This window comes from Pecten maximus, chromosome 9 (assembly GCF_902652985.1).
Source record: "Pecten maximus chromosome 9, xPecMax1.1, whole genome shotgun sequence".
NCBI lineage: Eukaryota > Metazoa > Mollusca > Bivalvia > Pectinida > Pectinidae > Pecten > Pecten maximus.
In genome coordinates, this window is record NC_047023.1 from 43909043 (window position 1) to 43968495 (window position 59453).

General features: G+C 36.5%; 1 protein-coding gene and 1 long non-coding RNA gene across 8 annotated transcripts; both read left to right on the forward strand.

Moving 5' to 3' along the window:
• Window positions 1-4650: 4650 nt before the first annotated feature.
• LOC117334390 lies at window positions 4651-51428 on the forward strand. Of its 7 annotated transcripts, XM_033893989.1 has the most exons (10): window positions 5876-6171; window positions 15763-16669; window positions 22602-22890; window positions 26365-26498; window positions 43310-43352; window positions 45112-45182; window positions 47592-49840; window positions 49877-49960; window positions 50000-50125; window positions 50189-51428. In XM_033893989.1, exons 2-7 carry the CDS (start codon window positions 16481-16483, stop codon window positions 47895-47897), a joined length of 1032 nt encoding a protein of 343 aa, XP_033749880.1. In that variant the 5' UTR covers window positions 5876-6171; window positions 15763-16480; the 3' UTR covers window positions 47898-49840; window positions 49877-49960; window positions 50000-50125; window positions 50189-51428. The 7 variants fall into 7 exon arrangements, with proteins under 7 accessions (XP_033749876.1, XP_033749880.1, XP_033749875.1 ...); XM_033893985.1 differs by lacking the exon at window positions 5876-6171 and adding an exon at window positions 4651-4733 and having other exon boundaries at window positions 47592-49960; XM_033893984.1 differs by having other exon boundaries at window positions 47592-49960.
• A 2235-nt stretch (window positions 51429-53663) lies between these two features.
• Window positions 53664-54540, forward strand: LOC117334907. Its single transcript, XR_004534252.1, has 2 exons — window positions 53664-54061; window positions 54407-54540. It is a non-coding gene; the product is annotated as an uncharacterized LOC117334907 (long non-coding RNA).
• Window positions 54541-59453: the final 4913 nt, after the last annotated feature.

Consider the following 59453-nt stretch of genomic DNA (forward strand, 5'->3'; position numbering starts at 1 on the left):
ACCCTGGCTGTAGATGTCCCCCTAACCACTAGTCCTAATATAACCCTGGCTGTAGATGTCCCCCTTACCACTCGTCCTAATATAACCCTGGCTGTGGATGTCCCCCCTAGTCACTCGTCCTAATATAACCCTGGCTGTAGATGTCCCACTAGTCACTCGTCCTAATATAACCCTGTCTGTAGATGTCCCCCTAGCCACTCGTCCTAATATAACCCTGGCTGTAGATGTTCCCCTAACCACTCGTCCTAATATAACCCTGGCTGTAGATGTCCCCCCTAGTCACTAGTCCTAATATAACCCTGGTTGTTCGTGTACCCATTGTCATGACGTTGGATGCCGTGCCTCCTAAGACATCCGCCCTCATAAGCATATAGTTGCTGTAAGAAGGTTCATGATGAAATAAAATGCTAGGTTGTCATTTGTTAAATCAATGTTATCAATTCGAACTCATTCAAAGACAAACCAATACGGTATGAAGAAAGACTTTTTTCTGTACGCTGCTAGATTCCACGAACTCCTTGTGTATATGTGATGTGTGTCTGTTAAATATATCCCCTCTCTCCCGGGACGCATCTATCACGTGACACGGGCGTGTTGTGTGTTTATTAGATATATTACCATCTGACGGATTTCCCTGTGTGACCACCCCCCTTCTCCGACATATCGATCACGTGAGACACGGACCTCGTCCCCAGGTTTACACATCCCTGCATGCTATACTAATTAATGATTCCAATATTCCTTCATACCGTTCGATTTTACATCCAATTCTCGTTGGTAACGTTATAGTGCGAGAGTAGAGTCAGGTCTGGCTTGTGGTATATATGAGGAAGCTGTCAAATAACTCGTATCAAAAGTCGTCTTATAGGAAGTACTGAACTTTCTAGAAAATTCCATATGGTTTTTGAACGTTTTTAATGTTTGGAAACATTAGACAATCTTGGTAAGATCCAGGTAATGGTTCATCAACGACACCCGACAGGTAAATCTAGGTCAGATCCAGGTCATGGTTCATCAACGACACCCGACAGGTAAATCTAGGTCAGATCCAGGTCATGGTTCATCAACGACACCCGACCGGTAAATCTAGGTCAGATCCAGGTAATGGTTCATCAACGACACCCGACAGGTAAATCTAGGTCAGATCCAGGTCATGGTTCATCAACGACACCCGACAGGTAAATCTAGGTCAGATCCAGGTAAAGGTTCATCAACGACACCCGACAGGTAAATCTAGGTCAGATCCAGGTAAAGGTTCATCAACGACACCCGACAGGTAAATCTAGGTCAGATCCAGGTAATGGTTTTTTATAATGTTGTAAAAATGATCCCCCTCGGCCGATACTCGGCGAATTTAGTATCGGCCGAGGGGGATCATTTTTACAACATTATGATACTTTTTGTTGTTTATACCTACTATATTTGTGTAACTGTTCCATGTTATATGTCTATATGTGATCGTATGTAATTTACCTGTGTCTTGATAAAGGGGCAGATTGCCTCGAAAATCGGACAATTTACTTGTCTGTACTGTCGTTATTACTACTTAACATATATCTATTTCTAGTAATACGCATCCAACATTTGTTTGTTAGGATCCAGTACCTATATTGGTTTATACCGTCGTTATTACTTACTAGACCCTATATATATATATATATATATATATATATAAAAGTTTATCATAATAGGAAGGCCTTGTATTTCATACGGCGCCCACCAATGATAAACATGGTTAGGCACTAAATAGCTCATTTACCAAAGAGGAGATGACATTTTGAGCAAAATGGATTCCAGTTTGAAAATACGTCATCACAGCAAATTTAAATCTCGTTAATGTGATATACATTACCTTCTGGCCAGATTCGTGAATTTTCCAGCTATTGATTCCTGGTGATAGAGTGATAGAGTACATCAATGTATTAGATGTGTATATATTTGATACAATGAGCCGCTACCTGTTGTAAAGAAAGTACATTTTAACATCGCAATGTTTTTCACAATGTTTACATTTGTTCATTATCATTCTATCTTCACAATAAAGATGACCTAGATAATTTGAACATGTTGGACAGTGTTTGATGTTGATATTTACGGTAAATTTCGTTATCTCAAAAACACGATGATACAGACCCATCGGTATACGAATTTGGATGTCATTTCCAACATAAGATAGAATAATAGTCAAAGAAGTTCTCACAGGACTTTGAGAACCGCGGTATTTTGTAGTAGAGCATTTTCCCATTCCGCGGAGTGATATGTAAGTGATGCGGCTACGGTCTACCTTGTTTTTGTTAATAGTTACATGGACTATTTCTTCAGCGTATTTATCATCTGTAGGTTACTCGTAATCTAAAGGCGCCACACAAAATATAAATAACATCTGATTGTTTCATCTAAAGAAATGAAACTACATAAATGAAACACCAGTTTGATAGAAATAGTCCTGCTGGAATACGAAACTATCATCAGTGTGATATAGAAATAGTCCTACTGAAATTCGAAACTAGCAGCGGTGTGATTTTACATGAGTGTGCGAAACGTTCTGAATAATTCATAGCCACAATGTGTTTTTTGAAATGCTTTAACATTGGAAACCTTATATCGATTTCTGTGGATTTTTTTTTAACCGAGTACGAAACTAGTGAGCATTGTTTTCTGTGTCCCAGAGCAGATTATAACGCATACATGTACATGTATCTTACAAATATACAGCTTGCGCTATTGCTTTTATGTAATGATAGAAAAATTTAAGTAAAAGGTTATATACAATTTGTAATTGTTGCCATGACGACAAAATATCAATAACAAGCTAGGGATTCAGTTCATATGAAACGTATTCAAAATGTTTTATGTGAAAGCGCAAAGTATAAATTTTTCATCACGGTATTTGACAACTGGATGTATATTTCTGTTTACGTTGGCGGGAAAAAAGGTTTAGGTATCAACGATATGTTAAGTAAAATCGGAATAAACGTGAACATATTGGAAAGATACCAAAGCAAAGAGGATAGCAACAAGGGATAAAATAGAAAATCAAAGACAAATATAAACACCAACCGCCGAGGAAGCAGAAAAGCAAAAGGAAATGCCATACCCGTGGAGATACAAAACGAAATGGAAGGCATCACCAGACACAGGAGAGACACCAAAACAAACGGTAAGGCAACACCAGACACAGGGGAGACACCAAAACAGACGGTAAGGCAACACCAGACACAGGAGAGACACCAAAACAAACGGTAAGGCAACACCAGACACAGGGGAGACACCAAAACAGACGGTAAGGCAACACCAGACACAGGAGAGATACCAAAACAGACGGTAAGGCAACACCAGACACAGGAGAGACACCAAAACAGACGGTAAGGCAACACCAGACACAGGAGAGACACCAAAACAAACGGTAAGGCAATGACAGGAACTGACGAGACACCAAAACAAAAGGGAAAGCAACGGCAAGAACTGAGGGGACATTTGGTTTGGTTTGGTTTGGTTTATTATTGTTTAACGGCCTATCAACAGCTAAGGTCATGTAAGGACGGTCTCTCGTGCGGGCGACGTGCATGTGGTGAGTGCGTATGTGTGTTTTGGGAAGCTGCGGTATGTTAGTGTTAAGTCTCCTCCTTGTGATAGGCCGGAACTTTTGCCGATTTATACTGACAACGGGTGAACCAGTCGCCCCACTCCTAATATGCTGAACGCTAAGCAGGAGTAGCAACTATCATTTTTAAAGACTCTGGTATGTCTCGGCCAGGGGACAGGACCAAAAGCCTTCCTTACAGAGAAACGCTCAACTAAAGGCCAAAAGTGAGGCATTGTCAAGGAAGACGTTAGGAAGAAGAAAGTTGATAATCAAGAGAAAAGATAAGATCCAAAATGTATTCGCCTCTAACGATCATGCAATGGGGGCAGCAGGTACAAATATTACGCCCTACCTGCAGGGCAGCCGAGAGGACACCACGACAAAAATGGAAGGCAACGACAGGAACTTATGAGACACCAAAACAAAAGGGAAGACAACGACATGAACTGACGAGACACCAAAACAAAAGGGAAGGCAACGACGGGAACTGACGCAACACCAAAACAAAAGAGTAGGCAACGACGGGAACTGACGCAACACCAAAACAAAAGGGAAAGCAACGACATGAACTGACGAGACACCAAAACAAAAAGGAAAACAACTACAAGAACTGAGGAGACACCAAAAAACAAAAGGGAAGGCAACGACGGGAACGGGATATACAAAACGAAAGGGAGGGCAACATCATGAAGTGAAAATACAAAACGAAAGGGAACTCGAGAGACTCCTAAACAGAAGGTATGACAACAAGAGGAACTGGTAAGACATCAAAGCAATAGGAAAGACAACATCAGGAACTGGAGAGACACAAAAACAAAACGGAAGGCAACAGTAGGAACTGTGAAAACATCAAAAAGGTTTATACACCATTACCTAAACCATCATGTAATGCACAATATGACTGTATACCACTAGGTACGACACACATTATAACGTGTTTATATCATTATTGATCGCAGTCTCGATACACAAGAAGACGGCGTCAAGATCTAGAGACCAGATATTGCATCAAACTTGAAACAGACACGCACACAACACTAGTCTCGGCTTCGAGAGGGCTTCAAAGGTGTAGTGTTTTGTCTCGGCTCTGATCACTGGTGGGATTTATTGTTTATAGGATGTATTCCTTCTGATCTAGGTCAAGCAGGTATGTATATTGGTGTCGTTATAAACAATTTAATGTGATCCGGAGTCGTCCTACCATATAGGCACACTCAGGTGGACACTATCGGACCCACGAAACCAATTAGTATTTTCGTATATTCGTAAAATACTTGTTAGTCACGTGGTGGTCTCTTTTGCCGGAAATTGATAGCGACCGTGAGAAATTGCTATGCAATGAAATGATTTCATTTCTAAAGAGACATTTTTGTAGACTTGAATTACTGATACAATGGGTTCATCAAATAGTTATCTGAAAACATGAACTTGATTGCAAACATTTAACATAACGTCGATTGTTTGGGAAGATTTGAGAGCTAAATATGTCTGCACCAAAAAAGTTTGTTCTGTTGGTATAAAATTTGTGCATACACGTTAAGGAAAAATGATGTGGCTTTGTGAAAACCATCACCGGTACATGGATAGAGTATCGTTGCTTGAACGTAGTGTGTAAGAAACCGACACGGCCTCGTAAAGCCTCTACTTGACTTGGGGTGGCGGTGAAGATCAGATAAACGCTTGATGGCAATGTGACTAATTAACGTAAATGTGGCCGACGTTAAAAGTGTGAGGCCACACAAAACATCTCTACACTATGTTGTTTAGTGTTGTTCTAGAAATACAAACAGACATTACACGGATGTAGAGTACGATAGTTTGGCCAAACAACCTACATGGAAAATATCGCTTCCTGAACATTGCATGATATATAGCTCTCAATACTACCGGTATTTCTCGGCTTTATGTTTGTTTTTATTAATTTCGTTCGAATTCTTAACATTTCTTTTTTTTCGAAAGGGGGAGGGGGGGTTGGTGGTGGTGGTGGTGTTGAAGACTTATCTTATTGGTGATTTTCCCTCTCCAACGAGACTGTTGAATAAAAAAAACATTGATGAAATACAAGCATTATATGTATAATATAAGTATGCATTGCTAAGTCTGACTGCCCAATTTCTTGTTTACAAACGGTATGTGAAATGTTACTTCAACGAAAATCAATACAGCCACAAACGATAGAAGAATAAGACCAGAAATTTGCATATTGTTATTTGGCTATAGCAAGTCTACCCGTTGGGGTGTAAAGATAAGCGTTGCTACCCCTTCACTGGGTTTCGTGTTTATTAGAGCGGAAGAAAGGCTACCGGGAAACTTTCATTTATACTGCTTCTCGCTAGTATAGACAAGGTCAGTGTTGGCCGCCTTGTCCGTCAGATACAACACTATAAACATACATACAGCTGTACGTTACAGGTATATTGGAAAGTTACGGAGAAGGCTGATCTACTATCGGGGACATTTGTTGACAAATATACCGTCATGTGTATGATGGGAATGTGAGGGTCAGGTGTATTTATGACATGTAGTCTACAATATACGTGAAAATGATTCAATGTTTTGTATAACTGGAATATACAGGATATAAGGTGAGTGAAACTGTCAATGTTTGTATGATTTCACGATATTATGTTGAACAGACGAACGTTCCTTGCTATGCTTCAATACATGGCTATTAACACTGTACTGAAGGACCAGAAATCACGCTTTGTTACCTTGTGATGGATTTCTGACAGCTAATCGTATGGATACTGCATTCATTGATTTGTAAATGCATCTATATGCATAAACTTTATTACAAAGTGAATACCGTTTTCACTTTCACAAAAATGACTTGTTAAACTTTGGAATATTTTGAGTTTCGAAAAAAAATGTAAATGGTTATTTTTATGATTTACATTGAAAATCTAAGTCAAAGATGCTTAGAAAAAAATTATAAAGCTCTCCAATATGATAACACTTCCGGTATGTAACTCTACCGACCATAAACTTCCAATATAAATTTTACGCTGTCATAAACCAAGTACAGCTTACAAGGATATCAGTTCCACAAAACATTTTAATGAGATTGTAAAACATGGTATGAAATACCTCCCTACCATCGCAGCTCAATGATATTGACATCACAATGAAAATCTAGGTCAGTATCTATTGAGAATCTCGGAAATATTACTTCCGGAAACTCTACCGACCGTAAACGCTAATTATCAATTGCACTTTGTTATAAACCAAGTACACTTTACTAGGATATAAATTTCATGTTAACAGTTGAAAGGATTTTAAATCAAATAATCAAATAAAATGCCTGTTCACACCAGCACAGCCTAACAATGGTTGTCGGGACCGCCGGTTACCTTGTACTAACAATGACACTAGTCGTTGTCGGGACCGCCGGTTACCTTGTACTAACAATGACAGTCGTTGTCGGACCGCCGGTTTGCTACATTATTCGTATGTACAGCACTTTAAATGTTTAAGCATTAAAGTTAAAACGTTCGTTACGGGTATCGTCGTGTCTGAGGATAATACACTGATGAATGGCGGTGTTCGTGTAAACACGTATTCTTTTGTTGTTTATATTTATAGAACTAAACCATTATTAACTTTTATATTCAATTAACGTCAGATGTGGATTTAATTATCAAACTAACGCCATCACGTCTAAAATGATACATACCCTTGCTGAACGGAACCTGAACCCCGGCATTACAACATTAATTTAGTATGCCTTCAACACCCTTTTCTGTTTCTATTTAATTAGTTATAGCACTAATGGAATTATCAGCTCTCTGGCGAGATCGTTAACAAAGATAGAACATGTTACATCTCCGGAACACAATATCATTTTCTGTCTGCAATATGTTTAACTTAATTAATTAAACCGAGTTCTGTTATATTAAAAATAGTGAATTGTCAGAAATTATATATTCAATTTAGCCTATTTTTATTATTGACTTTGATCTTCATGATTAATATAATGTAAATTAAAGAATTCAAGGAGATTATTAAATTGTACTATACAGGTACATCATTTTGTATGTGGTGATACCGTGTGTAAAGAAAGCCTCGACCTCATTTAATATATATTGTGAAATGATTATAGAAAATTTTCAATTTAGATAATTCCCTTGAGACTTGAGTAGGAGCACCATACGCGTTGTATTATTAATAAAGACGTTGTATGTTACACACGCATTTTTACTGTGAAAGGAAATTCCGATATCACAGTGCGCACTGCTATCAGACATGTACAGAGTTCTCTCTCAGAGAAGGCGCTCTTTGTTCGTGTAATCTGTCAAATCTCTGGCCTGGAGTATGGCCATGTGAACCCGGAAAAGGCTGTTTCGATCAGATATGGTATGATGTTTAACTAATATTTCTTTGTGTTAATGAAGTCACATATCAAGGTGAAAAATCGTGGGATTTATAGGCAGAGGTGAGTTTTTATGTGGCTGGAGGCGGTGAAACATATACCCCATTCTGTGTGGAAGTTTATTTCCATCTTTTTGGACTATAAAAGAGGAAACGTTTATTGTATAACTGTGAAATGATGTACCCCATGGAGACCGCTCAACACGCAGTTGTGGAGGATTAATTGAGAATGTTTATAAATCTGTGGAGAGGTGTAACTATACAAAGCGTGATATAATCTAGGTGTTGGTGAAATAACACAGTATCATCATCTTACCATGTTATCGTCACGTGAGTAGCACGGAGAGTAACAATGGAAACAATGTAATATAATTCCTTTTCCCTTTGTCCATAAAGAACGGTGTTAGTTTCATTACTTATGCTGTGTAGCCGTACATTTACTATAGACATATACATATGTATAATAACTCCCTATCAAAGATGTACGATATCAAAGGCGGGGTATATGAAAGGTTTGGTATTGTTAAAACTCCCTATCATAGTTGTACGATTATTGTAGGACGGGGAATCTGATGGTTTGATATAGATACAGATATACGATGTTATATGATGTCTTGCGTAATAACTACTAATATATATCAATATACATTACCAACTTCCTTGTTTCCTATCATTTCTGAAACATATATTTCGTCATTGATTGATTGGTAATCTATTATTTCCGTGTATTTGTGTATTGTTATACCTGTGTGTTTGTCTATTGTTATACCTGTGTATTAGTCTATTGCTATACCTGTGTATTTGTCTATTGTTATACCTGTGTATTTGTCTATTGTTATACCTGTGTATTTGTCTATTGTTATATCTGTGTATTAGTCTATTGTTATACCTGTTGTTAGTCTATTGTTATACCTGTGTATTAGTCTATTGTTATACCTGTGTATTTGTCTATTGTTATACCTGTGTATTAGTCTAGTGTTATACCTGTGTATATATATATTGTTATACCTGTGTATTAGTATATTGTTATACCTGTGTATTTGTCTATTGTTATTTCTGTGTATTAGTCTATTGTTATACAACAATTGTACCTGTGTATTTGTCTATTGTTATACCTGTGTATTTGTGTATTGTTATACCTGTGTATTTGTCTATTGTTATACCTGTGTATTAGTCTATTTTTTTATACCTGTGTATTTGTCTATTGTTATACCTGTGTATTTGTCTATTGTTATACCTGTGTATATATCTATTGTTATACCTGTGTATTAGTCTATTGTTATACCTGTGTATATATCTATTGTTATACTTGAATACCGGGTTCAAATATATGATATCTGTACAATTTCACGGGGGTCTAATATATAATATCTGTACAATTTCACGGGGTCTAACACATGTATATAATATCTGTACAATTTAAGGGGTCAAATATATGATATCAACAATTTCACGGGGTCTAATATATAATATCTGTACAATTTCACGAGGTCTAATATATAATATCTGTACAATTTCACGGGGTCTAATATATAATATCTGTACAATTTCACGGGGTCTAATATATAATATCTGTACAATTTCACGGGGTCTAATATATAATATCTGTACAATTTCACGAGGTCTAATATATAATATCTGTACAATTTCACGGGGTCTAACACATGTATATAATATCTGTACAATTTAAGGGGTCAAATATATGATATCAACAATTTCACGGGGTCTAATATATAATATCTGTACAATTTCACGGGGTCTAATATATAATATCTGTACAATTTCACGGGGTCTAATATATAATATCTGTACAATTTCACGGGGTCTAATATATAATATCTGTACAATTTCACGAGGTCTAATATATAATATCTACAATTTCACGAGGTCTAATATATAATATCTTTACAATTTCACGAGGTCTAATATATAATATCTGTACAATTTCACGAGGTCTAATATATAATATCTGTACAATGTCACGGGGTCTAATATATAATATCTGTACAATGTCACGGGGTCTAATATATAATATCTGTACAATGTCACGGGGTCTAATATATAATATCTGTACAATGTCACGGGGTCTAATATATAATATCTGTACAATGTCACGGGGTCTAATATATAATATCTGTACAATGTCACGGGGTCTAATATACACTATTTGTAGTATTCCTATAATTGTTGAGTATATTTACAAGGCTATGCAGGTGTTCGTCTCATCTGACAGTCGATTTGTCAGTGTGACCGTGTCAGTGTTTGTCAACACTAGGAAATTGATACATCATTCCAGGAGGTTGTTGTGACAGGCAAGCAGCTGTAGGTATGTTTTGGCTAACCACCTGTTATGTCGTAGTTCATTGGCTAACCACTTGTAATGTCGTAGTTCATTGGCTAACCACTTGTAATGTCGTAGATCATTGGCTAACCACTTGTAATGTCGTAGATCATTGGCTAACCACTTGTAATGTCGTAGATCATTGGCTAACCACTTGTAATGTCGTAGATCATTGGCTAACCACTTGTAATGTCGTAGATCATTGGCTAACCACTTGTAATGTCGTAGATCATTGGCTAACCACTTGTAATGTCGTAGATCATTGGCTAACCACTTGTAATGTCGTAGATCATTGGCTAACCACTTGTAATGTCGTAGATCATTGGCTAACCACTTGTAATGTCGTAGATCATTGGCTAACCACCTTTAATGTCGTAGATCATTGGCTAACCACTTGTAATGTCGTAGATCATTGGCTAACCACTTGTAATGTCGTAGATCATTGGCTAACCACTTGTAATGGCGTAGATCATTGGCTAACCACTTGTAATGTCGTAGATCATTGGCTAACCACTTGTAATGTCGTAGATCATTGGCTAACCACGTTTAATGTCGTAGATCATTGGCTAACCACTTGTAATGTCGTAGATCATTGGCTAACCACTTGTAATGTTGTAGATCATTGGCTAACCACGTTTAATGTCGTAGATCATTGGCTAACCACTTGTAATGTCGTAGATCATTGGCTAACCACTTGTAATGTCGTAGATCATTGGCTAACCACCTTTAATGTCGTAGATCATTGGCTAACCACTTGTAATGTCGTAGATCATTGGCTAACCACTTGTAATGTCGTAGATCATTGGCTAACCACCTTTAATGTCGTAGATCATTGGCTAACCACCTTTAATGTCGTAGATCATTGGCTAACCACTTTCAATGTCGTAGATCATTGGCTAACCACTTGTAATGTCGTAGATCATTGGCTAACCACTTGTAATGTCGTAGATCATTGGCTAACCACTTTTAATGTCGTAGATCATTGGCTAACCACTTTTAATGTCGTAAATCATTGGCTAACCACTTTTAATGTCGTAGATCATTGGCTAACCACCTTTAATGTCGTAGATCATTGGCTAACCACTTTTAATGTCGTAGATCATTGGCTAACCACTTGTAATGTCGTAGATCATTGGCTAACCACTTGTAATGTCCTAGATCATTGGCTAACCACCTTTAATGTCGTAGATCATTGGCTAACCACTTTTAATGTCGTAGATCATTGGCTAACCACTTTTAATGTCGTAGATCATTGGCTAACCACTTTTAATGTCGTAGATCATTGGCTAACCACTTGTAATGTCGTAGATCATTGGCTAACCACTTTTAATGTCGTAGATCATTGGCTAACCACTTGTAATGTCGTAGATCATTGGCTAACCACTTGTAATGTCGTAGATCATTGGCTAACCTCTTGTAATGTCGTAGATCATTGGCTAACCACTTGTAATGTCGTAGATCATTGGCTAACCACTTGTAATGTCGTAGATCATTGGCTAACCACTTGTAATGTCGTAGATCATTGGCTAACCACTTGTAATGTCGTAGATCATGAGGTCGAAGTAGGACCGTGGCGCGTGTCAAACATCCTTCGTCGCTTGTGTTTCTGTCATATTTACATGATGTAGAAGACGCTTATCCCCCCGAAACACATGGTCGTATTTCTGGTACTTTTCCAAGCCTGTATATACTTGTTTATTTATTGATGTCGATAATCTCTAACTGTCGCAACCTATCTAATATTAAAACACAGTGTCCATACATAAAGTGTTCTGGACCGGAAGGTTAAAGACATGAATGTTTGTACTTTGTCTAGTATATATTTTATATACATATCCTGTGAATGTTTGTACTTTGTCGAGTATATATTTTATATACATATACTGTTAATGTTTGTACTTTGTCGAGTATATATTTTATATACATATACTGTGAATTTTTGTACTTTGTCTAGTATATATTTTATATACATATCCTGCATGTGAATGTTTGTACGTTGTCTAGTACATGTTTTATATACATATACTGTGAATTTTTGTTCTTTGTCGAGTATATATTTTATATACATATACTGTTAATGTTTGTACTTTGTCGAGTTTATATTTTTTACACATGTACTGTTAATGTTTGTACTTTGTCGAGTATATATTTTATATACATATACTGTGAATGTTTGTACTTTGTCGAGTATATATTTTATATACATATACTGTGAATGTTTATACTTTGTCTAGTACATGTTTTATATACATATCCTGTGAATGTTTGTTCTTTGTCGAGTATATATTTTATATACATATACTGTGAATGTTTATACTTTGTCGAGTATATATTTTATATACATATACTGTGAATGTTTGTACTTTGTCGAGTATATATTTTATATACATATACTGTGAATGTTTGTACTTTGTCGAGTATATATTTTATATACATATCCTGTGAATGTTTGTTCTTTGTCGAGTATATATTTTATATACATATACTGTGAATGTTTGTACTTTGTCGAGTATATATTTTAACGCGACAATTTGATTAGTTTCTTACATGTATGTTTATCAATAGGTAGTTCGGAGCATGCGCTTGGCTGCATTATATCTTTGCTTCTTTTTTATCGATTTTTTTTTTAAATATGTAAGATGGAAATAATATGATTTGCTGTCGTCATATAACCACTGATACATGTATAACCACTAGTTTCAATACACGACCGTATGACATTTTAATAAAAGGTTATTTATAAGTTCTGTGAACCGACGTATCATTTGGCAACTCTGCAAGTTAAACTAAGCTTTTCATGAGAAGAAAACTTTATCAGCACTGTTATGTTTCGGGATATTTGTAGTCCTAGTGTGTCGTTATTTTATGTTTACAAATAAGATTTCCAGTATCATATAGACAGCGGATTGTTGACATTTATGGGGTTTTTATAACCTCCCTCGATGAAGAGTTCCATTTTGTGGTGTTCTAGAACTAATAGAAAAGAATACCGACATGTACAAGAAGTTGTCATTCTAATTAAAACTCGATAAAATGTGGAAAAATGTAAACCAAATACTATTAATATCGTGTGTTCCTGAGAGAAACCCGTCTTCTGTTACGTCGACGACATATTTTAGCATGTCCCATGCACAACATGGAAGTGACGAACCGAAAAGACGGCAAATGCACGTGTAACGAAGACTCAATAATCCTTAAAACGCTTTACTGGAACAAGGAGATCGTATTCTGTGTCGATATATCATTAACAACCGATACGTGTTGTCAGCGTGTACAAGCTTTGTGTGAGCGATAGCACCGTGCATCAGAAATATCAATTTCTATACGTAAGTGATTGAAAGCGCGCCTCGCCGCGCCGTGTTGTGTATGAAAGTAATCATAAACTTGGCTCGGGGAACAAGGAAAAGGTAGAAAAATGATGTCGAGCATGGCCATCACTACAACAAAGATGTCGACAGCGATCAATCTGTTTCCTTACACTCCGTACAAAACATCTCCTTCTTTACTGCACTATATTGCATTGCATGCTATATATTTCTAATTTTACTAATATTCACATATCAAATATACTGTCGGCTGCAGATATTTTCCCATCTATCATCATTTTTCCGTGGGGCTGACAACTTTTGCTATGTAAACTCGATTTACATGACAAATGTCGTCGATGAAGCAATAGACATGACAACGTGTGGTTTTTAATCTTCTCGGTACATTTCAATAGTATTTATGTTGATAAGTTGATCTCATGCCATCAGGTATAAATTGAAGTTACGGTTTTCTTCGATCGTCGATAATGCCTGGTGCCATTATCAAATTTCCTGCAGTTTGTTGACATTTGTAATCTCTAACATGATGAGAGTATAAGTATATTTATACACGTAAGGTTGTATCCAATAAAATCCTTATGTTTGTAGAGAACTTACTTTACTGAATAGCAATGAGATTATTACACGTGGATATATAGACGCAATATTCAACACTCTCACCTCGACATGGACAGTGTTTCAATTCAAAATTAAAACCGACAAACCTAAACTTAATAAAATGAACAGCATATATCCATATACACTCAGTACCAGTAACTAACCTATTTTCAAACTGGCAGCTTTCAGCCTTCACGTGGTTCTTCATTTGAACTCTATTCCAAGAGGACAAATACGTGACTTCAGGTTTATTTCAAAAGGAAATACTTTATTTTTAGTAACTCAATCATACTTAAATATTGGTAACCGAGGAATATTTTATATATAGATGAAATGAAGTCTATATTTGGTGATATTGAGATATTATTATGAAGCTATTTTTAACTCGTGCCCTGACTGGCCACGAACTCTCGATTTACGGCAGGCCTAACCAGAATTACCTGCTGCTGTCACCACTACGCCAAGTGATATCTAACTAAGTATGTGATGAGAATATAAGATTGTTTTCTCAAATCTAAACAATACGGCATATTATGTAGATTGATTAAGAACATAAAAACTATGTGAATATTTCTAAATAAAAAATGCAAACAAATTTGTAAAAAAAAAACAAAGAAGACTTTTACTGGCTAAGAATTCTGTTTACGTTATTAACTTGTCCATCGTGGCTAATATTGATAGTTAAGTTTTATATAAATGTCATCAATACAGTCTTAATCCTACATTATATATAGACCTAAAAGAAAAATAAACATACCGTTATCTTGTAGTTCCCATGACAACAAGTGGTAACACCATGTTTTTAATCACTACAATAATTGATAACGTCATAGGTTTATGGGATGACGATAACAGGTTATTCCCCGCGCGTATTACACATGCGCGTCATTATGTATTACTTCCTGTGACTATCCTTTATTTTGTTTCCATCATAATCACCGTGGCATCATTCACGACAGTTGTTTGACGACGTCAGATTCCGGATTCAGTTTGACAGGTACATGTATATATCATTAAACATTGGGATGCAGTATAAAACAAATCTACATGTACGTTTGTAAAATGTAGAAATGGCCTACTAGTCTAAAAGGTCTCTGGAATGTTTCAGTGTTACACTGGCACGTCCTTGAATAAAAAATTCGGACGACTGTGGGAAGTTTGAAACAATATTTACAACTGAGCAGGGTTTCGGTGTTTTTACTCGTGCGCCGTGACTATTCCAGTATTCAGCATGATTACACCGACAAAATCGCTCCTAATTTTAAAGCGATGTTGGTTAGTGGATAAAAAGCTTGTATAACCATGGTTCCATTGTGTTTGTATATTGTAATGTAAACCCCTCTAACATGTTCAGGTTTTATTAACAGACGTGCACGGCCTGTTTTCACGTGTTCATCCAATTTACACTTGCCGTTTCAGAGACGTCACTGCTCGGACTTCATCATCTAACTGTTGATGTCATCTGTCGGCTCTAATGACTATATTTTTATCTGTGCTGTATTATCCGTCCACCATACTTAATACTTTCTGTCTGTCCTTTTCAGTTACCATGATCGTCGTATTTCGTCCACGGATTCTTATCGTACGTCATCCTCTGCTAGTATTTACACCGAAGGCGATGTGCAGTGTGCTGGTTTGACCTGAATCGGCGGATTTAGCTACAGCTATACAGACCAGGCATATTGAGAGATCGGCAGAGTGTACAGAGAAGATGGAGTAGTATATGAGCAAATATATCGTATTATCAGTTTATTTAGAAAGGCATTTTCATTTTAACATTTCGGCGCCAAGAGGGATTTGAATGGGCACTGAAAAGGAAAACTGACGAGTTTATACATAAATATCTTTACACATCATATACAGTGCATAATTGAAATATTATACAGCGGGAGTAGACTGTGTTAAGTGCATATTAAGGTTTTTGCTGAATGATACGGCTGCTGGAAAGTATTTTGTGTCGATATCGAACAACATAGCAGCTGGTATTTCAGTGAAGGGAGAGAAAAAGGATACATATACATGGGTATAATATTACCGGGATTTATAACTCGATATTGAAGTAACACATACGGTGTACATGCTTGGAATGATTATTACACTACGTTTTGTAACAAGTTGTACAAAAACTCGTAAAGGCGTGCGTCTTGTTGCTGGATTTAACACCAGTGCAGCTGTGTGTGTGTGATCGCGCGCTAGGGTTCGTCACCCGTGAATAATTACCTCCAAGTGCAGTTCAAGCTATTCTACTTCACAACAACAACAATGGCTGTTACCAGCCTGAACGGGACGGAGCAGACGATATCGGCATTTGTGCAGGATATTATCAGGTATGCGCGTCAAAAGGTCGAGGACGGTGAAGGGAATATAAACAAAATGGAGGAAGGAAGTGATGAATCACGAGACTTGACCACTTCCGGTCATCTGTGCAACGGGGACGCCACGGAAGAAGAGGTAAGAAGTTTTGTGTATACACGTGATGGAGTTTTAATGACAGGCATTAGCGGATATTTCAACATCAGTTGTGTATAGAATGTAAATGTCTCTATAGGCTCCCGTTTGGTTGGGGTTGTAATACAGCCAGAAGGATATAAATGATTGTAAGATGACAAAGGTTTACGCTATAAGTCTTATATAAACTGTCTGAGGTCTTTTTTGATGTATAGCGTGTTGTTTACAGAGTAAAATAATCGATCTCGTCACACTTTGACACATTTTTGTACAAATTACGGGGTGGTAGAGAGAGACTTATTTGACTCGTATGTTTCTTAGCGTGATAAACACGTGGGGAAATGCTACGATATCAATTCTTCAATTTTTTTAAAAGAAATAATAAGCATAAACATGTTAATAAAAACATGTTAGATGTCATATATACAAAGCAAGAAGCATACCATTTTGAATACATCAGGAATAAGAGATAAAATTGTGATGGATTTCGAGAAATAACACGATCTTTTTACATTAAGTGAAGTTTTCTGAAGGTCAAAAATACAACTTCCTATTGCAGTCCATTCGCAGTGCTAAAAACGTCTCTAAACACTATAAAATGAGTTATGCTAAAATAGTAATTAGGAGTTTTATGCAAAGTAATTAAAATTGATTAACAAATATTGCTATGCATTTTTTAAAAGTAAAACGAGCATTGGGTTAATTGCATAGCCAATGGGACCAACTTTGATAGCACAAAGCAATGTATCGGTGGGTGGTCTCTAACTGTAAAACATTCTTTAGGCCGACCCCTATGGGAAATTAACATGGCTGTCAACCTTACCTTGGGATATAATGTTTATCATTTACCTAAATCATTATACTCGGTATAACTATGGTTGTCAGCCTTACTCGGTATAACTGTGGTTGTTAGCCTTACTCGGTATAACTGTGGTTGTTAGCCTTACTCGGTAAAACTGTGGTTGTTAGTCTTACTCGGTATAACTGTGGTTGTTAGTCTTACTCGGTATAACTGTGGTTGTCAGCCTTACTCGGTATAACTGTGGTTGTTACTCGGTATAACTGTGGTTGTTAGCCTTACTCGGTATAACTGTGGTTGTTAGCCTTACTCGGTATGACTGTGGTTGTTAGCCTTACTCGGTATAACTATGGTTGGTAGCCTTACTCGGTATAACTGTGGTTGTTAGCCTTACTCGGTATAACTGTGGTTGTTAGTCTTACTCGGTATAACTGTGGTTGTTAGCCTTACTCGGTATAACTGTGGTTGTTGGCCTTACTCAGTATAACTGTGGTTGTTAGCCTTACTCGAGCTCGGTATAACTGTGGTTGTTAGCCTTACTCGGTATAACTGTGGTTGTTAGTCTTACTCGGTATAACTGTGGTTGTTAGCCTTACTCGGTATAACTGTGGTTGTTAGCCTTACTCGGTATTACTGTGGTTGTTAGCCTTACTCGGTATAAATGTTGTTGTTAGCCTTACTCGGTATAACTGTAGTTGTTAGTCTTACTCGGTATAACTGTGGTTGTTAGCCTTACTCGGTATAACTGTGGTTGTTAGTCTTACTCGGTATAACTGTGGTTGTTGGCCTTACTGGGTATAACTGTGGTTGTTAGCCTTACTCGGTATAACTGTGGTTGTTAGCCTTACTCAGTAGAACTGTGGTTGTTAGCCTTACTCGGTATAACTGTGGTTGTTAGTCTTACTCGGTATAACTATGGTTGTTAGCCTTACTCGGTATAACTGTGGTTGTTAGCCTTACTCGGTATAACTGTGGTTGTTAGCCTTACTCGGTATAACTGTGGTTGTTAGCCTTACTCGGTATGACTGTGGTTGTTAGCCTTACTCGGTATAACTGTGGTTGTTAGCCTTACTCGGTATAACTGTGGTTGTTAGCCTTACTCGGTATAACTATGGTTGTTAGCCTTACTCGGTATAACTGTGGTTGTTAGTCTTACTCGGTATAACTGTGGTTGTTAGTCTTACTCGGTATAACTGTGGTTGTTAGCCTTACTCGGTATAACTGTGGTTGTTAGTTTTACTCGGTATAACTATGGTTGTTAGCCTTACTCGGTATAACTGTGGTTGTTAGCCTTACTCGGTATTACTGTGGTTGTTAGCCTTACTCGGTATAAATGTTGTTGTTAGTCTTACTCGGTATAACTGTGGTTGTTAGCCTTACTCGGTATAACTGTGGTTGTTAGTCTTACTGGGTATAACCGTGGTTGTTGGCCTTACTGGGTATAACTGTGGTTGTTAGCCTTACTCGGTATAACTGTGGTTGTTAGCCTTACTCGGTATAACTGTGGTTGTTAGCCTTACTCGGTATAACTGTGGTTGTTAGTCTTACTCGGTATAACTATGGTTGTTAGCCTTACTCGATATAACTGTGGTTGTTAGTCTTACTCGGTATAACTGTGGTTGTTAGCCTTACTCGGTATAACTGTGGTTGTTAGCCTTACTCGGTATAACTGTGGTTGTTAGCCTTACTCGGTATAACTGTGGTTGTTAGCCTTACTCGGTATGACTGTGGTTGTTAGCCTTACTCGGTATAACTATGGTTGGTAGCCTTACTCGGTATAACTGTGGTTGTTAGCCTTACTCGGTATAACTGTGGTTGTTAGTCTTACTCGGTATAACTGTGGTTGTTAGCCTTACTCGGTATAACTGTGGTTGTTGGCCTTACTCAGTATAACTGTGGTTGTTAGCCTTACTCGAGCTCGGTATAACTGTGGTTGTTAGCCTTACTCGGTATAACTGTGGTTGTTAGTCTTACTCGGTATAACTGTGGTTGTTAGCCTTACTCGGTATAACTGTGGTTGTTAGCCTTACTCGGTATTACTGTGGTTGTTAGCCTTACTCGGTATAAATGTTGTTGTTAGCCTTACTCGGTATAACTGTAGTTGTTAGTCTTACTCGGTATAACTGTGGTTGTTAGCCTTACTCGGTATAACTGTGGTTGTTAGTCTTACTCGGTATAACTGTTGTTGTTGGCCTTACTGGGTATAACTGTGGTTGTTAGCCTTACTCGGTATAACTGTGGTTGTTAGCCTTACTCGGTATAACTGTGGTTGTTAGCCTTACTCGGTATAACTGTGGTTGTTAGTCTTACTCGGTATAACTATGGTTGTTAGCCTTACTCGGTATAACTGTGGTTGTTAGCCTTACTCGGTATAACTGTGGTTGTTAGTCTTACTCGGTATAACTGTGGTTGTTAGCCTTACTCGGTATAACTGTGGTTGTTAGTCTTACTCGGTATAACTGTGGTTGTTAGCCTTACTCGGTATAACTGTGGTTGTTAGTCTTACTCGGTATAACTGTGGTTGTTAGCCTTACTCGGTATAACTGTGGTTGTTAGCCTTACTCGGTATAACTGTGGTTGTTAGTCTTACTCGGTATAACTGTGGTTGTTAGTCTTACTCGGTATAACTGTGGTTGTTAGTCTTACTCGGTATAACTGTGGTTGTTAGCCTTACTCGGTATAACTGTGGTTGTTAGTCTTACTCGGTATAACTATGGTTGTTAGCCTTACTCGGTATAACTGTGGTTGTTAGCCTTACTCGGTATTACTGTGGTTGTTAGCCTTACTCGGTATAAATGTTGTTGTTAGCCTTACTCGGTATAACTGTGGTTGTTAGCCTTACTCGGTATAACTATGGCTGTTAGCCTTACTCGATATAACTGTGGTTGTTAGTCTTACTCGGTATAACTGTGGTTGTTAGCCTTACTCGGTATAACTGTGGTTGTTAGCCTTACTCGGTATAACTGTGGTTGTTAGTCTTACTTGGTATAACTATGGTTGTAAGCCTTACTCGGTATAACTGTGGTTGTTAGCCTTACTCGGTATAACTGTGGTTGTTAGCCGTACTCGGTATAACTGTGGTTGTTAGCCTTACTCAGTATAACTGTGGTTGTTAGCCTTACTCGATGTAACTGTGGTTTGCTGAAAGCTAGGTCTGTTCTTGATTGCTCATAAAATAGCTGAAAATGAACACTTTCATTCACGATTTATTGGATTTGAAACTCATTCATTCTGAGTCCTCTCCCATTTCATAAAATCTAAACGATAGAAGTTTAATCATTCTCCATTGTTGAGATTCAATCCAGCTAGAATGGAATCGGTGTGTACCGACACTGAATATCTAGACCATCAATATTATACTCGTTTGTAGGAATATCTCTGGCTCCACATCACGTACATATTGAAGACGTTGTCGAGCCTAAAACGTCGTTAAAAAGGAAGATTGGGGTCAGGAAATGTCCTCATAGCGTATTCAATTATTCCTTGAGGGGTTTGCACTAATGCGGTCTGCAATTTTCTCTGATAATTGAATCAAATCGATAGTTAGATTTGAAGGGAATTTAGCAAACAGATTTTTTATTAGGAAAACATTGTATCCCTTTTTGCTTTTTACAAATTTACAATTTTCAGCTTAGATATAATATCATGATTATTTTTATAGTACCCATATGGTCAGAAATAAATCATGATTATTTTTATAGTAACCATATGGTCAGAAATAAATCATGATTATTTTTATAGTAACCATATGGTCAGATATAAATCATGATTATTTTTATAGTAACCATATGGTCAGAAATAAATCATGATTATTTTTATAGTACCCATATGGTCAGAAATAAATCATGATTATTTTTATAGTAACCATATGGTCAGAAATAAATCATGATTATTTTTATAGTAACCATATGGTCAGAAATAAAATCATGATTATTTTTATAGTAACCATAAGGTAAGAAATAAATCATGATTATTTTTATAGTAACCATAAGGTAAGAAATAAATCATGATTATGTTTATAGTAACCATAAGGTAAGAAATAAATCATGATTATTTTTATAGTAACCATATGGTCAGAAATAAATCATGATTATGTTTATAGTAACCATAAGGTAAGAAATAAATCATGATTATTTTTATAGTAACCATATGGTCAGAAATAAATCATGATTATTTTTATAGTAACCATAAGGTAAGAAATAAATCATGATTATTTTTATAGTAACCATAAGGTAAGAAATAAATCATGATTATGTTTATAGTAACCATAAGGTAAGAAATAAATCATGATTATTTTTATAGTAACCATATGGTCAGAAATAAATCATGATTATGTTTATAGTAACCATAAGGTAAGAAATAAATCATGATTATTTTCATAGTAACCATATGGTCAGAAATAAATCATGATTATGTTTATAGTAACCATATGGTCAGAAAAAAATCATGATTATGTTTATAGTAACCATATGGTTTGATACCACCTGTTTGTGGATTTTTTTCCCAATCACGAAAGAAGAAGAAAAAACAACAAAAAACGTTTGAATAGTTTTCCTGTCATTTCAGTTCTGCCGATTCTGGTGTTCCATGAACACCACATTGAGGTTCGGAATGACGAGTTATATACACTGTTTCCATAGAACTGCGTGTTTACACGTCAAATGTGACAGTAACAATTATCGAAAATCTGCTATCATTGACCACGAGATGGACGATATCATCGTGCGAACCTTGAAAAGCTTAAACACTGATACATTCAGACCCAACCAAAGATTTAATCATGCCTTCCCCGCCATCCAATCAGTGACCAAGTTGTTTGATTATTTGGATTTCCCTCACACGAACGTGGGCGATAATGGCGAGATAATTGACCCAATCGGATAAAAAGTCGATTTCCTTGGAGGCAAACATATCATTGTTTTCGGATGACAAACTTATTTGGTGTGATTTATCACCGAAAGATTGGAAGATTAAAGCCATGATGGTATCAGGTTGTTTTGTTCACATGCAGATGAAGAAAGTAGTAAAAGGTCAAACATACCGTATTAAATCGGGATCATCTAATTTACATATAAATGCCATGATTTAATATAGGTTCGGTCACTATCTATTCAATAACATTTCCTTTTTTTCCAGATCCGGGATAAAGACGAACAGACACCTCCTCCTTCTGGTGTAAGTAATGTTGTTATTGACAAAAGTCAACAGGTCAACGGCATCGGTGATGACACCCAGCCAGAATGTCTGGACTGCCAGGAACAACTCATTGCGCCGAGGGCGGAAGTGGAACAGTTTATAGCTCCACGAGCGGAAGTTGACGTCACAGATCTCGACGATCCAGAAATTATTGAAAGTCAGGACCAGAAGGATGCAGATCTTTTAGAAACAACCCCAATAACGACACACGATAACAACGAAAATGATGGTAAACAAGAATTCACTAACTCGGCCATTCGGTTAAATCTAGATATGATTGTAATACTAATTCTAATTTTTACTGCAAGGCCGAATCTGTAGACTGACCGAACATATAATGTAAACTTACCGACACCTACCGTTAGAAACACTCGGGGATTTAGTCTTACCGACACCTATCGTTAGAAACACTCGGGGATTTAGTCTTACCGACACCTACCGTTAGAAACACTCGGGATTTAGTCTTACCGACACCTATCGTTAGAAGCACTCGGGGATTTAGTCTTACCGACACATAACGTTAGAAACACTCGGGGATTTAGTCTTACTGACACCTATCGTTAGAAACACTCGGGGATTTAGTCTTACTGACACCTATCGTTAGAAACACTCGGGGATTTAGTCTTACCGACACCTATCGTTAGAAACACTCGGGGATTTAGTCTTACCGACACCTAACGCTAGAAACACTCGGGGATTTAGTCTTACCGACACCTATCGTTAGAAACACTCGGGGATTTAGTCTTACCGACACCTATCGTTAGAAACACTCGGGGATTTAGTCTTACCGACACCTATCGTTAGAAACACTCGGATATTTAGTCTTACCGACACCTATCGTTAGAAACACTCGGATATTTAGTCTTACCGACACCTACCGTTAGAAACACTCGGGGATTTAGTCTTACTGACACCTAACGTTAGAAACACTCGGGGATTTAGTCTTACCGACACCTATCATTAGAAACACTCGGGGATTTAGTCTTACTGACACCTATGCTCGTTATCGTTAGAAACACTCGGGGATTTAGTCTTACAGACAAGTATCGTTAGAAACACTCGGGGATTTAGTCTTACCGACACCTATCGTTAGAAACACTCGGGGATTTAGTCTTACCGACACCTATCGTTAGAAACACTTGGGGATTTAGTCTTACCGACACCTTTCGTTAGAAACACTCGGGGATTTAGTCTTACCGACACCTATCGTTAGAAACACTCGGGGATTTAGTCTTACCGACACCTAACGTTAGAAACACTCGGGTATTTAGTCTTACCGACACCTATCGTTAGAAACACTCGGGGATTTAGTCTTACCGACACCTGACGTTAGAAACACTCGGGGATTTAGTCTTACCGACACCTACCGTTAGAAACACTCGGGTATTTAGTCTTACCGACACCTATCGTTAGAAACACTCGGGGATTTAGTCTTACCGACACCTAACGTTAGAAACACTCGGGGATTTAGTCTTACCGACACCTATTGTTAGAAACACTCGGGGATTTAGTCTTACCGACACCTAACGTTAGAAACACTCGGGGATTTAGTCTTACCAACACCTATCGTCAGAAACACTCGGGGATTTAGTCTTACCGACACCTACCGTTAGAAACACTCGGGGATTTAGTCTTACCGACACCTGTCGTTAGAAACACTCGGGGATTTAGTCTAACCGACACCTATCGTTAGAAACACTCGGGGATTTAGTCTTACCGACACCTACCGTTAGAAACACTCGGGGATTTAGTCTTACCGACACCTATCGTTAGAAACACTCGGGGATTTAGTCTTACCGACACCTAACGTTAGAAACACTCGGGTATTTAGTCTTACCGACACCTATCGTTAGAAACACTCGGGGGTTTAGTCTTCCCGACACCTACCGTTAGAAACACTCGGGTATTTAGTCTTACCGACACCTATCGTTACAAACACTCGGGGGTTTAGTCTTCCCGACACCTACCGTTAGAAACACTCGGGGATTTAGTCTTACCGACACGTAACGTTAGAAACACTCGGGGATTTAGTTTTACCGATACCTACCGTTAGAAACATTCGGGGATTTAGTCTTACCGACACCTATCGTTAGAAACACTCGGGGATTTAGTCTTACCGACATTTATACATTCATAACTTTGTCTCTTTATATCTCTGCAACATATGTTGTAATAACGTCAACCAACAAGGAACTAAGCGTATCTCTTTTTATCATGTTAGGATACATTATCTGTAACGGATCATTGACATTTTCGTTTTAAAACTATTTATAATCTCATGCATTTGGTGTTCAAAATGACGTGTAGTGTGTATCGTGGTGGGGACGGAAATAGAATGAATTTCATACACTTCACTATTGTTTATGAAATATGACATGTATAGCAATGTAAATAAACTCGTGGTATGTAAACAGAAACTTTAGTGACCCTACAGGAACTACGTGACTCACTGGAATTTACACTCATTTGTCTGGAGATATTACACATAAGATTAATGGTTTTATTATTTCGATAAACATATAGATAATTAACTTTGAGCATGTTTATTGATGATGAGAATATTGCTGAAGTGTTACGTGTTTTGGTTAAGAGCTGGGAAAGCCCTATATGTAACTGTAGTCTATCGGAACGGAAATCATTTTAACATTGCTGACTATTGTAATCAAACCCCTGACCTACATCTGCATGACAGGTGTCAACGATTAAGAATAAGACGCTAACCCTTCCGGAACGCCTGCTAATGTTTCCCTTTTTTCACCGGTCTCCTTGTCAATCTGTATCTTGTTCAAACTATGCCTGGGTTTTATTGATATGCTGTGTGTTGTCCTCACGCCAGTACGATTATATTGGTAATCATGTGAGAATCCTAATCCTTATCATCAGAACTTAAAAACGACAAAACTCATATCATTACAAAAGGGCTGGGAAAATACATGCAGAGAAATTTCAGTGTAATTGACCTCAACCGAACCTATTGAAATATAGATACCTGTTATCGATGTGACTGACTTTAATCATGTTTGTAACAATAACATCCTCCCCCGGCGCCAAGTATCCCACCTGGATCCTAGATAAATACAGAAACCTGTCATAGACCACGACAAAGCTGTATATCTACAGATTCTCCGATTGTCTTCCTGTTTACGGCCGGAGACTCGGGGAAGTCTTGCAGTAATTATCTTGAAGCATACATCGACAGGTTTTCAGCTTTATTACATCCCAAAATCAATACAAGATTGATCTTTTTCTCATTTTTATTCATTGCATCCAATTCAACTTTCCTCTCGGCTTCAATCGAATCTGTCCTGGATGTTCCTCTCGGCTTAATCGAATGATCCCCGGGAAGTCCTGTAGATCCGCTATTTACCCTTTTTGTACCCCTGTTAGATTTATCTACACTAGAAACTCGTAATGTCAAGTCCGGTAAGATATTGAAAAAAACAGATATAAATTGGTATTTGGCGATAAAAATCCATTCCATAGGGATCATTATAAAGATTTTGATCTTGCGAGCTTACATATTGACTTGTCATGCAAACCTCCAATAATTCTAATCATTATTATTATATATTATTTTGATAGTCGATATGCTGGGTATAACATCAATATTCGATGACAAAGTTCAAAATGGCATCAAAATAAAACCATGTTATCAATTTTTTGATTTTTTGATAACAGCGATTCATTATAACGTTTATTATAGATGATTCTCCTCCAGAGGCGATAATGGTTGTCCACCCTAATGGTAACACACAGACCGTTGTTGACTACATAAATGACATCATCGAGGCAGCACGTAAGCGCGCGTGCGAGGAGGCGACCGACGACCTTAACACGGTAAGTAGGACAGTTACATCGATATGGTATTGTGTATCGTGTCTACAGAAAAATCATTGACCAGTTTTATTTACCGTACATATAAAATCTAAAACTGAATAAAATCTGTGTATGCATCATTATTGAATATACCAAAATGATTTTAGAATGCCATATTCAGTCAAGATGGCGATGGAATGATAAAAATCCTACAAAATTTCGAATGACATGAATATCGGAGGCATGTAAAATAAAGCAGGTAACTGGAACCTTCCTGAGTGATACAACGAGATTTTATGTAATAATAAAATTATCGTTTAAATGGAAACTGTAAGGTAGAATTGACTTTGTTATATTATGTCAAAAGGACAAGTATCGACCGTACATGTATATGTTCTCTTTTCTCAATATTATCTTTGGTTTTGCGTTTCCACATAGGGGGTCTCTTAGATAGATCTATAACATCAAACTTGTTACGATTTGTAGGACAATGATTTATATGAAGTATATGATCTTTGTATGTTTAACGTTTTTTATTCCTTTTTTTTTCAAATTCATCATATATTTATGATCACTTAGTTTGGAAGACGCAAGAAAACAAAAACATTATCAAATGGACAGATCATCAAATGGACAGACCATATAATGGACAGACCATCAAATGGACAGACCATCTAATGGACAGACCATCTAATGGACAGACCATCAAATGGACAGACCATCTAATGGACAGACCATCAAATGGACAGACCATCTAATGGACAGACCATCAAATGGACAGACTATAAAATGGACAGAACATCTAATGGACAGATCATCAAATGGACAGACCATCTAATGGACAGACCATCAACATCAAATGGACAGACCATCTAATGGACAGACCATCAACATCAAATGGACAGACCATCTAATGGACAGACCATCAAATGGACAGACCGTCTAATGGACAGACTATCAAATGGACAGAACATCTAATGGACAGATCATCAAATGGACAGATCAAATGGACAGACCATCTAATGGACAGATCTAATGGACAGACCATCAAATGGACAGACCATCTAAAGGACAGACTATCAAATGGACAGATCTAATGGACAGACCATCAAATGGACAGGCTATCAAATGGACAGACCATCTAATGGACAGACTATCAAATGGACAGACCATACCATCTTAGTTATTTATCTCGAAAACGTTTTGGGCCAAACAATATTGAGCAGGGTTATATGAAATTTCTTGGACCAAGGACGCTTAACAAAGAAAGTAAAACAGCAATAAGTAAACAGAATGATATACTAACGTAATCAATAGCTAATAGGATCCTTAAAGTGTTTTGAGCGAAATCAATCGCTTGTCTGATGATAGAGTAATTGAATTTTTCGAATATTAAAAGGGACCACCTTTACAAACGGACTCATTTTCATGTAATGCTGGTAAAGCTGTGAACATTGCCGTTTTAAAGGTCACAGCTATTTTTAGTTTCGTATCTTACAGTAATTCTGTCTCGAGTGGCACTTACGAAGCTTCAGAATGTTACAGGTGTTACTGGTGTTGTACATTAAGGACTATCAGACGATACAAAATGTATCATACATTATATAGTAGTAGGTTATATTTCGTCTTACTGACAATGTATCATTTGTTATTGATAATACTCGTACAATGTGACCAGCTCTCAATTAACCTTATAGCGATAACATAAATCCTAATTTGCTAACTACTTAATAAGAACATACACAGGTGTTTTTCAAATTAATTAGTAACATCGCCTTATGTTGACGTTCTGTAATTAGTTGAAAACTGCAGCAAATTAAAAATTGAATATGTTAATGGTATGGACACGATGATGTTCTCCAGCTACCATTGCTGAATGGCATTTATGTTTTGGCGGTAAAAAAAGACTAAGATTTAATCGATTTTGACTCCAGCTATATCGTTTACGAAGAACTAGATTCATTTGGATTATAACTAATAGATTTACATTAGTGTAAAATAGTTTGACCATTAACCACGACCGTGTTTCTGTGTTAAACATTCTGTAGATATCTTTTGAATATTTTGACATCCGTTTGGTGATTTAATAGCTCTCTTGACCAAACGAATAAATTAACTATCACCGATCGCGAATAATCCAGATTCTTAAGAAACAATCAGCACTTCCGGTCACCATTGTTGTCCACGTGTAAATAACACCAAATCAGATTGGCTGACACCCGTGTATATAACACCTAATCCGATTGGCTGACACCCGTGTATATAACACCAAATCCGATTGGCTGACACCCGTGTATATAACACCAAATCAGATTGGCGGACACCCATGTATATAACACCAAATCCGATTGGCTGACACCCGTGTATATAACACCAAATGAGATTGGCGGACACCCGTGTATATAACACCAAATCCGATTGGCTGACACCCGTGTATATAACACCAAATCAGATTGGCGGACACCCATGTATATAACACCAAATCCGATTGGCTGACACCCGTGTATATAACACCAAATGAGATTGGCGGACACCCATGTATATAACACCAAATCCGATTGGCTGACACCCGTGTATATAACACCAAATGAGATTGGCTGACACCCGTGTATATAACACCAAATCAGATTGGCGGACACCCATGTATATAACACCAAATCCGATTGGCTGACACTCGTGTATATAACACCAAATCAGATTGGCGGACATCCATGTATATAACACCAAATCAGATTGGCTGACACCCGTGCACGCTGCAAACAATCATGAAAGATATTTTTCTGATAGCCCTCATTGAGGAAAAACAATATAGGACCAGGGAAGGGGTACGTGATCGTGTGTAAATAAAAATGTTCACTGCGAATAAGGACCTTGCTGTTTGGGAAAATGAAGTCTTAAGTAAAACTTTTACATCATTTAATGATGCAAAGATAAAACAAATAATTAAATGTTTTTATATTCCTATGAGTAACGCTTTTGTCATTATGAGACAATTGAAGGGGTAACATATAACTCCAATTAACCCAGATTTACTGACCTCTGTCCAGTAACCACAAACCAACACTGTATGGTACTGACCACAGATTTACTGACCTCTGTCCAGTAACCACAAACCAACACTGTATGGTACTGACCACAGATTTACTGACCTCTGTCCAGTAACCACAAACCAACACTGTATGGTACCGACCACAGATGACTGTCAATGATCAGAACCATCACCTTTGTCAGCGATATAGCATGGCATCTTTCTCGTCTGTGCGACAGACATGAAATCATTCAATATAAACCCAACTCCGTAGGTAATTCAATATACGAAAATGGTAGAGTTCATGCTGAATCCCGCTACAGACTGTTCACTTCCGTGTACAGCCTCAAGCACTGGACCCGAGACCATTCGGGCTGATTAATCATTTCACCGTGGCGATTATAAAGATAAGACTTGAAGACTGGAAGATTCGTTTTCGGCTTTGTAATTATACTCTTGTGCTTCCAGCACCTATAAGCAATGGGATTATATCTTGTCTAGATTTTGAATTAAGTTGTATGTAGTTGATAGTTGAGCCATGACGTCATAGCCAATGAGATGATTCGCCTTAAGGTAAACTGATCCGCGGGAACGTTTCCTTATATAGCAACAACTCAGAGCTGTTCTGGATATTCATAAAAAATCGACTGATTGTATTCCATCTCCTGGAAATTATCCTATATGGATTTACTCTGGTGGATTCTTGTTAATCTGGAAGACTGTTATATAATTACCGTATAAGGACAATTGCATAACAGAAAAAAAATGACATTTGTGAAACACCAATACAACAATTTAAAACAGGAACTAAGAAGACTCCAAAATAAAAGGAAAAGCAACAACAGAAAGGGGAAAACTAAAAACAAAGGAAATGGAAGGCTAGAATAGAAAAGGAAATTCAACATCAGTAACAGAAAAAAAAAAACTCTTAAACCAAGGCGGGAGAACCAGCCCTCCCTGCCATCTGTAAAGCTGAATAAAGAGCAGTATTTAACAACTGTTTTTTCTTGGTCTGTTGGACAGAAATCTTTTTCTTTTCTCAATTGAGAAAACGCAAAACCCAATGTCCACCGGACAGAAATCACAACCTTTTCTTAAAGGGAAAACACAAAACCCAAGGTCAATTGGACGGAAATCACAACCTTAATTCAAAGGGGTAAACACAAAACCCAAGGCCTATTGGTCAGAAATCACAACCTTTATTTAAAAGGGAGGACATCAAACCCAAGGCCTACTGGACAGAAATTACAACCTTTATTCAAAGGGGACAACACAAAACCCAAGGCCTACTGGACAGAAATCACAACCTTTATTTAAAAGGGAGCCCACATATCCAAATGTCCTGTGAGACGGGGTCGTCAAATTTAGGCGCCTCTCACGAATGATGCCATAGGGTGGTTTTACATGGTAATTAAGCGATTTTTATCACGGTGTATACCGTAACTACGCTTGTTTCACATCTGATATGACTCGTGATAAAATTCGTAAAAGTGTGGTATTGTTTTTTTTACACACCGCCTCCGATGGGCCTTCAGTGACCTCCAACAATTCTGATTGGCCTTCAGTGACCTCCAACAATTCTGATTGGTTTTTGTCCACGGACTACTTTTGATACATTTACTTATTCTTTTTGTCGTCCGTCTTCAGGAGATCAACATGGACACATTTTCCGAGGGTCAACATCGGCATAACTGGGTGAGATGGTTGTTCGCATCAAAAGGTCGATGAATCTTGAGTTTGAGTCTTGCGAAAAACTGACCCCCTCCCTTAATCTCCTCTGTGAATCTCGATAAGCAGTGGACCAAAGTCTCGAGCCTCCCTTTTCCCTTGTACAGTGGTAACAAGGTCGATTTCATTCGGTACGAAAATTGTACCAACAGAAAAAACAAACAAATAAATACTTCATAATTCCTCTAATATCCCAAACACAAAAATGTTTATTTTTGTAAATCCGTATTTTGGAACACGTGTCCGTCAGCTAATGAGATTTCGTGTAAACACCCTGACAAACGTGAAAAACACACATCAGCCGAATGTCCTGTTGGATACATTTTACCTTTCAATATGACGTACGATATGACGTACAATATGACGTACGATATGACGTACGATATGCCGTACAATATGACGTACAATATGACGTACGATATGCCGTACAATATGACGTACAAAATGACGTATAACATGACGTACATGACGTACATTATGACGTACACTATGACGTACAATATGACGTACAATATGACGTACAGTATGACATACAGTATGACGTACGATATGCCGTACAATATGACGTACAATATGACTTATAACATGACGTACAACATGACGTACAATATAACGTACATTATGACGTACATTATGACATTCAGTATGACATACAGTATGACGTACGATATGCCGTACAATATGACGTACAATATGACTTATAACATGACGTACAACATGATGTACAATATGACGTACGATATGACGTACAATATGACGTACAATTTCACCACCTATCAGACATACCACACAGGGAACATAATTATCACTTAGTCAGCGTGTGTACACACTGTCAGTAATCAGTGTTATTGTCCAATTTATAGCCTCATCAATATCCAACAACGATTTACAATGCTCGTTAGTGTTGTCTATTTACAAGGCGTCAATATCTGGGCCATAATATCACGCCGGCTGTATAACAATATTTTATGACACAAAATGTCACAGTTTAAGACACATACAATATCATAATGTTGTTAAGATGTTTTTAAAACATCTGTTATTCTATAGAATTTTTCCTCTACCATATCTTCTTCAATTTTCTCGTATTTCAGTGTAGTATAAGGACAAGCGGTACTATTTTTCTACATTCAAATACATGTATATACTTTATAAAAAAAATATATACTTAGTACTCCTTTTAGTATTTCCGCAAAAATAAATTTTATGTTACGTTATTTTTAAAGTTTTACTTCCCTGTAAAAATGCGAAACTTAGACCCAGCGATAAAAAAACCCTAGAGTGATGTTTTAAGGCGTGATCAGGAATGTGTCGTGACTGTAAACAGATATATACACTTACATACGGTTTTAACTTTTACAAGGTTCTCTGTGAAATTCTATATATTATTCATATGTTGCCCATGTTCTGACGGTAATTGTTAGATTTACGGTTTACACTGCAGTATTATCTCGGGGTTTTGTTTTAATGTTGCCATGGTGATTTTGTCTTTATTGATATCATATAATGCAGTGTCATTTTAGTTTCAATTAGGACCTTGTTTGAAGGATTGTCCATTTTAAGATTTATGAATATGCATGAGGTATTTTCGTAACCTTTTCTGAAATATCAATCAATAAAAAAACTGATAGAAAATGATCTCCTCAAGGATACTGTTATTCTCTATTTGCATATGTACGTGTGGTGTTAGTGTTGAGCCCAGTGGTCTTGTCAGCCGTAAGCAAACCTTTTATAAAACATGTAAGCCCGCCTCTGTTGTCACGCGGTCGTTAGTGAAGTCATATACTACAGTCCTCGTGCAGTTGTAGGGTTTGTCCCTTCACGCACGTTCCCAACATCAACCATTAATTACACCTCCCGCCGGGAGCAAATGACTGTTTATCTATTTACTTTACTATGTTTGTAGTACATTTAGGTAAAGATGATGATCGACCTTGTTATAATGTCAGCACTAGAGTATCTAAGCCGTGAAGAACTTCATGTAAAGATAGCTTGGAAAGGGAATCTACTGCAGATACATCGATATAGTATAAAAGCCCTGAGAACTTCGTGTAAAGATAGCTTGGAAAGGGAATCTACTGCAGATACATCGATATAGTATAAAAGCCCTGAGAACTTCGTGTAAAGATAGCTTGGAAAGGGAATCTACTGCAAATACCAAATATGGTATTTGCCTACTGGAAATTCCACCAATTTTGCATTACCAATAGTTTCATGTAGTATTAGCTTAGAAAGACAAAGCAAATGATGAAACCAACATAAGCCTGAAAAATACTTACTGCTACTACTAATAATGAAGTTTATTTCATGCAGCGTCTCTTTGAAAATTAAATTTGTCAGGGAGTCCAGAAAGAGATATTTTATAGATAAATGGTTTCAATGAATATGCCTCCTATTTATTATTTAACCCAACGTTAAACATTTGTTTGTCTAGGTCGGGGTATACACGATAATGTATATTGGTAAGTCTGTAGAACTAGGTATGTATTCCTCTAGGTCGGGGTATGCACGATAATATATATTGGTAAGTCTGTAGATACACGATAATATATATTGGTAAGTCTGTAGATATACACGATACTATATATTGGTAAGTCTGTAGATACACGATAATATATATTGGTAAGTCTGTAGATACACGATAATATATATTGATAAGTCTGTAGATATACACGATAATATATATTGATAAGTCTGTAGATATACACGATAATATATATTGGTAAGTCTGTAGATATACACGATAATATATATTGGTAAGTCTGTAGATATACACGATAATATATATTGGTAAGTCTGTAGATATACACGATAATATATATTGGTAAGTCTGTAGATACACGATAATATATATTGGTAAGTCTGTAGATACACGATAGTATATATTGGTAAGTCTGTAGATATACACGATAATATATATTGGTAAGTCTGTAGATACAAGATAATATATATTGGTAAGTCTGTAGATATACACGATAATATATATTGGTAAGTCTGTAGAACTAGGTATTCCTCTAGGTCGGGGTACACACGATAATATATATTGGTAAGTCTGTAGATACACGATAATATATATTGGTAAGTCTGTAGATATACACGATAATATATATTGGTAAGTCTGTAGATATACACGATAATATATATTGGTAAGTCTGTAGATATACACGATAATATATATTGGTAAGTCTGTAGATACACGATAATATATATTGGTAAGTCTGTAGATACACGATAGTATATATTGGTAAGTCTGTAGATATACACGATAATATATATTGGTAAGTCTGTAGATACAAGATAATATATATTGGTAAGTCTGTAGATATACACGATAATATATATTGGTAAGTCTGTAGAACTAGGTATTCCTCTAGGTCGGGGTACACACGATAATATATATTGGTAAGTCTGTAGATATACACGATACTATATATTGGTAAGTCTGTAGATATACACGATAATATATATTGGTAAGTCTGTAGAACTAGGTATTCCTCTAGGTCGGGGTATACACGATAATATATATTGGTAAGTCTGTAGATACACGATAATATATATTGGTAAGTCTGTAGATACACGATAATGTATATTGGTAAGTCTGTAGATATACACGATAATATATATTGGTAAGTCTGTAGAACTAGGTATTCCTCTAGGTCGGGGTATACACGATAATATATATTGGTAAGTCTGTAGATATACACGATAGTATATATTGGTAAGTCTGTAGAACTAGGTATTCCTCTAGGTCGGGGTATACACGATAATATATATTGGTAAGTCTGTAGATATACACGATAATATATATTGGTAAGTCTGTAGAACTAGGTATTCCTCTAGGTCGGGGTATACACGATAATATATATTGGTAAGTCTGTAGATATACACGATAATATATATTGGTAAGTCTGTAGAACTAGGTATTCCTCTAGGTCGGGGTATATACAATAATATATATTGGTAAGTCTGTAGATATACACGATAATATATATTGGTAAGTCTGTAGATATATACTATAATATCTATTGGTAAGTCTGTAGAACTAGGTATTCCTCTAGGTCGGGGTATACACGATAATATATATTGGTAAGTCTGTAGATATACACGATAATATATATTGGTAAGTCTGTAGAACTAGGTATTCCTCTAGGTCGGGGTATACAATAATATATATTGGTAAGTCTGTAGATATACACGATAATATATATTGGTAAGTCTGTAGATATATACGATAATATATATTGGTAAGTCTGTAGATATACACGATAATATATATTGGTAAGTCTGTAGATATACACGATAATATATATTGGTAAGTCTGTAGATATACACGATAATATATATTGGTAAGTCTGTAGATACACGATAATATATATTGGTAAGTCTGTAGATATACACGATAATATATATTGGTAAGTCTGTAGATATACACGATAATATATATTGGTAAGTCTGTAGATATACACGATAATATATATTGGTAAGTCTGTAGAACTAGGTATTCCTCTAGGTCGGGGTATACACGATAATATATATTGGTAAGTCTGTAGATATACACGATAATATATATTGGTAAGTCTGTAGATACACGATAATATATATTGGTAAGTCTGTAGATACACGATAATATATATTGGTAAGTCTGTAGATATACACGATAATATATATTGGTAAGTCTGTAGATATACACGATAATATATATTGGTAAGTCTGTAGAACTAGGTATTCCTCTAGGTCGGGGTATACACGATAATATCTATTGGTAAGTCTGTAGATATACACGATAGTATATATTGGTAAGTCTGTAGATATACATGATAATATATATTGGTAAGTCTGTAGATATACACGATAATATATATTGGTAAGTCTGTAGAACTAGGTATTCCTCTAGGTCGGGGTATACACGATAATATCTATTGGTAAGTCTGTAGATATACACGATAGTATATATTGGTAAGTCTGTAGAACTAGGTATTCCTCTAGGTCGGGGTATACACGATAATATCTATTGGTAAGTCTGTAGATATACACGATAGTATATATTGGTAAGTCTGTAGATATATACTATAATATCTATTGGTAAGTCTGTAGAACTAGGTATTCCTCTAGGTCGGGGTATACACGATAATATCTATTGGTAAGTCTGTAGATATACACGATAGTATATATTGGTAAGTCTGTAGAACTAGGTATTCCTCTAGGTCGGGGTATACACGATAATATCTATTGGTAAGTCTGTAGATATACACGATAGTATATATTGGTAAGTCTGTAGAACTAGGTATTCCTCTAGGTCGGGGTATACACGATAATATATATTGGTAAGTCTGTAGATATACACGATAATATATATTGGTAAGTCTGTAGATATACACGATAATATATATTGGTAAGTCTGTAGATATACACGATAATATATATTGGTAAGTCTGTAGAACTAGGTATTCCTCTAGGTCGGGGTATACACGATAATATCTATTGGTAAGTCTGTAAAACTAGGTATTCCTCTAGGTCGGGGTATACACGATAATATCTATTGGTAAGTCTGTAAAACTAGCCAAGGTCACGTGATATTGAATTAATAGCGGTAAAACAAGTGATATCAACATACTGTATGTTTCAAGTTTCATCAATGTTCCCTGACCTAACATTTCCAATAGGAAATTATTACAGAATGTAAGGAAGCTACCTTAACGTAGATTTTCCCCTTACACTCGGTCATGCTTTTCCTATAGACTTTAAAGTTAGGGAACGTTGACGAAACCGAGGCCAGTTTGCGTAAGCCTCTATAACATATACATTCTGTTTTCAATTGTCGTGTTTATAAATATAAATATATACTGGAGTTAGTATACTGTTAAAAGTAGTATGTAAGACGTAGTTTTCAGCTTGTGTCTTTTCTGGTGCTTTGAATACTTATTACGCTAAATCACGATAAAGCTAATTGCATTTTTCCATATATTGTAGATAAGCTGATTCATCAGTATTTTAGATGTGATAAGTATGTTAGATGTGATAAGTCCGTTAGATGTGATAATTATGTTAGATGTGATAAGTCCGTTAGATGTGATAAGTCTGTTAGATGTGATAAGTCCGTTAGATGTGATAAGTATGTTAGATGTGATAAGTCCGTTAGATGTGATAATTATGTTAGATGTGATAAGTCCGTTAGATGTGATAAGTCTGTTAGATGTGATAAGTCCGTTAGATGTGATAAGTATGTTAGATGTGATTAGTCCGTTAGATGTGATAAGTCCGTTAGATGTGATAAGTCCGTTAGATGTGATGAGTCCGTTAGATGTGATAAGTCTGTTAGATGTGATAGGTCTGTTAGATGTGATAAGTCTGTTAGATGTGATAAGTATGTTTGATGTGATAAGTCTGTTAGATGTTATAAGTCCGTTAGATGTGATAAGTCTGTTAGATGTGATAAGTCCGTTAGATGTGATAAGTCCGTTAGATGTGATAAGTCCGTTAGATGTGATAAGTCTGTTAGATGTGATAAGTCCGTTAGATGTGATAAGTCTGTTAGATGTGATAAGTCCGTTAGTTGTGATAAGTCTGTTAGATGTGATAAGTCCGTTAGATGTGATAAGTCCGTTAGATGTGATAAGTCTGTTAGATGTGATAAGTATGTTAGATGTGATAAGTATGTTAGATGTGATAAGTCTGTTAGATGTGATAAGTCTGTTAGATGTGATAAGTCTGTTAGATGTGATGTCTGTTAGATGTGATAAGTCCGTTAGATGTGATAAGTCTGTTAGATGTGATAAGTCCGTTAGATGTGATAAGTCTGTTAGATGTGATAAGTATGTTAGATGTGATAAGTCTGTTAGATGTGATAAGTCTGTTAGATGTGTGATAAGTCTGTTAGATGTGTGATAAGTCCGTTAGATGTGATAAGTCCGTTAGATGTGATAAGTCCGTTAGATGTGATAAGTCTGTTAGATGTGATAAGTATGTTAGATGTGATAAGTCTGTTAGATGTGATAAGTCCGTTAGTTGTGATAAGTCCGTTAGTTGTGATAAGTCCGTTAGATGTGATAAGTCCGTTAGATGTGATAAGTCCGTTAGATGTGATAAGTATGTTAGATGTGATAAGTCTGTTAGATGTGATAAGTATGTTTGATGTGATAAGTCCGTTAGATGTTATAAGTCCGTTAGATGTGATAAGTCCGTTAGATGTGATAAGTCTGTTAGATGTGATAAGTCTGTTAGATGTGATAAGTCTGTTAGATGTGATAAGTCTGTTAGATGTGATAAGTCCGTTAGATGTGATAAGTATGTTAGATGTGATAAGTCTGTTAGATGTGATAAGTCTGTTAGATGTGATAAGTCTGTTAGATGTGATAAGTCCGTTAGATGTGATAAGTATGTTAGATGTGATAAGTCTGTTAGATGTGATAAGTCCGTTAGATGTGATAAGTCTGTTAGATGTGATAAGTATGTTAGATGTGATAAGTCCGTTAGATGTGATAAGTCTGTTAGATGTGATAAGTATGTTAGATGTGATAGTATGTTAGATGTGATAAGTCTGTTAGATGTGATAAGTCTGTTAGATGTGATAAGTCTGTTAGATGTGATAAGTCTGTTAGATGTGATAAGTCTGTTAGATGTGATAAGTCTGTTAGATGTGATAAGTCTGTTAGATGTGATAAGTCTGTTAGATGTGATAAGTCTGTTAGATGTGATAAGTCTGTTAGATGTGATAAGTCTGTTAGATGTGATAAGTACGTTAGATGTGATAAGTCTGTTAGATGTGATAAGTCTGTTAGATGTGATAAGTCTGTTAGATGTGATAAGTCAAGTCTGTTAGATGTGATAAGTCTGTTAGATGTGATAAGTCTGTTAGATGTGATAAGTCTGTTAGATGTGATAAGTCTGTTAGATGTGATAAGTCTGTTAGATGTGATAAGTCTGTTAGATGTGATAAGTCTGTTAGATGTGATAAGTCTGTTAGATGTGATAAGTCAAGTCTGTTAGATGTGATAAGTCTGTTAGATGTGATAAGTCTGTTAGATGTGATAAGTCTGTTAGATGTGATAAGTCCGTTAGATGTGATAAGTCTGTTAGATGTGATAAGTCTGTTAGATGTGATAAGTCCGTTAGATGTGATAAGTCCGTTAGATGTGATAAGTCTGTTAGATGTGATAAGTCTGTTAGAGATGTGATAAGTCTGTTAGATGTGATAAGTCCGTTAGATGTGATAAGTCTGTTAGATGTGATAAGTCTGTTAGATGTGATAAGTCTGTTAGATGTGATAAGTCTGTTAGATGTGATAAGTCTGTTAGATGTGATAAGTCCGTTAGATGTGATAAGTCTGTTAGATGTGATAAGTCCGTTAGATGTGATAAGTCTGTTAGATGTGATAAGTCTGTTAGATGTGATAAGTCCGTTAGATGTGATAAGTATGTTAGATGTGATAAGTCTGTTAGATGTGATAAGTCCGTTAGATGTGATAAGTCCGTTAGATGTGATAAGTCTGTTAGATGTGATAAGTCCGTTAGATGTGATAAGTCTGTTAGATGTGATAAGTATGTTAGATGTGATAAGTCCGTTAGATGTGATAAGTATGTTAGATGTGATAAGTCCGTTAGATGTGATAAGTCTGTTAGATGTGATAAGTCTGTTAGATGTGATAAGTCCGTTAGATGTGATAAGTCCGTTAGATGTGATAAGTCCTGTTAGATGTGATAAGTCTGTTAGATGTGATAAGTCTGTTAGATGTGATAAGTCCGTTAGATGTGATACGTCCGTTAGATGTGATAAGTCTGTTAGATGTGATAAGTCTGTTAGATGTGATAAGTCCGTTAGATGTGATACGTCCGCTAGATGTGATAAGTCTGTTAGATGTGATAAGTCCGTTAGATGTGATAAGTCTGTTAGATGTGATAAGTCTGTTAGATGTGATAAGTCCGTTAGATGTGATAAGTGTGTTAGATGTGATAAGTCTGTTAGATGTGATAAGTCTGTTAGATGTGATAAGTCTGTTAGATGTGATAGGTCTGTTAGATGTGATAAGTCTGTTAGATGTGATAAGTCTGTTAGATGTGATAGGTCTGTTAGATGTGATAAGTCTGTTAGATGTGATAAGTATGTTAGATGTGATAAGTCTGTTAGATGTCATAAGTCTGTTAGATGTGATAAGTATGTTAGATGTGATAAGTCGATAATATAAGTACATACACTATAACACCTTACATTCATTTTACATATGTTATATGTTACAATTCAATAGCGTGGTCGACGCCCGGAGTAGCTCGTGAGCTCCTCGTGTCGAATCCAATATAATTTAGCTAGGTAATCCCAAATGGTCAATTTATAAACGCCTTCAGTTAGTTACGATTGTTAAGGGTCAATTTCCTGCCGGACAGAGACTCATTGCATGCGGAATAAATGTCCGTAGTGGTCAATCTATGGTCAATATCTGTGCGAGGCCTTAATGGTCAGAGGTAATAACGGCTACTTTGTCACTCCCGACTGGTCAGTTCATGTATTGGTCATAGGCCGATTGTCCTATTTATCTTTTTGTCATCGTCGTCGTCGGCGGCGTTATAAGCAATATTAATTGTGTCAGAACATGAAAAATAAACTTACTGTCGATAGAACACACAAAACAGTCGTGAAGTATTAAAAGACTCGCCATATTCTTGAAACCTTGTCTGGAAACATTAGCGTTGTCTGAATACTAGCAAGTACGACTACTGTACCCGGGCACGCTGATGTGATGATAGATCTGTTAACAATTCATTTATCACATACATAATCAAAATGTAGAGGAAGAAAACAACATATCACCATCAATTATAAGTATGTGTAACGAACAACTGACATTATAATCTTTACATGTGATAAGTCTTAGAGGAAATCCCATTATATTTTCGTGTGCCAGATGTGATAAGAAACTGTGACATATATCTGTTACATGTAAGCATACATGTAACGATTAGATATACAGTCAATTATAAGTGGCTAGATGTGTAAGTCTGTAGAGGACCAATATCTATCTCATCGTAAACGTTAGATGTGAAATCGAGAGGATATGTCCGGAGACAACGAACAGGACTAATATTTGATTGATATCTGTAAATTGATAATCACATAAATATAAGGCCAGATGTGGATAACGTAGACGGACACATTAATGTGATACTATCTACATGTAAAGTCTTGATGCATAAGTCAGGAGATGTGGGAAACTAGATGGATATATCTGTATCTACATGTGTAAGCATAGATATAATATTAGATATAGGCCGAGATGTGAAACGAACCGACCATGATATCTGTCGAGTGATACTGTAATGAACTATAAGATAATATAATTATGTAGATGTCGACAACTAACAGGTATAATCTGTTAGATGTGAACAGTATTCATGTAAACCATTACCATCAGTATAAGGGCTAGATGTGGGCAAGTCACTGACATGATATCTGTAAATACATCCAGTTACGAATGTATACGTCCAGACTTATACAGGCCGTTGTGTGACAAGAACACGGATAAGTCTGTTTATGATAAGTGTTAAAAACCATGATATCTTCAATAGTACAGGGCCAGATGTGGGTAACGTAGACTGGAAATATAAAGTATCTATAGATGTGATAAGCGTTGTATAGGTTTGTTAGATTGAAAGTATGGTGTTAGTCTTTTAAAAATGAAAAGTTGTTTTGTTTGTTAGAGTGATCAAGTCTGTTGTGTGTTTGTTAAATGTAAACGAGATTATAATCTGTAAGTGGAAATTAGATATGCCGCTGTTAAAATATAAAGTCTTTAGATTGATACAAAGTATGTTGATGTGATAATCTGGGTTTATTGACAAGTCATTAAAAATGTTATTGTTAATGTGTAAGTCGTAGAGGAAAGGAAGAATGTGATAAGATCTGGAGAAACGTAGGTGATAGTCGTTAAAATGATAAGTCTGTTAGATTTTATCAACCGTAATTTGAAAGAAGATATATGTTATTGATAGTTTTTAGGTTAACGGAATGTGTGTAGTAATGTTAAATTAGTATGATAAGGGTAATGTCGATAATCTTGATGAAGAAATACGTAAAAAAATAGTATTAAGACATAAAATTACATTCAGATAGTTAACAAAATGTAAGATGCAATTTTATCAACAGTTACCCCGGTACTCGGGTCTCACTGTCATCCAATATAATTTAGCTAGGTAATCCCAAATGGTCAATTTATAAACGCCTTCAGTTAGTTACGATTCTTAAGGGTCAATTTCCTGCCGGACAGAGACTCATTGCATGCGGAATAAATGTCCGTAGTGGTCAATCTATGGTCAATATCTGTGCGAGGCCTTAATGGTCAGAGGTAATAACGGCTACTTTGTCACTCCCGACTGGTCAGTTCATGTATTGGTCATAGACCGATTGTCCTATTTATCTTTTTGTCATCGTCGTCGTCGGCGGCGTTATAAGCAATATTAATTGTGTCAGAACATGAAAAATAAAGTAACTGTCGATAGAACACACAAAACAGCCGTGAAGTATTAAAAGACTCGCCATATTCTTGAAACCTTGTCTGGAAACATTAGCGTTGTCTGAATACTAGCAAGTGGGAATACTGTACCCGGGCACGCTGATGTGATGATAGATCTGTTAACAATTCATTTATCACATACATAATCAAAATGTAGAGGAAGAAAGCAACATATCACCCTCAATATACAGGGCCAGATGTCGGACAACGAACACGGACCATATATCTATCTACATGTACATACATGTAACAACATATCACCATCGATATACAGGGCCAGATGTCGGACAACGAACACGGACCATATATCTATCTACATACATGTAACAACATTGCCATAGGTTTGAAGACGGTGTTAAATTTTATAATGAAAAGGTATTTTTTTAGAGGAAGATCCATAATCTTGTGGTTTTCTTAAACCAAACGACATTATATATAGTAGTGGAAATTCAATATGCCGCAGTTCAAAAATATAAATTCTCTTTAAATATGATATCAAAGGTATTTTGACCTGCTACATAATGAATGTGGATGTGTACTTACAACGTCATTAAAATAGTTTTGTTTGTTTTACAGACGTCAAAGAAAGGAAAGAAAAAGAAGAAATCTGGAGACGCAGGTAAGTTGTTGAAAAAAGGAAAATATTCTTCAAGATTTTATCAACAGAAATTTGAAGAAAGACATATTTCCATTTCATTCTTTAGTTCACGGAATGGTGGGTATGTTAATTCTATGATAAGGGAATCATCGATCAAATCTACGACAGAAATAAGTAGAAAATATATCTAAAGACATAATACCATGTCCAGATAGTTCACGAAAATGTAAGCATGCCATTTTATCAAGTTACCACGTGTACTGGGGTCACTGGGTTCCTGATAAAACAACTAGGATTACTGACATGATAACAAAACCGTAACTCAGATTCAAACTCGATCAATCGAGGGTAATATATACAGCCAAACAACACAGAGACCACAGTGAGAAGTATCAGGCTGATAAGACCAGGTGTTCCGGGAGAATAAGCGTGTTTTATTGACGACATCCGCTAAACAAATATGAGTTTAATGACATTCTCAAAATTACAATTATTATGGTAGCAACAAACCATTGTCTGGTCAGTTGTTTACCTATGAATTATGATGAAAACGTACACCTTCCGATCAATTAATATTACGGATATGCAAATGTATTTAAAGTTTCTTTAACACGATAAAAGATTCTCGACATTATTAACGGGATAAATGATTCTCCACTTTATCAACACGATAAATGATTCTCCACTTTATCAACACGATAAATGATTCTCCACTTTATCAACACGATAAATGGTTCTCCACTTTATCAACACGATAAATGGTTCTCCACTTTATCAACACGATAAATGATTCTCGACATCATACAGCTATAGTATGACGTCCTTCTAGGACTCGTCAGTGATGTTTAGACACACCATGAAGCTGTTTCGTCCATCTAGGACTCGTCAGTGATGTTAGGGACATCATACAGCTGTTTCGTCCATCTAGGACTCGTCAGTGATGTTAGGGACATCATACAGCTGTTTCGTCCATCTAGGACTCGTCAGTGATGTTAGGGACATCATACAGCTGTTTCGTCCATCTAGGACTCGTCAGTGATGTTAGGGACATCATACAGCTGTTTCGTCCTTCTAGGACTCGTCAGTGATGTTAGGGACATCATACAGCTGTTTCGTCCTTTAAGGACTCGTCAGTGATGTTAGGAACATTATACAGCTGTTTCTTCCTTCTAGGACTCGTCAGTAATGTTAGGGACATCATACAGCTGTTTCGTCCTTTTAGGACTCGTCAATGATGTTGGGGACATCATACAGCTGTGTCGTCCTTCTAGCACTCGTCAGTGATGTTAGGGACATCGTACAGCTGTCTCGTTCTTCTAGGACTCGTCAATGATGTAATGGACATCATACAGCGGTTTCGTCCTTGTAGGATTTGTCAGTAACGCAAAGAGCCTAAGTGGTGATACTAAAAACCTCAAATAAGTCGAAAGAAATGTCAAATTCCTATAATTCAATCAATTTCATAATTTTCGATATCGGATTTAGAAAAAGAACCTGCAGTACATGTGTATAGTCTGCCACGAAAACCTTGTAAAACCTTGTTGTTGTAAATGACAACCGTGAAAATGAATGATAAACACACCGACAAGGGGTGTGACTTTAGATAACATACACATGTAGCCTTCCCTTGTTGATTGGTTGTCTGCTTACAAAGACGATGTTCAAAACATGGAAGTAGAGCTCTAAAATCGAACTCGCCTTTCTGAATGTATCTAGTGAAAAGGTACAGTTTTATATAATACGGATCAAATCATTTGGTATGATTTTTTTTCTTTCCTAGGTAAACAAGGATCCAGACGAGGTTCTAGCCGGTCAGGCGCAGTTAGAGAACTCATAACGAGGCTCTTCCGGGTAAGTACGATAACTCTGCTATTTCCGGTTTGTCAGTACGTTTACTATTGAATCGTTAGCTAAACGCTGTCCCGGGTTTTGAGAGTAGCGAGACTTTTTTGCATTTGATGAATTTGTTGGACCCCTTCCAAAACCTTGTGATACACATCGTATTGATTCTCCAAAGATCACCACATTACCCATCTGACATGAAATGTACATTTCTGTAAATTAAACATCGAAGTATACAAAGTGGCCTCGTGCGTCTTGCGCATCAGAAATCAATAGTAGATTGAAATATACTTGATTATCCTGTCAAAACAGACACGTTTGGTGAATGATCGTATTAGTGTATGTAAATATCCCCGGAGACGATTCATCATTGTCAATATTGAAGGACAAGCTCTGCAACTGTGAATATATATATATATATCACCTTAGTAGTGTGTATGTGAATCACCCAGGCTCTTCACTGGCGGACTCCCACAACATTTACGTATTTTAGGATGAAAAATGATAAAAAGGTTTTGGTTTAAGTATAGGAACTGTAGAATTGGAAATAGTTGAAGACATCTTACTGTTTCGTCCCAAATACATATATAAAAAAAAGTGGTACTATGGCCCTGTTACGGTCTGGCGCCCATCACTGTGCTCTTAACCCATTAACTGTTGCTAAGATTATAAAAATCAAAGTATACCCTTGTGCACTATACGGATGCGAAATCTGGTTACTTTCAAATACTGAGTTATTGATGTTAGAGAGAACCCAACGTTTTATTGTAAAGTAAATCCTACGTCTTGATAAAAGAACCATAACAGATATGTGTACCTCCTTACTTGGATGGACATCTATTGAAGCATACATAGATATCAAAAGCCTTTTGTTTCTAGGTAGGTTGTGTAGAATGAAAAGAAGTAATTTAACCAGTAACATTTTTATTTTAAGATGTTTTTTGTATGAAACAAATGAATGTGTTCAAAATGGTTATATACCAGATATGGTTAGAATACTTAAAAAGTATGAATTATTTGAGTTTTTAAAACTGTTACTAGATGATGGTACATTTCCTAAAAAAGTATATTGGAAGAAAATTGTTTATAAATCTGTTACCAATTATGAAACAGTGGCTTGGTCTCAGAGAATGTCTGAGGATGTAGATTTTTCAAGATTGTCATTACTGCACGACTCACTAAATCCACACTATCTATGGAAACTATCACTGCATTACCCAAACTGTCTTGACAATATAAGTTATATTATCAAAATCATCGTTTCTATTAGAAACTTAAATTCAAATTCCTTATGTCATTATTGTGGATATTTTTATACTGATATTGTGAACCATGTAATTTTAAAATGTTCACTAACAGAATCTATTCGTGACAAAATGTGGTGTGCAATCGTATCTATTTCAGATATTGAATATATTTCATATTTGCATTCATTGTCAGAATACATATTAGTTCACATTTTACTGGAAGGCCCTATGGCTTATCCATTGGAAACAGATATATATATATACTAGAACAGTTCAGGCTGGATACAATATATCATATAAAGTGTATGCTTGACCTGTACGATGATCATCATATTCAAAACTAGTTTCTTCAAAATAATCTATAATTTTGCTCATTTTCAAACTTAAACTAATAATCATACCATTTATGTTTACCAAGTACATATATATATATTCTATGTACATTGATCCTTATATTGTCATGTATTTTCTTTAACATATATGTGTTTTGAACATTGTTATTATGTCATGCTCTTCATTTTGGAGGAAATAAAGGCAATAATAACAGATATCTCTATACAGATCGTTAACGGAATCCTGTCTCCCCAAAAACTTAATGGTATAGACCACATGTCTCGATTGGCTCGCTCGATCAACTACTGTTACAGTAATGACCGAAGATCGGACTCTCTTTAGTAGAGTACAATGTGTGGGTTTAGAAGAATCTTAAACTACGGTGCAGATACCTGGGCACCTACGACTGTGGCTAAAAATTACCAATTTTATTCGATGTCTCAACAACATCTTGACATTCCCCGTGCATTTAAAACGATTTCGTTATGACGTCATACTGATCTCACTAGAATGTGTTATCTGTCTGACAAAGAGCACACATGTCTTGGTGCTGTATGAAAACATTTTCTATAGAAAGTTATTATTTCAGAAGAAGCATTTATCTTCATGAAAAATGGAAATTTCTTTATTAGATTTCTAAAGTTTTCCAAAGATTGGCTTCTCTTGTACTGGGTAAAGGTCATTACATCGTCAGACAAGATCCGCCTGATCTATAATGTTGTTGAAGATATACTTCTCTTTGGTACATGTAGGACTTGGTTCTTCAAAATGTATATTAGTGTAACTACTTGTAGCTAGAACTAGACATAATTCGGTTCTTTTTTATAATTTGTTTTAGCGTGACGACAGTGACAACACCTCCGAAGGTAATGGTTTGGCCCACTCACAGCCGGACACCTCACCACAGGGAAACTCCACTCCAGACAAGGCGCAACCAAAGAAAAATAAATCCAACAAACGACCTCATTTTAAAAATATTTTGTTTCAAAAGAAACAAAAGTATCAAGTTTCAACCGAGGCTCTTGCCACGGACGAAAATTCAAGGGAGAAAATCAAGAAAAGACACAAGGTTAGCAGAGCTAACAGTTTCGGAAAATCTTTACGGAATATCCTGTCGTGTTCATCATCCGTTACTACAGTGTGAATTATCATCGTCCATTGTCTCATCGTCCGTTACTACAGTGTGAATTATCATCGTCCATTTGCTCATCGTCCGTCACAGCAATGTGTCCTCATCAAATACACGCTTTTCTTTCAATTATTTTAAACAATAAGTGTCACCTTTTACGCTTGACGTACCCACAATCCTCGCCGAGCATGCGCAGTTTTCATTGAGTAAAACTACTGACAATTGGTGGTATGATCCAGGGGAGGTAACTGTATTATATGTTGTGCCACAGATTAAACACACCGAGTATAAGTCCCGTTTTAATCAGATTTGTACATACCTAACGTGTGAATCAGAGAACGTATGTTTTCCACGACAGGATTTCAATGATGAATTCTCTGTCATCTTTAATGCCACATTTCAGACATTTGTATCAATTCTCCGCTTTGATAAGAGAACACAAAAGTTGTTAAATGAGACATGGCAAAGGTGAGTTTTAAGAAACTGTGATTTGTTTTGCTTTCATGAGGTTTGGACGTCCATATGCTCGTATTAGGGGACTTTTGGAAAAGTTATCTCTTGTTTGGATTGAACAATTCAACTGTAAGGTCTATGATCAAACCAGATAAGGATGAAATAAAATGAAATCAGATTATGTCTGCATGGGACAAGATAACACACAAGATGTTTCCTTAAAGATGCTTGATCATATTATAATGCGTGTGAATATATATTTGTATTTTCAATGAAATCAGAAATCTCTATTTTTGTAAACTTTTAATGTTGATAATGTAATTGTACGAAAGTCACCAAAGTTTTTTTCACATAAGATGATATGTAATACGGAAATTTAGAATGAAATTCAGAGCATTTTATAATGGGTCATTTATGTAAGGCCTTTAAAATCCAGTTTATGATCTTACGATTAAAGACCGAATGATTTCTTTTACTATGATAGATCTCATTTCATTTTATTTATTTTTAATTTCCTGATAATCTTTTAAAGAATAGGTAATGTAGAGTTTAATTTCGATATTTTTCAGTTGATGTGCCAGCTGGTTGTAGTCAACCTTTTAGCCAATGTTTTGTGGTTCGTAGGGACAATTCCTTATAATATTGAACATTTGTGTTAAACATTTATAAATGTGTATGGTATGAAATTAATATAATAACATTTATCATTTTAAGTTGTAATTGTTCCTGGTCCTTTATGAAGTATTTCTTTTATGACATATAAAAATCAATTTCATACCTTTTATACAAAAATGAGGAAATGAATCTATATTTCTACTTTCTACGTTCATATTGCAAAGGGATTATTTGTGGACTTTTGACAATGATAGCATGATTATAATGATAATATTACCGGGTTGTTGTGTTGTACCATCTTTGAAAATTTTAGTTTATTTAGTTGAGCATTTAAGGAAAGTAAAGATGTCCTATAGCTTAGTTAGTTTCTATATTGCTATCCCTGACAGTAATTACCCACAACACATCGCCCTACTATCTAACTAGGGGAGGTAACTACTACAACACATCGCCCTACTATCTAACTAGGGGAGGTAACTATTACAATACATCGCCCTACTATCTAACTAGGGGAGGTAACTATTACAACACATCGCCCTACTATCTAACTAGGGGAGGTAACTATTACAACACATCGCCCTACTATCTAACTAGGGGAGGTAACTATTACAACACATCGCCCTACTATCTAACTAGGGGAAGTAACTACAACACATCGCCCTACTATCTAACTAGGGGAGGTAACTACTACAACACATCGCCCTACTATCTAACTAGGGGAGGTAACTATTACAACACATCGCCCCACTATCTAACTAGGGGAGGTAACTATTACAACACATCGCCCTACTATCTAACTAGGGGAGGTAACTATTACAACACATCGCCCTACTATCTAACTAGGGGAGGTAACTATTACAACACATCGCCCTACTATCTAACTAGGGGAGGTAACAACACATCGCCCTACTATCTAACTAGGGGAGGTAACTACTACAACACATCGCCCTACTATCTAACTAGGGGAAGTAACTACTACAACACATCGCCCTACTATCTAACTAGGGGAGGTAACTACAACACATCGCCCTACTATCTACTTAGGGGAGGTAACTATTACAACACATCGCCCTACTGTCTAACTACGGGAGGTAACTATTACAACACATCGCCCTACTATCTAACTAGGGGAGGTAACTATTACAACACATCGCCCTACTATCTAACTAGGGGACGTAACTATTCATCACTGCGAGTGCTGTGTTACAACACATCGCCCTACTATCTAACTAGGGGAGGTAACTATTACAACACATCGCCCTACTATCTAAGGGAGGTAACTATTACAACACATCGCCCTACTATCTAAGGGAGGTAACTATTACAACACATCGCCCTTCTATCTAAGGGACGTAACTATTCATCACTGCGAGTGCTGTGTTACAACATGGCGCTTACATGAGATGTTTAAATTTAGACATATTTGAAATGAGGTTGATCCTGAGTTATATAAAAATAATAAAATGAATCCAAAGAGAGAAAACGAATACCTAGAAAGGAAATGTGAATCTAGGCGGGTAATGTAGGCGGGTAATCTAGGCGGGTAATGTAAAATTCCATATCACTTTCATTAAAACCTGTATAGACAATATGTATAACGTTACACGTCATATTAACATTGATGTACATATCAAATGAGCCATGAATGATGACGACCCCTTTCATTATATAACTACAAGATGACGTCACATTATATGTACGTACATATCACGTGTATCTGTAGCCTTGACCTTTGTCCTAACTTATCGATTTATCCCCCTTCGTCAATGATGCTCCGTTTATGTCAATGGCAACACCTCGGGGACATTTCCGGCAATCTTCGGAAAATCGATTTCGGAAGATTACCGGAAATATCCCCGAAATATAGCCGTTGCATTAAAGTATTATTCTGTGGTTGCTGGACTAACTGACGAAATCCCGCGAGGTCAGGCGTTTTTACTTCCGAGCCCAGTCATCTTGGAACATGTGTGTTTTATATTATCTTTCTTTACGTTTGATGTTTTAAGCTAAACATGAGCTTTTTCATACAGTTATCATGTCACTGTATATAATGTTTTTTAGGGGATTTTGATGATCTTTGTTGCATTAAAGTAAAAGATAAGTAGCTTGAACAATAATTGTGTAAAATGATGATAAAATTGAAAGGATGCATTTCACTAAAATGATTTTGTTAAACTGTTCAGAAATCTTTATTCTAAAGTTGTCTTTTTTTTTAATTTTTTTCCAGTTTTTACAGATTTCATAATTGGATTATTGATACAAATTAACTGTTTACAGATTAATCACAATATACAATGTGTACTTGTCGAGTTAACAAAGTAACTGTTCCATAGAATTAAGGTTTCCGAGCCCTGAGATCAAACGAACATGTCCGCCATGTGTGAAGGTCCTTACAGTTTTACCTGCACCTTGTTGTTCCAAAGTACTGTATAAAGCATTACTTCACGAAGAATAAAATGTTGTTTTTGAAATATGAAATTGTTTTTATCCTTGGTTTTTATCTACTATGGAGAGAAACACACGATCCTTGTGTATTTTGTAAACATTTGTCGTTAATGCTATTGTAGCCAAGTTACTATTCCGAATTTTTTTATTTTTTTATTTTTTTCTGGAATTTTCAGTTGGAACTTTATCAAAATAAATCATTTAAAAAAGATGATTCAAACACCTTTCCATACAAAGAATTATACAAACGACACACACGATATCATAGCCCCTTTCTAACGAAGAATTGTACAAAAGACACAAGATAGTTAGATACAATGGAGTACAGCTGAATTATACAGCATCACACAACTGCTTCGTCCCTCAAGGACTCGGCAGTGTAGCTGCGATAACGTAGCTCTGGACGACGGACAAATTCTGACAGATGGTCGTCGTTAGAGCTACGCTTCCCTCCCATTGCTCGTAATGTAGCAAAACAGTGAACCTCGAAAATGCTACAAATATCGTTTAACTTTGGAGTAATAGTTCGTATAATTAAACATTTCTAATACAATTTTGCAATGTATTAGCCTACCGTCTAATCTAGAAATCTGTAATTCGCATATTCTGATATCATACTGCTTGGAGTTGTCTCCGTAATCCGCCATGATACTTCTCGAAGAACTCTCGCGAGGATTCTAACCCAAATATGGAACCCGTGATCCATATATGGATGAAGCTACTACGATAAATAAATACATAATCAGAGATATTTAACCACTCTTTTGTAACTCTTGTGAAGAAAGCGAATCTTACTTTGCATAATTAAATAATTTCAGAATGAATTGACCTTCCTTACCGAGATATATTACTCCGAATTTGTTTTTCTGTTGAAATCTCGCGGGAAACCTCATTAGCATCAATTTATTTTGATTTCCTTATAAGGAAATTGACCTTTACACTTGTATCAAAGATGGCGGTATGTTTGAACTGATATCTCCGTGTGTCTTGCTCGTTTTGGATTTAACTATTTATTGTCAAACATTTGAAGTAATGTGCAGGTTTGTGGCTTGAATATTGATAATAGATACCAGAATCATCAATTTACATGTGTTTTTTTCATCCGAGAAAAATTTTACCACCGCTAATACTGCCCGATGTGAATCACATCGGGGCTTGCTACACTATCGGCAATAGCAGTGTAGGCAGGGTATGAATATTCGTTCTATCGGCAGTGAGGTTAGGGACATCACACAGCTGTTTAGTCCTTATAGAACTCGTAAACGATGTCATGGACATCATACATCTGTTTAGTCCTTATTGAAAACCACAGTGACTGAAATATACAAACTAAACAGCTATACAAGTGGCGAGTCACTTGTATTAATGTTTTATGAATATTTTTTCTCGTTTTCCTTCTCGTATTCCATTACGTATAATTTTATAGGAGTTATCTCCCTTCGTGCGTCTGACTAGATACTGGATCCAAACAAATAGAACTAGAACTTAGTCATGTGGTAATAACGACAATACAGACAAGTAAACAGATTGTCCCAAAAATTCGACAATCAACTTGTATGTACTGTCGTTATTATTACTTAAAACCGCTTATAGACCTATCATTCTGTAACCTGTGGGGAATGAACGTCCATTGGGACCCTCTATGCTTGTCATTCCGAAATATTTACATTTACACTGCAGCCCCACTATTAGTCCGAATTTTCTGACGATCTTACTACGTAGATACGTCAGAACTTCTTACATACAGAAAATGAGCAATTTTTTCCGACCTAACCTCAGGTCGGCGTTTGAACAACATTTACTCCATTTCCCCTCAATCTGACACATAAAAGATATACATCAATTAAAAGGTAAGATACAATTTTCTCTCATATCTCGCCATGTTGGATAGAGTTTGCCCGTGTAAGATAGCTATGTAAGATAAATCTATCTTACATAGCATTTCACGCGCGTGGATTAATCTGCGTTCAAGGGGGACAACTCTCACATCCGACAGTCCTTATCGTCGGTGTCGGTTTTGAAACGTTGGACTTAACTATAAAAATACATACATTCTTAGATAAATATATATCATATCAGCAGTAAATCAATAGGGCTACACGGTTAAACGATTAGACATTTCATCTGAGCGAACATATAACTCCGTTACTGTAACAAACAGCTAGACTACGCCTACAGGCCTGTTGTAAGTAATAGATACATAATGGGTACGAGTGATGTATCGGATATATCACACGAGTGCGATATATGCGATACGTCCCGTCCAATGACAGCCGAGGTTTTGTCACCCACGTGCCTAGGGGTGGAGCTATAAAATTGATCAAAACCTGTCACTGTGATATGTTTCCCGCCAATTTCTGACACGTTTCATTCTGTCACAGTCTAGTCCATTCATTTCTAGTGAGAGTGTCAACCATGGCGGATCATGAACTGATCATTGATGTCGATGTATTTACCGACCAAGTATGAGTATGAACTGGAAGATAGTGACACTGTAGCTACTGACATTGGATTATTTGATACCAAGGAATTAACGTAACCAATTGTTGTAAATAAACTGAACGGTAATGTGAAAAACATGTGAAAGACTGCAGGATTCGAGGGAAATTACACAAACGGTAACTGCTCCGGAAAGAGGACCTGCGCTACTTCCCTTTACCAAGCAGGTAAGTCTAAAATCATATTGTTTGAACAAATTGTAAAATGAAATATTTTTCGTAAATTTCGACGTTCACGATGTCACGAATCTTTCAAAGTCCATGAAATTGTTTAAATACATCGATGAATCGGTTAATCGGTATTTTTATCCACTCGTCCTGTTATCATTTTCATCACTATTTTGTTTATGATAAGATTTTTGTGCAACGAAAATGTATGGTTACATTTGGCGTAATCTGTATAACCATTTTTTTTAAATGACTGAAATTTTATATGTAATCATGAATGCGTTTTTTTACTGATCTGTTAGACCTAAAATATACTCAACAGGGTTTTATATTCTGTTTCGTCAGGTTTTGATGAGCAACTCAATATGGACAGGACGGAACATCGCAGCACGGCTGTATGCATACAAGGTGAAGAAAGAAGACAACAAAGAACATTTCTAAACGGCACTCGTATTTCATTAAATTTTGTTTAAAATGTTTTCCTGTCTTTGTTCATTTGCCACGCCCACATTTGAAATTGGCCCCGCCTCAAGACTGAGGCATGGACCAATCAGAAATGCCATGTGATATTTCAGATATCACATATGTGATATTTGAAATATCACATAGTATGCAATATAACGCCAACAAAAGATCAAAGAAAAACCGAGGCGTCATTGGATAACAGTTACAGTACATTACAGACTTGCCTACCCGACAGATTTGTCATTTGTCATTAAAAACATGTAAACACACACAATCACCTGGCAATGACAGGAAGTAAAATAAAAGCCATACATAAAAAATATAAAAAAGAAAATGTCAAACGTCACAACCTATGAAATGGTTCCGTTTGCGTCAGCAGGGGGCCCTGAAATTTGTTTACTCTACTGTAGGCCTACTGTACTGTCAGTAACTGTTAGGCCTACTCAGTAACCTGTGTATTTGGAAGTTGGGAATTGGCTCTTAAATGAACGAACATTCGGTAAAAATGACACCCCTCGATGTTCATATAAAAATATTTATTTTAATTGTAACTCAGAGTCTATATTTGTGTAGAGTAACCATGAAAACTAACTGCCATCCTAGCCTTTCAATATGATCATCGTTAGCCTATCGACTGACCTACCTTCGTCATTCCATCAAGACAACCGGTTAAACACATATAATCCTATGTCACAGAAAAGATCGAATACTCGTATAGAGTCACTGTTCGCTGGTTCACACACGAAGTTGCCAAAATCACAGTGAATTTAAAATTACCAGCCACGAAACATCGCCGCGTCATGGCGATCGAGATCGACATCACTCTCAATATCCTTGAACTATGAATGGAATTCCAATGACAGTCGTGACGTCATGCAGTGACGTAGTATTTTATAAAAAAAAAAATGACTTGACATTTAAAAGTACAGTGTGTTCTGTGAAATGATTAAATATGTCGAGGTGCAAATCAAATTATATGTGAAGTTGGAAAACTCATTTCAGCGTTGGCTTTCAGTATTGTTGATAGAACTTCTTTTTCTCGTATGTTGACAATTTGATCACGGCCACGTAAAAGTCGGTCAAGTTACGGTAATTTTTATCGGCGAATTGTTCATTCGTTCATCACTTAACCACAAAATGAATGAAATTTGTGTGCAAACATAGTTTGTCAAAATAGGGTATGATCTTTCAGAATATCACAAGTATATTTAGTAAAAACGTCAAATAAAGAAATTTAAAAAATGAAGAAAATGGATGGCTGAGTGACACTTTCGCCAGAAATTCGGTAATGATATGAGAGAAAAAGACTCTTTCATTATGTGTGTATGTAGGATAACCTCATTTTGTGACCCCTCGGGTGGAATATCCCTATCCTACATATACACATATGAAAGAGTCTTATATTATTAGCTTACATACATATATCACTCACTGGTCATTGTTCACTAAATATATCCGTCCGCATACTTTGCCATCTCGTTTTCAGAGAACTTCAAAGCTACCACCATAGCTAATCACGTGACCCTAATCTCGTCACAAGGGACTTTTGCTCGATCTGTTTACATTGAAATGTCGCGAGATCTTGTGTCCTGACGATGGGGCGGCCATTTTCAAAACTATGCTGAAAACAGGTTTGAAAAGAATGTTGACGGATATATATAGTGAACGATGACCAGTGAGTAAAATATGTATGTAAGCTAATAAAATAATATCTTACCTTTTAATCGTGTATACATTTTATGTGCCAGGTTGAAGTGAATAAGGGGAAATATTGTTCAAACGCCGACCTGAGGGTGGGTCGGAAAAATTGCTCGTTTTCTGTATGGGTCGAGTTCTGAAGGCAGCTTGAAAGGCGATATTAACATCAGAACCCTTCGGATACGTCCAAATCTTTATTATGACGTCATTAATATAGTTACTTCATAATTGTCACGTCGGCGATAACGAAAGATGGCTGTTGAAAAGTCTGTTCCGTCTTTGACGATAATAATTTGTTCATTCATCGTCGGAGCAAAATTCCTGGATATAGTCTTTTAAAATCGTTGTCAAATGTAAATGTAAGTATTGAACTGCTTTCAGTTGGAAGTTATGGGCTGATGAATGCCAACTGGACAAAGGCAAATTCAACATGAAGCGCTAGCGCGCTTCATTAAATTAGCCATTGTCCAGTTGGCATTCATCAGCCCATAAATTCCAACTGAAAGCAGTTCAATGCTTAAATGTGTACGCATATTCTGAACTGAATTAAATCGTGCCCGACAGGTAACAGTAAACTAGTGAACTGATCCAAGTCACCCGTGTTTACCACCTGCTGTCTCAAAGTACTGTACAAAAGACACATGATATTACAAAATCATACTGGACTGGACATTTCGCATTTTCTTTGGGAATAAAAAAGATAGTTTGAATATTAAAAGACTGCCAGAAAATTCCTTCACCTATTCAGAAAACGGATATCATTTCGAACGTGATATGTGACTTCAAAAAGTGTTGATATTCAATTATTATAAGGGCATAATGCAAATCATTGTATCATTTAAATTTCGCCTATTGTAGTTTTAAACAATACCTGTAAGACTTCCGGTATCTCTGTCACTAGCTACAGACATGTTGGCACTTCCCTAGTTTCTAGTTTTACGTTTTTAAATTAATGTTTGGTTCTTCCTTTAAAAACATTTTGAAATCAATATGTTGATCATGAAAGCCGAAAAGCATTACAAACATGATTTGTATTGTTTTATTACCCTGGGGATTTGAGTATAATTTCTTGTAAACTGTAAAATCAATACCACAGTTAATAAAAGGTCAATAAGTTTATATGTGTATAATTACCCCTTCTTGTCACGTGAAGCCTTCTTTCGGTAATTACTTAATGAATATTCAAAGTATTTCACCATTCGTTTTTGTTTTATTTCTCTGGCGGCCGAGTAACCAATTACTGTGGTTGGTGCAGACAGATTTCCTCGTCCGACATCGCTGTGAACGACAGGGGAGTGTTCTAATTGCTGTATATCACCCACACTTTCTCGTGGAATGATCCTACAAGTGTGATAAACTACGGAAAAGAAATATTATCTGCCAAAGTCTGCTGAATATTCAGCGAGAAATTTACTAAGAACCGAAGACAAGTGAAATAAAGTTACATAGATTCAATATTTCAGTAAGGATCTACAAAAATGTATATACTGCTTACCAATACTAGACTAGACTAATGTGGCATGTTTCGTCGATTGCACAAAATAACTTACCCTGCCGGAACGCCTGGTCTCACATCATGTTATGTGTCCCCTACCGGTGAAACCAAGGGGACTATAAGTTTCCTACCCGTCCACCAGTCTGTCCGTTACCGCACACTTCTCAGCCATGGTTCAGGGTATCTTGATTGAATTGGTCTGTAATTCCAGTATGAGTAGCTTCAGATCAAGTTCGAGTTTCAGGGTTTTTGGGTCAAGGTCAAGGTTACAGTTTCTATTTTTAGCGGGGGCCGGTAGGGGGCATATTTGTTAAGTTGCTCTCTTTCATCCAATGACCTACATGGTTCCTCAAAATTGCGCAGATCTACGAATTATCAATACGTATACCACAGCGTACAACACACCAGTTTAATTATGGTTTTATCTGTGTTTAACACCGTTCGTATGCCGGCTCTACATTGGAGTGCTACCTAAACTTATTTACGACTCGTGAATAGGAAATAGACATTAAATGTTTTGTCAAATCATTCAACACAGGATATTTTTACTGTAGGCCTAGCAAATCTAACCTTGACACTTGTTTCTGGTTCCTTTTTGTATCATTTGTAAATAAATTGTTACATGGAAATTGACAAATAAAACACAGTTTAAACTAAATCTACCCTACTGAGACAATATTGGAAGTGTAATTGTTTCACTCGTGGAGATAATGTTCCCTTCATATTGGTTGTCGCCGTCGTTATTACACCGCCGAGCTCCAACACAAATAATATCATCGCTGGTTCTTTACGTAAGTGCTGTATAATGTCAAAAGTCGTCTTCAGCACTGGAATAACCTTAAACTAAAACGAGATGGCGATCCGGGCGGCTGATGTGGAAGATTATAAAGGCCAGGGTGATGGTAATCCATTCTAATGACGGCACTAAAGGCATACATGTATATAATAATAGTACAATGATATAATAATAATATAATAGGGATACTATACCATTAGTTATAATGTACCATCAGTTATACCATACCATCAGTTATACCATACCATCAGTTATACCATACCATTAGTTATACCATACCATCAGTTATATCATACCATCAGTTATACCATACCATCAGTTATACCATACCATCAGTTATACCATACCATCAGTTATACCATACCATCAGTTATACCATACCATCAGTTATACCATACCATCAGTTATACTATACCATCAGTTATACCATACCATCAGTTATACCATACCATCAGTTATACCATACCATCAGTTTTTATACCTCACTTTTGTTAGAATTCTTTTCATTGGACGAAAACATATCACCTGACATTTTATAAATCGAATATCCCCCGACAAATGCCGTCGCCGGGGTATAACCCGTCGAATAACCATGTAACCATGACAGCAGAGTATTATACCCCGGTGTATAACCCCTCCGCCCGATGAATAACCCTTCGTCATCGAACGCGCCTGCATCGGAAGTCGGGCAGTGGAACTCTTTTGCGTTTGTTGTCGTCTGGTTCCAGAAACACAAACAACAACACAGGCTTTTGAAATGGCAGTGTCATCATGATTAGGCCGATCAACAGAAGTAGAAATAACAGCGATATTGGACAGCAAGGATGCTTTAAACACCAAAAAGGCCACAAAATATGCTCTTTTTCGGTGTAATAAAACTATTATGACCCTCTGTGTCGGGATATATCCAGAATTATGTCCCTGGGAAGAGTTATTTT

What these genes read in the sequence shown, in the direction of transcription:
- LOC117334390 (XM_033893985.1), top strand. Translation starts at nt 16,481, where the DNA reads ATGGCTGTTACCAGCCTGAACGGGACGGAGCAGACGATATCGGCATTT. An exon ending in GGGACGCCACGGAAGAAGAG is followed by an intron (nt 16,670 to 22,601) that starts GTAAGAAGTTTT and finishes CTTTTTTTCCAG; the next exon opens with ATCCGGGATAAAGACGAACA. An exon ending in TCATAACGAGGCTCTTCCGG is followed by an intron (nt 45,183 to 47,591) that starts GTAAGTACGATA and finishes AATTTGTTTTAG; the next exon opens with CGTGACGACAGTGACAACAC.